Here is a 60,497-nt window from a genome sequence, read left to right on the forward strand (position 1 = left end):
AACGCCATAATGGATGCCATTCTAGACGTTTAACGCCAGGATGACACAAGAGGGAAGATTTTGTTTTTAATTCAAATTTTTTTCAAATCTTCATATTTTTTTTCAAAATCAAATCTTTTTCAAATCATATCTTTTCAATCATATCTCTTCAAAATCAATTTATTTCCATTTTTTATTTTATTATTATTTTCGAAAATCCTTGATATAATTAAAGATTTACTTCAAAATTTTCAAGTTGTTACTTGCCTATTAAGAAAGGATCAAACTTTAAATTTTAGAATCATATCTTTTAATTTCTTGTTAGTCAAGTAATCAACTTTAATTTAAAAAAAAAACTTTCTTTTTCTAAATTGATTTTCAGTCATATCTTTTCAATCATATCTTTTCAATTACATCTTTTTCAAAATTAATTTTCAATCATATCTTTTTAATTTCTAATTTCAAAATCTTTTTCAAAAATCACTTTATTTCTTTTCCAATCTAAATTTTCGAAAATATCAATCAAATTTTCAAATTTCTTTTAATTATTTCAAAATCTTTTTAATTTATTTTTGAAAATTCTTCCCCTCTTCTCACATCCTTCTATTTAAAGGACTAACACTCCTCCTCAAGGTACAATTCGAACTCCCTCCTTCTTTATATGTTCGAATTTTATTCTATCTACCTCCTCCTTCTATTCTTTTCCTCTGACACCTCAAGGAATCTCTATACTGTGACATAGAGGATTCTCTACTTTCTTATTCTCTTCTCTTTCATATGAGCAGGAACAAAGATAAAGGCATACTTGTTCAAGCTGATCCTGAACCTGAAAGGACCTTGAAGAGAAAGCTAAGAGAAGCTAAAGAACAATTCTCTTTAGAGGGCCTAACAGAGCTTTTCAAGGAAGAAGAAACCATGGCAGCCGAAAACAACAATGCCAACAATGCAAGGAAGGTGCTTGGTGACTTTACTGCACCTACTCCCGACTTCTATGAGAGAAGCATCTCAATCCCTGCCATTGGAGCAAACAACTTTGAGCTTAAGCCTCAATTAGTTTCTCTAATGCAACAGAATTGCAAGTTTCATGGACTTCCATTGGAAGATCCTCATCAGTTCTTAGCTGAATTCTTGCAAATCTGTGACACTGTCAAGACCAATGGGGTTGACCCTGAAGTCTACAGACTCATGCTTTTTCCTTTTGCTGTAAGAGACAGAGCTAGGACATGGTTGGATTCACAACCTAAAGAAAGCCTGAACTCTTGGGAAAAGCTAGTTAATGACTTCTTGGCAAAGTTCTTTCCACCTCAAAAATTGAGCAAGCTTAGAGTGGAAGTCCAAACCTTCAGACAGAAGGAAGGTGAATCCCTCTATGAAACTTGGGAAAGATACAAGCAACTGATCAGAAGATACCCTTCTGACATGCTTTCAGAATGGAGCATCATAGGTATTTTCTATGATGGTCTGTCTAAACTATCCAAGATGTCATTGGATAGCTCTGCTGGAGGATCTCTTCATCTGAAGAAGACGCCTGCAGAAGCTTAGGAACTCATTGAAATGGTTGCAAATAACCAATTCATGTACACTTCTGAAAGGAATCCTGTGAATAATGGGACAAATCAGAAGAAAGGAGTTCTTGAAATTGATACTCTGAATGCCATATTGGCTCAGAATAAAATATTGACCCAACAAGTCAATATGATTTCTCAGAGTCTGTCTGGAATGCAAGCAGCAACAGGCAGTGCTAAGGAAGCTTCCTCTGAAGAAGAAGCTTATGATCCTGAGAACCCAGGAATGGAAGAGGTGAATTATATGGGAGAACCCTATGGAAATACCTATAATCCTTCATGGAAAAATCATCTAAATATCTCATGGAAGGATCAACAGAGACCTCAACAAGGTTTCAATAACAATAATGATGGAAGAAACAGGTTTAGCAATAGCAAGCCTTTTCCATCATCTTCTCAGCAACAGACAGAGAATTCTAAGCAGAGCCACTCTGGCTTAGCAATCATTGTCTCTGATCTAATTAAAACCACTCAAAGTTTCATGACTGAAACAAGGTCCTCCATTAGAAATTTGAAGGCACAAGTGGGTCAGCTGAGTAAGAAAATTACTGAACTCCCTCCTAGTACTCTCCCAAGCAATACAGAAGAGAATCCAAAAAGAGAGTGCAAGGCCATAACCACAACCCACATGGCCGAACCTGGAGAGGAGGAAGAGGCAGTGATCTCTACTGAGGAAGACCTCAATGGACGTCCACTGACCTCCATGGAGTTCCGTAAAGAGGAACCATGGGAATCTGAGGCTCACACTGAGACCATAGAGATTCTAGTAAATTTACTTTTGCCATTAATGAGCTCTGATGAGTATTCCTCCTCTGAAGAGGATGAAGATATTACTGAAGAGCAAGTTGCTAAGTACCTTGGAGCAATCATGAAGCTAAATGCCAAGTTGTTTGGTAATGAGACTTGGGAGGATGAACCTCCATTGCTCATCAAAGAACTGGATGACTTGACTAGGCAGAGATTACCTCTGAAGAGACAAGATCCTGGAAAGTTCTCAATCCCTTGTACCATAGGCACCATGACCTTTGAGAAGGCTCTGTGTGACCTGGGGTCAAGTATAAACCTTATGCCTCTCTCTGTAATGAAGAAGCTAAGGATCATTGAGGTACAAGCTGCAAGAATCTCACTGGAGATGGCAGACAATTCAAAGAAATAGGCTTATGGACTTGTAGAGGATGTCTTGGTAAAGGTTGAAGGCCACTACATCCCTGCTGACTTCATAATCCTAGAGACTGGGAAGTGTATGGAGTAATCTATCATCCTTGGCAGACCCTTCCTAGCCACAGCAAAAGCTGTGATTGATGTTGACAGAGGAGAATTGATCATTCAAGTGAATGGAGACTCCCTTGTGTTTAAAGCTCAAGGATATCCCTCTGTCACCATGGAGAGGAAGCATGAAGAGCTTCTCTCAATACAGAGTCAAACAGAGCCCCCACAGTCAAACTCTAAGTTTGGTGTTGTGAGGCCACAACCAAAATTTAAGTTTGGTGTTGAACCCCCACATTCAAACTCTAAGTTTGGTGTTGGGAGGTTCCAACATTGCTCTGAATATCTGTAAAGCTCCATGAGAGCCACTGTCAAGCTATTGACATTAAAGAAACGCTTGTTGGGAGGCAACCCAATTTTTACTTATCTATATTTTCTTTTGTTATTTTATGTTTTTTATAGGTTGATGATCATGTGAAGTCACAAAAATAATTGAAAAAGCAAAAACAGAAGAAAAAACAGAATGAAAAATAGAACACCCTGGAGGAGAAACTTACTGGTGTTTAAACGCCAGTAAGGGTAGCAGAATGGGCGTTAAACGCCCAGTCTGGCACCATTCTGGGCGTTTAACGCCAGAAATGGGCACCAGACTAGCGTTTAACGCCAAGAATGGGCAAGAAGCTGGCGTTAAACGCCAGAAATGGGCAGCAGCCTGGCGTTTAACGCCAGGATTGGCAGCAAGGGGCGTTTTGCACGCCACATGGTGCAAGGATGAGAAATCCTTGACACCTCAGGATATGTGGACCCCACAGGATCCCCACCTACCCCACCTCTCTCTCTTCTTCACCCATTCACCAATCACCTCAATACCTCTTCCCCAAAAACCCCTCACCTATCAAACCCCACCATTCTCTTCACTACTCACATCCATCCTTCATAAAACCCCACCTACCTCACCATTCAAATTCAAACCACTTTTCCACCCAAACTCATCCATAATGGCCGAACCATACCCCCCCTCTCCACTTCTATATAAACCCATCTTCACTCCTTCATTTTCACACAACCTAACCACTACTTCTCCCCCTTGGCCGAAACACAAAGCCCCATCCATCTCCTCTATTTCTTCTTCTACTTTCTTCTTTCTTCTTTTGCTCGAAGACAAGCAACCTTCTAAGTTTGGTATGATAAAAGCTAAAGCTTTTTTGTTTTTCCATAACCATTAATGGCACCAAAGGCTGGAGAAACCTCTAGAAAGAGGAAAGGGAAGGCAAAAGCTTCCACCTTCGAGTCATGGGAGATGGAGAGATTCCTCTCAAGGGTGCATCAAGACCACTTCTATGAAGTTGTGGCCAAGAAGAAGGTGATCCCCGAGGTCCCTTTTAAGCTCAAAAAGGGCGAATATCTAGAGATCCGACATGAGATCTGAAGAAGAGATTGGGAAGTTCTTACCAATCCCATTCAACAAGTCGGAATCTTAATGGTTCAAGAGTTTTATGCCAATGCATGGATCACCAAGAACCATGATCAAAGTGTGAACCTGGACCCCAAGAATTGGCTTACAATGGTCTGAGGGAAATACTTAGACTTTAGTCCGGAAAATGTAAGGTTGGCATTCAACTTGCCCATGATGCAAGGAGATGCAGACCCATACACTAGAAGGGTCAACTTTGATCAAAGGTTGGACCAAGTCCTCATGGACATCTGTGAAGAGGGCGCTCAATGGAAGAGAGATTCAAGAGGGAAGCCGGTTCAACTAAGAAGGCATGACCTCAAGCCCGTGGCTAGGGGATGGTTGGAGTTCATCCAACGCTCAATCATTCCTACTAGCAACCGATCTGAAGTTATATCCCAAGAACTCTACAAGGTGGCGGACAAGTCCTCCACTGTGGCAAGGTTAGCCTTCCCTCATCTTATTTGTCACCTCTGCAATTCAGCTGGAATTGACAAAGAGAAAGATATCATCATTGATGAGGACAAGCCCATCACTAAGAAAAGGATGGAGCAAACAAGAGATCCCACTCATGGACAAGAGCATGAGGAATTTCTTCATTATGAAATCCCTGAGATGCCTCAAGGGATGCATTTTCCTTCACAAAACTATTGGGAGCAAATCAACACCTCCCTAGGAGAATTAAGTTCCAATATGGGACAACTAAGGGTGGAGCACCAAGAGCATTCCATCCTCCTCCATGAAATTAGAGAAGACCAAAGAACCATGAGAGACGAGCAACAAAGGCAAGGAAGAGACATTGAGGAGCTCAAGCACTCCATAAGATCTTCAAGAGGAAGAACAAGCCGCCATCACTAAGGTGGACCCGCTCTTTAATTTTCTTGTTCTTTATTTTCCTGTTTTTCGAATTTTTATGCTTATGTTTATCTATGTTTGTGTCTTTATTACATGATCATTAGTGTCTATACCATGAAGCTATGAAAATGAATCCATCACCTTTCTTAAAAGAAAATTTTTTTAATTGAAAAAGAAAAAGAAGTGCATGAATTTCAAATTTTAAAACAGTTTAATTATTTTGATGTGGTGGCAATGCTATTGTTTTTCTGAATGAATGCGTGAACAGTGCATATTTTTGAATTTGTTGATTCATGAATGTTAAAATTGTTGGCTCTTGAAAGAATGATGAGAAAAGGAGAAATGTTATCTGATGATCTGAAAAATCATAAAAGTGATTCTTGAAGCAAGAAAAAGCAGTGAAAAGCTTCCAGAAAAAAAAGGATATATGCGAAAAAAAAAAGAAAGAGAAAAGAAAAAGAAAAGCAAGCAGAAAAAGGCAATACCCCTTTAAACCAAAAGGCAAGGGTGATAAAAAGGATCCAAGGCTTTCAGCATCAGTGGATAGGAAGGCCCACAGGAATAAAATTCTGGCCTAAGCGGCTCAACCAAGCTGTCCCTAACCATGTGCTTGTGGCGTGAAGGTGTCAAGTGAAAACTTGAGACTGAGCGGTTAAAGTCGTGGTCCAAAGCAAAAAGAAGAGTGTGCTTAAGAACCCTGGATACCTCTAATTGGGGACTCTAGCAAAGCTGAGTCACAATCTGAAAAGGTTCACCCAGTTATGTGTCTGTGGCATTTATGTATCCGGTGGTAATACTAGAAAACAAAGTGCTTAGGGCCACGGCCAAGACTCATAAAGTAGCTGTGTTCAAGAATCAACATACTTAACTAGGAGAATCAATAACACTATCTGGATTCTGAGTTCCTATAGATGCCAATCATTCTGAACTTCAAGGAATAAAGTGAGATGCCAAAACTATTCAGAAGCAAAAAGCTAAAAGCCCCGCTCATCTAATTAATACTGATTGATGTGCATAAACTTGATATGCTACGATTTAGGAAATTGCACGATCGGCAAAATTCCTTCCGGCAAGTGCACCGGTTATCGTCAAGTAAAAACTCACAATAGAGTGAGGTCGAATCCCACAAGGATTGGTTGAGTGAGCAATTCGGATTAGAAGTATGTTCTAGTTGAGCGGAATCAAGATTTAGATGAGAATTGCGGAATGTAAAATTGCATGAATTAAAGAGCGAGAAGCTAAATTGCTGAAATTAAAAGGGATGGGGGTGATTGCATGAATTTAATTGCAGAATGTAAAGAGAAAGTGGTAAATCAGAAATGGGGAGTTCATTGGGTGTTAGGAGATATTGAGATCTCCGAATCAAAACAACTTTTATCCCTTCCTCAACCAATGCATTCATTGAATTTTTCTTGGCAATCTTATATGATTGGATCCCAATCCCTTGGCTCACCAATTCTCTCTAAAAACAAACAAATTCCCAATCCCTTGGTTTAAATGTTCATAAGAAGAGATGATGCTCGATCACTGATTATACCACACAGTTTCTTGAACCACAATTTGGTAGGATTACATGTCACAATATCCATCCAAACCCCAATCCAATTCACTGTGAGAAAGCTTCTCTAGCATGAATCCTCCATTCGTTTCCCAAGGTTCCGAAGGATTCCAATTATAGGTAGTTTCTTTCCCAAGACAACTACCCAATGGAATTAGATCGAGAAGCTTTCTAACAAAATTCAAGAGAAAAGATTGAAGAAGAAGATAAAACTATTATTGATTCATTGAATTACAATAGAGCTCCCTAACCCAATGAAAGGGGTTTAGTGAGTCATAGCTCTGAATTCAATTACAAAACTAAAAGAAAATGATCCAAAGTTCTCCGTGTAAAAAAAAGTTCTAACTAACTTAAATTCTATCCTATTTATACACTTTCTAAATTGAGCTTCTGTTGTGTTTCTTGGGCTTTGAGGCCTTTCCCTGATTTCCTTTTGCTTTGGGTTTATGGTCCATAATCCTGATGAGGCTGTGATCCAATTCTGTAACATTCATTGAGCAAACTTAGTGATAAACAAGTAATGACACAAGACTCAACAAATTGAAGCTCCAGACTCATCAATCCTTCAGGCCCAATCCCATAAACATGATATTCAATTGGGTTTCATACCATAATACGTTTAAGTTAATGTTTGTGCTCAAATGCTAACTTAAACTTCAATATATTTGGCCCAGAAACCCCTTTCAAAAAGTGGCGTTTAAGTTGAAGTTTAAGTTTCAGTTTAAGGTTAAACTGAAACTTAAACGTGGAAATGGAAGAAAGCAACCCAGGAGTGTGAAATGTCGAACACGTTTAAGCTTCAGTTTAAGGTTAAACTGAAGCTTAAACGTGGAAATGAAGAAAGCAACCCTGGAGGAGCAATTGGGTCGAACACGTTTAAGCTTCAGTTTAAGGTTAAACTGAAGCTTAAACGTGGAAATGGGAAAGCAACCCTGGAGGAGAGAAATAGTCGAACACGTTTAAGCTCCAGTTTAAGGTTAAACTGGAGCTTAAACGTGGAAATGCTCCTGGTGCCTTTCTTACTTCTGGCGTTTAACCTCCAGTTTAAGGTTAAACTGGAGGTTAAACATGGAAATGCTTCCTGGTGAGAAATTGTGTCGAACACGTTTAAGCTCCAGTTTAAGGTTAAACTGGAGCTTAAACGTGGAAATGCTCCCTTGGTGAAATTCTCATTCTGGCGTTTAACTTCCAGTTTAAGGTTAAACTGGAGGTTAAACGCCAGTTCCAGCATTTCTTAGCCTTCATGATTCTGGCGTTTAAGCTCCAGTTTAGGCTTAAACTGGAACTTAAACGCCATTTCCAGCATTATATGGCTTGGTAGTTTAAGTTCCAGTTTAAGCTTAAACTGGAACTTAAACTCCACATGTGATATTCAAGCTTCCTTTATTGATTTTGTTGCTTCCTTGCCTAGCCTCTTCTTCCCTAAAATCATCCAAACAATTGCATCAAAGTCTTGCAAAATTTCATGAGAAATCTTCCATTTATAGCATTCAAGTAATATAACTAAAAACTCATGGAATTTGCATCAAAATCATACTGTTTGGATGGTTCATTGCTTTGTTATTCATTTAACCATTCTTGGTTACTTTAAGCTCAAGAAAATGCATAAAACAACTAAAACTAACAGAAAAATGCTAGTAAAACTAGCCTAAGATGCCTTGGCATCACTGATCTTAATAGATGTTTTTGGAATTCATTGTATATTCTCTTCTTTTTATCTTATTTGATTTTCAGTTGCTTGGGGACAAGCAACAATTTAAGTTTGGTGTTGTGATGAGCGAATAATTTATACGCTTTTTGGCATTGTTTTTAGTATGTTTTTAGTATATTTTAATTAGTTTTTATTATATTTTTATTAGATTTTAAATAAAAATCATATTTCTGGACTTTACTATGAGTTTGTGTGTTTTTCTGTGATTTCAGGTATTTTCTGGCTGAAATTGAGGGACCTGAGCAAAAATCTGATTCAGAGGCTGAAAAAGGATTGCAGATGCTGTTGAATTCTGACCTCCCTGCACTCAAAGTAGATTTTCTGGAGCTACAGAAGCCTAATAGGTACGCTTTCAATTGCGTTAGAAAGTAGACATCCTGGGCTTTCCAGCAATATATAATAGTTCATACTTTGCCTGATATTTGATGGCCCAAACAGGCGTTCTAAGTCAGCTCAAGAATTTTGGCGTTTAACTCCAGAACTGGCACAAAAGCTGGAGTTAAACGCCCAAACTGGCACAAAAGCTGGCGTTTAACTCCAAGAAAAGTCTCTACACATGGAAGCTTTAATGCTCAGCCCAAGCACACACCAAGTGGGCCCGGAAGAAGATTTCTGCATTAATTACTGATTTCTGTAAACCCTAGGCTACTAGTTCTCTATAAATAGGACCTTATACTATTGTATTTTCATCTTTGATAAGTCTTATGCTATCTTAGACACGTTTGGAGGCTGGCCATTCGGCCATGCCTAGACCTTATTCTTATGTATTTTCAACGGTGGAGTTTCTACACACCATAGATTAAGGTGTGGAGCTCTGCTGTTCTTCATGAATTAATACAAAGTACTATTGTTTTTCTATTCAACTCAAGTCTATTTCTTCTCCAAGATATTCATTCGTTCTTCAACTTGATGAATGTGATGATCTGTGACACTCATCATCATTCTCACCTATGAACATGTGCCTGACAACCACCTCTGTTCTACTAGCAATGGCTTGAATGCGTATCTCTTGGGTTTCTAATCTAAGATTGGAACCTTCGTGGTATAGGCTAGAATTATGGCGGCCATTCCTGAGATCCGGAACGTCTAAACCATGTCTGTGGTATTCTGAGTAGGATCTAGGAAGGGATGACTGTGACGAGCTTCAAACTCGCGATTGTGGGGTGTGTGACAGATGCAAAAGGATCAATGGATCCTATTCCGACATGATCGAGAACCGACAGATGATTAGCCGTGCGGTGACAGCGTATTTGGAACGTTTTCACTGAGAGGACGGGAAGTAGCCATTGACAACGGTGATGCCCAACATAATGCTTACCATGGAAAGGAGTATGAATGATTGGAAGAAGGCAATAGGAAAGCAGAGGTTCAGGAGGAACAAAGCATCTTCATACGCTTATCTGAAATTCCAACCAAAGAATTATATAAGTATCTCTATCTTTATTTTATGTTTTATTTATCTTTTAATTATCAATTCTCCATCACCATCTGAATTCGCCTGACTGAGATTTACAAGGTGACCATAGCTTGCTTCAAACCGACAGTCTCCGTGGGATTGACCCTTACTCACGTAAGGTATTACTTGGACGACCCAGTGCACTTGCTGGTTAGTTGTGTGGAATTGTGACAAAGTGTGATTCACGTTTAAGAGCTCCAAGTCCTTTGGCGCCATTGTTGATGATCACAATTTCTCATACCAATGTCCTTAGAGTTCATTTGTTCATCTATGTTATGTTTCATGATTCTGTGGGAATCCCCTTGTAAGTTGGGTTAGCACTTTACAGATTGTAATCAGGAAGATTATAGTGAAATTCCATCATGTTTGTGATGGAGACTGGATGTAGGCTGCACTGCACTTAGCAGCTGAACCAGGATATATCTGGGTGTAACTTTCTCTCTTCTCTTCTCCATTTTTGTTCTGACTGCACAGGAGCTAAAACCGAAAAATATCTCGTGTCAAGTGACGAGACAAAAAGAAAAGTCTCGTGGCTGGGGACGAGACAAAAGAAAAAGTCTCGTGGCTAGTCACGAGATAAAAAGACAAAAAGTTTCCAAAGTTGGTTTCAAAGGTCAGCAAGTATTATCAAGCAAAAGGGGGGCTAAGATTCAACCCCCCCTTCTCTTAGCCACTGATAACCATCAATTGGTATCAGAGCTTGGTCTCAAAGAGATCAAGCTTTGCAGCTTGGAGTAAAGATCCTCATGGCAGAAAATAGTGGCTCAAGTTTGGTGTCCTACAATCTGACCGAAGGACAATCAAGCAACAGACCCCCTCTTTTCAATGGAAAAAACTATACCTATTGGAAGGAGAGGATGAAGATATTTGTACAAGCAGTGGATTACAGACTTTGGAAGATCATCCTGGAAGGGCCTCAATATCCAACTGTTACAAGTGCCGAAGGAGTTGTTTCTCTTAAACCAGAAGCAAGTTGGACGGATGAAGATAGAAAAAAGGTGGAGCTTAACGCCAAAGCTATCAATCTGCTCAACTGTGCTATCAGCTTTGAGGAGTACCGATGGGTATCACGTTGCACAACAGCAAAGGAAATCTGGGATAAACTCCTAGTTACTCATGAAGGAACAACCATTGTGAAAAAGACCAGGATTGATATGTTAAACAGAGAGTATGAAATGTTTGCAATGAAGGAAGGAGAATCCATTGATGAGATGTTTGAACGCTTCAACACCATTATTGTTGGCTTGGATGCTATGGGAATCAAGTATCCTGAATCTGTGCTAGTGAGAAGAGTGTTGAGATGTCTCACAAAAGAGTGGGAAACAAAAGCTTTAATTATCTCTGAGAGTAGTGGTCTTGATTCTATGACTTATGATGATTTGAGAGGAAATTTACTTGCTTTTGAAAACACCTACTTAAAAAAAGATTCAAAAAAGAAAGGAATAGCTTGTTCTTCTGTCACTAACCCTCTGGATGATGAATCCAGTGATAACTCATCTGAAAATGAATTTGTGTTGTTTGCAAAAAATTCAGGAAAATGATGAAGCTCAAAGGCAAAGGCAGCAGCTCAAGGAAAATGAAGAAAGACCTTAGCAAAGTAACTTGTTACAATTGCAAGGAAATGGGGCATTTCAAATCTGATTATCCCAAGTTAAAGAAGGAAGATAAGCCAAAAAGAGGAAAGAAGAAGGGACTGATGGCTTCATGGGAAGATTTGGAAAATGACTCGGATGATGATGATGAAGAATCTGAGACCAAGTCACAACCTTGTCTCATGGCAGATCACATAGATCAGGTAGTCTTTCATAACCCTAACACTGAAGATCTTCATCTTATGATAGACCACCTTTCTGAAAAAATAAGATGTTTTCTGCTGGAAAATCAAGAACTTTAACAACAAATCACCATTCTTAAAGCTGAAAACAGTTTTCTTAAAGAAAAAGTGAGGGAGGCCGAAACTGCTTGTGATCTTGTTGAAGAAAATAAGCAGTTAAAAGCCCAAATTAAGAGCTGTGAAAGTGATCATTCCGTCCTTGCATATGTAGACTGTTTTAAAAGAAATGAAGAGTTGCTTAACGAAGTTAAGAGGCTTAAGGAAGACTTAGCCAAGTTCACTCAAAGTTATGAAAATCTGAATCAAATCTTGGCTAGTCAAAAACCTCTTTATGATAAGGCTGGGTTAGGGTTTTATAAATCTGCTGAAAAATCTCATTTTGAAAACTTTGCTTCATCCTCTAATGATACAAGGTTTCAAGATCCCACCTACTTTAACAAAACAGCAACTCCAAGATTTTGTAGACTATGTAATCGAAATGGACACTTTCCTATTCAATGTTTTTTTGGTGAAAGAATGATTGGTGATAAAGTTTGTAAAGTTATTTTTTTATTACAATGGCTTAGGACATAGGAGATGGTTTAACGTGAAAGGATCCAAGAAAATTTGGATACCTAAGGTCACTTGAGCTTGTTTTGTAGGTGTGCCTAGCATCTAAACGGAAAGAAAATATGTGGTATATGGATAGCGGATGCTCTAGGCACATGACCGGAAAGACAACCTTCTTCATAAAGCTTGATGAATATGATGGAGGACTTGTCACTTTCGGTGATAATGCAAAAGAAAAAATAGTGGCTGTTGGGAAAGTTGGTAAAAATTTTTCATCTTGTATAAATGATGTTCTTCTTCTACATGGTTTGAAACATAATTTACTTAGTGTTAGTCAATTATGTGATTTAGGCTTTGAGGTTATTTTTAGGAAGTTTGTTTGTTTAGTTGTTTGTGAGAAAACTGGGGATATTTTATTTGAAGCTAAAAGATGCAATAATGTGTATGGATTGACTCTTGAGGACCTAAAAGAACAAAATGTGACATGCTTTACATCTCTTGAATCTGAAAAATGGCTATGGCATAGAAAGTTGGGTCATGCAAGCATGTACCAAATTTCTAAGCTTGTTAAGAAAAATCTGGTTAGAGGAATTCCAAACATCAAATTTGATAAGGATCTTACTTGTGATGCTTGCCAATTGGGCAAACAAGTAAAATCCTCCTTTAAACCTAAAGATGGAATCTCAACCAAAAGGCCATTAGAGATGCTATATATTGATCTTTTTGGACCAACAAGAACTCAAAGTTTAGGAGGTAAACACTATGGTCTTGTAGTGGTAGATGATTACTCTAGATTTGGTTGGGTACTGTTCCTTGCTCATAAAAATGATGCTTTTCATGCCTTCTCCACTCTTTGCAAGAAAATTCAAAATGAAAAGGATTTAAAAATTGCCCATTTAAGAAGTGATCACGGAAGAGAATTTGAAAACCAAGACTTTGAAAAATTCTGTGATGACTTAGGAATTTCTCATAACTTTTCATGCCCTAGAACCCCCCAACAAAATGGGGTGGTTGAAAGAAGGAATAGGAGCCTTCAAGAGATGACTAGGGCTATGCTTTGTGGGAATGAGGTCCCTAAATTTTTATGGGCAGAAGCTGTGAATACAGCTTGTTACATTTTGAATAGGACAATTATTAGAAAAGGGTTGAAGAAAACCCCTTATGAGCTATGGAAAGGAACCCCTCCAAATCTTAAGCACTTTCATGTTTTTGGATGCAAATGCTTTGTACTTAACAATAAAGAAAACCTTGGAAAGTTTGATCCAAAATCCTATGAAGGAGTGTTTGTTGGATATTCCACCACAAGCAAGGCTTATAGAATTTATCTCAAAGAGCATAGAACCATAGAGGAATCCATACCCGTTACTTTTTGTGATTCTAACTTAATTCCCAGTGCTGTGATAGATAATGATTCAGATGGTGAAGAGGCTGGAACAAGTGAAGAAAATCCCAAATCTGCTCAAAACGAAGAATCTGCCAGTCCAGTTTTGTCTCGTCAGATTGGAGGAGATATTTCCGTTTTATCTCCTGAGCAGACACGAGAAACTGAAACAGTGAGACCACCAGAAACTCATCAAAGCTCAACACCACTTCGGAAGCTTAGAGAATGGAAGTCTATGAGGGGTTATCCTCATGACTTCATAATTGGTGATTGGTGCACGAATTGTGAATCACACTTTTCACAACTCGTACCACTGACCGGCAAGTGCACTGGGTCGTCCAAGTAATACCTCACGTGAGTAAGGGTCGAATCCCACGGAGATTGTTGGTTTGAAGCAATCTATGGTTATCTTGTAAATCTTAGTCAGGAAGTCAATTATGTTTATCAGTTGAGTTGCGAATAAACAAGAGAGCATGGATTAAAGGTTACTTGTTATGCAGTAATGGAGAATATGTTGGAGTTTTGGAGATGCTTTGTCTTCTGAATCTCTGCTTTCCTCTGTCTTCTTGTTCACGCACGCACGTCCTCCTATGGCAAGCTGTATGTAGGGGTTCACCGTCGTCAATGGCTACATCCCATCCTCTCAGTGAAGAATATGCTCACATGCTCTGTCACAGCACGGCTAATCATCTGCAGGTTCTCAGTCATACCGGAATAGGATCTGCTATCCTTTTGCGTCTGTCACTACACCCAGCACTCGTGAGTTTGAAGTTCGTCACAGCCATCCAATCCCAGAATCCTACTCGGAATACCACAGACAAGGTTTAGACTTTCTGGATTCTCATGAATGCCGCCATCAGTTCTAGCTTATACCACGAAGATTCTGATTAAGGAATCTAAGAGATATTCATTCAATCAGATATAGAACGGAGGTGGTTGTCAGGCACACGTTCATGGTTTGAGGAAGGTGATGATTGTCACGGATTATCACCTTCATCACAGTTAAGCGCGAATGAACATCTTAGATAGGAACAAGCGTGTTTGAGTGGAAAACAGAAATACTTGCATTAATTCATCGAGACACAGCAGAGCTCCTCACCCCCAACAATGGAGTTTAGAGACTCATGCCGTCAAAGAGTACAAAGTTCAGATCTAAAATGTCATGAGATGCAAAATAAGTCTCTAAAAGTTGTTTAAATACTAAACTAGTAGCCTAGGTTTACAAAAAATGAGTAAACTATGATGGATGATGCAGAGATCCACTTCTGGGGCCCACTTGGTGTGTGCTGGGGCTGAGATTTAAGCAATTCACGTGCAGAGGCCATTTGTGGAGTTGAACGCCAGTTTTTGTGCCAGTTTGGGCGTTCAACTCCAGCTTTTGATCCTTTTCTGGCGCTGGACGCTAGAATTGGGCAGAGAACTGGCGTTGAACGCCAGTTTACGTCATCTATCCTTGTGCAAAGTATGGATTATTATATATTGCTGGAAAGCCCTGGATGTCTACTTTCCAACGCAATTGAAAGCACGCCATTTCGAGTTCTGTAGCTCCAGAAAATCCACTTTGAGTGCAGGGAGGTCAGAATCCAACAGCATCAGCAGTCCTTTTTCAGCCTGAATCAGATTTTTGCTCAGCCTGAAATTACAGAAAAACACACAACTCATAGTAAAGTCCAGAAATATGAATTTTTCCTAAAAACTAATGAAAATAAACTAAAAACTAACTAAAACATACTAAAAGCTATATGAAATTAACCCCAAAAAGCGTATAAAATATCCGCTCATCACAACACCAAATTTAAACTGTTGCTTGTCCTCAAGCAACTAGACAAATAAAATAGGAGACTAATAGGTTGAGAATAAATAATATTTCAGAGTTTTTGAGTGAAGCTCAGATTCTAATTAGATGAGCGAGACTAGTAGCTTTTTGCTTCTGAACAGTTTTGGCATCTCACTTTATCCATTGAAGCTCAGAGTGATTGGCATCTATAGGAACTTAGAATTCAAATAGTGTTATTGATTCTCCTATTTCAGTGTGATGATTCTTGAACACAGCTATTTTATGATTCTTGGCCGTGGCCCTAAGCACTTTGTTTTCCAGTATTACCACCGGATACATAAATGCCACAGACACATAATTGGGTGAACCTTTTCAGATTGTGGCTCAGCTTTGCTAAAGCCCCCAATTAGAGGTGTCCAGGGTTCTTAAGCACACTCTTCTTTTTGCTTTGGACCTTGACTTTAACCGCTCAGTCTCAAGTTCTCACTTGACACCTACACGCCACAAGCACATGGTTAGGGACAGCTTGGTTTAGCCGCTTAGACCAGGATTTTATTCCTTTAGGCCCTCCTATCCACTGATGCTCAAAGCCTTGGGATCCTTTTTATTTGCCCTTACCTTTTGGTTTTAAGGGTTATTGGCTTTTTGCTCTTGCCTCTTGGTTTTAAGAGCTTTTGGCTTTTTCTGCTTGCCTTTTCTTTTTCTTTCTATTATTTTTTTTCGCCTATTTTATTATATATAAATATATTTTTTTTTTCTGCAAGCTTTGTTCTTTGCTGCTTTTTCTTGCTTCAAGAATCATTTTTATGATTTTTCAGATTATCAATAACATGTCTCATGTTCATCATTCTTTCAAGAGCCAACATATTTAACAGTCTTAAACAACAAATTCAAAAGACATATGCACTGTTCAAGCATTCATTTAGAAGACAGAAAGCATTGCCACCACATGTTACTAATTAGAATTTTTCTTATTAAAAACTCGAAATTTTATTGCCTCTTATTCAAAAGATCTACTATTTTATTCATGTTTGCTGATGATGAGAAAAATAGACTATAACTTAATTGGGGATAAAATCAAAATAGACACTAATTACGACTAATGATCATGTAATGAAGACACAAACATAGATAAGCACTTAACATAGAGAAAACGAAAAACAGAGAAAGTAAGAACAAGGAACGAGTCCACCTTAGTGATGATGGCATTTTCTTCTTGAGGAACCAATGATGTTCTTGAGCTCTTTTATGTCTCTTCCTTGCCTTTGTGGCTTGATTCCTAGTGATTTTTGGTATTTCTATCCTCAGTTGCTTCCAATAATTATGTGGAGGGAAGTGCATCCCCTGAGGTATCTCAGGGATCTCTTGATTTGCAGCCACATGTTCTACCACTGAGCTATAGATCCTTCACATATTTGTTTTACCACACCAAACTTAGAATGTTTCTCGCCCTCGAGCAAAAGAAGAAGGAATAGATAAAGAAGAAGATGTGAAAAAAAACTAGGATTATAAGGAGGGAAGGTGGGGATCCTGTGGGGTCCACAGATCTTGAAATGATCCTGTGAGGTCCACAGATCTTGAGGTGTCAAGGCATTTACATCCCTGCACCAATTTAGGCATGCAAAATGCCCTTGCACACAACTCTGGGCGTTCAGCGCCAGGTTGGTGCCCATTTTGGGCGTTCAACACCCATTTACTAGCCATTTCTGGCGTTGAACGCCAAAACCATGCTTGTTCTGGGCGTTCAGTGCCAGGATGTTGCCCATTTTGGGCATTCAGCGCCAGAACAATGCTCTGTTCTGGCGTTGAACGCCAGACAGGTGCTTCCTCCAGGGTGTGATTTTTCTTCTGCTGTTTTTGATTCCGTTTTCAATTTTTAATATTTATTTTGTGACTCCACATGATCATGAACCTAATAAAACATGAAAAACCATGAAAGTAAATAAAAGTTGGGTTGCCTCCCAACAAGCGCTTCTTTAATGTCCTTAGCTGGACCTTGCTGAGCTTTTAATCTAGCTTCAACCTTGAGCACTCTTGCTCAACATTGCCTTCAAGATAGTGCTTGATTCTCTGTCCATTAACAATGAACTTCTTGTCAGAGTCAATATCTTGAAGCTCTACATAACCATATGGTGATACGCTTGTAATCACGTATGGTCCCCTCCACCGGGATTTCAATTTTTCGGGGAATAGCCTGAGTCTAGAGTTGAACAGCAGAACCTTCTGTCCTGGTTCAAAGATTCTAGATGACAGCTTTCTGTCATGCCACTTGTTTTATTTCTCTTTATAAAGCTTGGCATTTTCGAAAGCTGTGAATCTGAACTCCTCTAGCTCATTTAGCCGGAGCAATCTTTTTTCTCCTGCTAATTTGGCATCAAAGTTTAGGAATCTGGTTGCCCAGTAGGCCTTATGTTCCAGTTCCATGGGCAGGTGACATGCCTTACCATACACAAGTTGGTATGGAGAGGTCCCTATAGGGGTCTTGAATGCTGTTCTGTAAGCCCACAGAGCATCATCCAAGCTCCGTGCTCAATCCTTTCTACGGGTATTTACTGTCCGTTCCAGGATTCTCTTTAATTCTCTGTTAGAGACTTCAGCTTGCCCATTAGTTTGTGGATGATATGGAGTAGCCACCTTGTGATGAATCCCATACCGAACCATGGCAGAGTAAAGCTGTTTATTGTAGAAGTGAGTGCCCCCATCATTGATTAGTATTCTAGGGACACCGAACCTGCTAAAGATATGTTTCTGGAGGAACTTCAGCACCGTTTTAGTATCATTGGTGGGTGTGGCAATGGCCTCAACCCATTTTGATACATAATCAACTGCCACCAGAATATAAGTGTTTGAGTATGATGGTGGGAAAGGTCCCATGAAGTCAATTCCCCATACGTCAAACAACTCAATCTCCAAGATTCCTTGTTGAGGCATGGCGTAACCATGAGGCAGATTGCCAGCTCTTTGGCAACTGTCACAGTTACGTACAAACTCTCGGGAATCTTTATAGAGTGTGGGCCAATAGAAGCCACATTGGAGGACCTTGGTGGCTGTTCGCTCACCTCCGAAATAGCCTCCGTATTGTGATCCATGGCAATGCCATAGGATCCTCTATGCTTCTTCTCTAGGCACACACCTACGGATTATTCCGTCTGCACATCTCTTAAAGAGATAGGGTTCATCCCACAAGTAGTACTTTGCATCAGTAATTAATTTCTTCTTTTGTATCCTGTTGTACTCCTTGGGTATGAACCTTGCAGCTTTATAGTTTGTAATATCGGCAAACCATGGTGTTTCCTGAATGGCAAATAAATGCTCATCCGGAAAAGTCTCAGAGATCTCAAGAGAGGGGAGGGGCGTCCCTTCTACTGGCTCTATTCGGGACAGATGATCAGCCACTTGGTTCTCTGTCCCTTTTCTGTCTCTTATTTCTATATCAAACTCTTGCAGAAGCAACACCCATCTGATGAGCCTGGGTTTTGAATCCTACTTTGTGAGTAGATATTTAAGAGCAGCATGATCAGTATACACAATCACTTTTGATCCTACTAAGTATGATCTGAACTTGTCAATGGCATAAACCACTGCAAGTAATTCCTTTTCTGTGGTTGTGTAATTTTTCTGAGCATCATTTAAAACGCGACTAGCATAATAAATGACGTGCAGAAGCTTGTCATGCCTCTGTCCCAGTACTGCACCAATGGCGTGATCACTGGCATCACACATTAGCTCAAATGGTAATGTCCAGTCTGGTGCAGAAATGACTGGTGCTGTGACCAGCTTAGCTTTCAGCATTTCAAACGCCTGCAGACACCCTGTGTCAAACACAAATGGTGTGTCAGCAGCTAGCAGATTGCTTAGAGGTTTTGCGATTTTTGAAAAATTCTTTATAAACCTCCTATAGAATCCTGCATGCCCCAGAAAGCTTATGATTGCCTTAACATTGGCAGGTGGTGGTAATTTTTCAATTACCTCTATTTTTGCTTGATCTACCTCTATTCCCTTGTTTGAGATTTTATGCCCGAGGACAATCCCCTCAGTCACCATGAAGTGACATTTTTCCCAGTTTAAAACTAGGTTGGTCTCTTGGCATCTTTTCAGAACAAGTTTTAGGTGATCAAGACAGGAGCTGAATGAGTCTCCATATACTGAGAAGTCATCCATGAAGACTTCCAGAAATTTTTCCACCATATCAGAGAAAATAGAGAGCATGCATCTCTGGAAGGTTGCAGGCGCATTACATAGCCCAAATGGCATCCTTCTATAAGCAAACACTCCAGATGGACATGTGAATGCTGTTTTCTCTTGATCCTGGGGATCTACTGTAATCTGGTTATAGCCTGAGTAGCCATTCAAAAAGCAGTAATAATCATGACTTGCTAGTCTTTCTAGCATCTGGTCTATGAATGGTAAAGGAAAATGATCATTTCTGGTGGCTGTATTGAGTCTTCTGTAGTCAATACACATGCGCCACCCTGTAACTGTTCTTGTAGGAACCAGTTCATTTTTTTCATTATGAATCACTGTCATGCCTCCCTTTTTTGGGACGACTTGGACAGGACTCACCCAGGGGCTATCAGAAATAGGATAAATAATCCCAGCCTCTAGTAATTTGGTGACCTCTTTCTGCACCACTTCTTTCATGGCTGGATTTAGCCGCCTCTGTGGTTGAACCACTGGTTTGGCATTATCCTCCAATAAGATTTTGTGCATGCATCTAGCTAGGCTTATGCCCTTAAGGTCACCTATGGACCACCCAAGAGCTGTCTTGTGTGTCCTTAGCACTTGAATAAGTGCTTCTTCTTCCTGTGATTTAAAGCAGAGCTTATGATCACTGGAAAAGTATCACCTTCTCCCAGAAATGCATATTTCAAGGATGGTGGTAATGGTTTGAGCTCGGGTTTAGGAGATTTTTCCTCTTCCAGAAGAAATTTCAGAGGCTCTTTCATGTCCTCTGAGTCCTCCAAATCAGGCTGAACATCTTTAAAGATATGTTCCAACTCTGATTCGAGACTCTCAGCCATGTTGATCTCTTCTACCAAAGAGTCAATAAGATCAACTTTCATGCAGTCTTTTGATGTGTCTGGATGCTGCATGGCTTTGACAGCGTTCAACTTGAACTCATCATCATTGACTCTCATGGTTATTTCCCCCTGTTGGACGTCAATGAGGGATCGTCCAGTTGCTAGGAAGGGTCTTCCTAGAATGAGAGTAGCACTCTTGTGCTCCTCCATTTCCAGCACAACAAAGTCAGTGGGAAAGGCGAATGGCCCAACTTTGACAATCATGTCTTCAATCACGCCTGATGGGTATTTAGTGGAACCATCAGCAAGTTGGAGACATATCCGGGTTGGTTTAACTTCTTCAGTTAAGCCAAGCTTTCTGATAGTGGATGCAGGTATTAGGTTGATGCTTGCCCCAAGATCACATAAAGCTGTCTTGGTGCAATTACCTTCTAATATGCATGGTATCAGAAAACTCCCAGGGTCTTTGAGCTTCTCAGGAAAGCTTTTCAGAATGACTGCACTGCATTCTTCAGTGAGGAGAACTCTTTCTGTTTCTCTCCAATCCTTTTTATGACTCAAGATCTCTTTCATGAACTTGGCATAAGAAGGTATTTGCTCAAGTGCTTCTGCAAATGGAATCTTTATTTCAAGAGTCCTGAGGTAATCTGCGAAGCGAGCAAATTGCTTATCTTGTTCCTCTTTCCGGAGTTTTTGAGGATAAGGTATCTTGGCTTTATATTCCTCAACCGTAGTTGCTGCAGGTTTATTGCCTACAGAAGTGGTTGAAGAAGCCTTTTTAGAGGGGTTGTTATCAGCATTTGTGTGTGTCTGATCCCTCACTGGCAATTGAGTGCCAGAGTTAGAAACTGGAGTGACGTTAGACGCCAACTCCTTGTCTGTTCCTGGCGTCTGAACGCCAGAATTGTGCCCATTTTGGGCGTTCAGCGCCAGATCTTGCCTAGTTTGGGCGTTCAACGCCAGATCCTTGCCCATTTCTGGCGTTGAACGCCAGTTTTGCCTTGTTTCTGGCGTTGAACGCCAGTTTTGGGCATGGTCTGGGCGTTCAGCGCCAGCCTTCCACCAATTTTTTGGCGTTTTAGTGCCAGAATTATTTTTCCCTGGGCTCTTACTGTCCTCAGGTGAATTTTGGGTGGTTTGCTCATTCCTTAGCTTTTTGCTGCCTTGAGGTGGGGTATTTAATGTTTTCCCACTTCTTAATTGAACTGCTTGGCATTTTTCTGTTATTTGTCTTGACAGCTGCTGCTTTGTTTGCTTAAACTGTTCTTCCATATGTATATTAGCCATCCTTGTCTCTTGTAGTCTATCTTTGAATTTGGCTAATTGCTTTGTTAGGAAGTCCAATTGCTGATTGAATTCAGCAGCTTATTTCACAGGACTGAGTTCAGCAGTTGCTGTTTTAACCTCTTCTTTCATGGAAGGGTTACTGCTTAGGTACAGATGCTGATTCCTGGCAACTGTATCAATGAGCTCTTGAGCCTCTTCAATTGTCTTTCTTATGTGGATAGATCCACCAGCTGAGTAATCTAGAGACATCTGAGCTCCTTCTGCAAGCCCATAGTAGAAGATGTCTAACTGAACCCACTCTGAAAACATTTCAGAGGGGCATTTTCTTAGCATCTCTCTGTATCTCTCCCAGGCATCATAAAGAGATTCATTATCTCCTTGTTTAAAGCCTTGGATGTTCAGCCTTAGCTGTGTCATCCGTTTTGGGGGAAAGTATTGATTCAGGAATTTTTTCTGTTAGCTGCTTCCATGTCCTTATGCTGGCCTTAGGTTGGTTATTCAACCACCTCTTAGCTTGATCTTTTACAGAAAATAGAAACAGTAACAGTCTGTAGACATCCTGATCTATTTTTTTATCATGTACTGTGTCAGCAATCTGTAGAAACTGTGCCAGAAACTCTGTAGGTTCTTCCTGTGGAAGACCGGAATACTGGCAACTTTGCTGCACCATGATAATGAGCTGAGGATTCAACTTAAAGCTACTGACTCCAATGGAGGGTATGCAGATGCTACTCCCAAATGAAGCAGTAGAGGGGTTAGAATATGACCCCAGAGTCCTCCTGGACTGTTCATTTCCACTTAGATCCATGATGGAGAAAGGGAGATGATGTAAAATAAAAAATTTATTTTTATTTATTTATTTATTTATTTCGAAAATAAAATAAATTAAAATAAAATAAATAAAAATGGTTAAAAATTTTCGAAAAAATGAGGAGAAAGAGAAGGTGGTTAGGAAGTTTTGAAAAGGATATGATGATTTTTGAAAAAGGTTTTAAATTTTGAAGTAAAAATCTGAATTTTAAAGGTAATTTTCGAAAATTAGATTTAAAATAGAGAGAAAATATATTTTTGAATTTAAAAGAGGAGAGAGAAAAACAATAAGATAGCACAAGATTTAAAATTTTTTAGATCTAATGCTCCTTGTTTTTGAAAATTTTAGAGGGAAAACACCAAGGAACACCAAACTTAAAAATTTTAAGATCAAGTCACAAGGAAAACTCAAGAACACTTTGAAGACTCACAAGAACACAAGAACATGAAGAAAGAACACCAAACTTAAAATTTTTAGAAAACCAAACCAAAATTTTCGAAAACCAAAGGGAAATCAACAAAAAAACACCAAACTTAAAGTTTGGCACAAAATTTAATAGAGAAATTATTATTTATGAAAAAGAAGGTTTTGGAAAGAATATAAAAGATTCTAACCCAATTACCAAGAACACAGACTAACGCTCTAGCCAAATGAGTTATGAATGGAACACTTGTTTTGAAGAAGTATTTTTTTTTGAAAACTAATGTTTTGAAACGACACAAGAAAAACAAGAAAAATCACAAAACAAGAAAAACTAAAGATCAAACAAGAAAAATTCAATAAAAATTACTTTTCGAAAAAAAAAAATTTTTTTTTAAAGAGAAAATAAGGATTCTAAAATTTTAACCAAAAACAATGATAAGAGACTCTAAACCAAGAAAAATTTTTCCTAATCTAAGCAACAAAATAAACCGTCAGTTGTCCAAACACGAACAATCCCCGGCAACGGCGCCAAAAACTTGGTGCACGAATTGTGAATCACACTTTTCACAACTTGTACCACTGACCAGCAAGTGCACTGGGTCGTCCAAGTAATACCTCACGTGAGTAAGGGTCGAATCCCACGGAGATTGTTGGTTTGAAGCAATCTATGGTTATCTTGTAAATCTTAGTCAGGAAGTCAATTATGTTTATCAGTTGAGTTGCGAATAAACAAGAGAGCATGGATTAAAGGTTACTTGTTATGCAGTAATGGAGAATATGTTGGAGTTTTGGAGATGCTTTGTCTTCTGAATCTCTGCTTTCCTCTGTCTTCTTGTTCACGCACGCACGTCCTCCTATGGCAAGCTGTATGTAGGGGTTCACCGTCGTCAATGGCTACATCCCATCCTCTCAGTGAAGAATATGCTCACATGCTCTGTCACAGCACGGCTAATCATCTGCAGGTTCTCAGTCATACCGGAATAGGATCTGCTATCCTTTTGCGTCTGTCACTACGCCCAGCACTCGTGAGTTTGAAGTTCGTCACAGCCATCCAATCCCAGAATCCTACTCGGAATACCACAGACAAGGTTTAGACTTTCCGGATTCTCATGAATGCCGCCATCAGTTCTAGCTTATACCACGAAGATTCTGATTAAGGAATCTAAGAGATATTCATTCAATCGGATATAGAACGGAGGTGGTTGTCAGGCACACGTTCATGGTTTGAGGAAGGTGATGATTGTCACGGATCATCACCTTCATCACAGTTAAGCGCAAATGAACATCTTAGATAGGAACAAGCGTGTTTGAGTGGAAAAAAGAAATACTTGCATTAATTCATCGAGACACAGCAGAGCTCCTCACCCCCAACAATGGAGTTTTCATTCCGTCAAAGAGTACAAAGTTTATATCTAAAATGTCATGAGATGCAAAATAAGTCTCTAAAAGTTGTTTAAATACTAAACTAGTAGCCTAGGTTTACAAAAAATGAGTAAACTATGATGGATGATGCAGAGATCCACTTCTGGGGCCCACTTGGTGTGTGTTGGGGCTGAGATTTAAGCAGTTTACATGCAGAGGCCATTTGTGGAGTTGAACGCCAGTTTTTGTGCCAGTTTGGGCGTTCAACTCCAGCTTTTGATCCTTTTCTGGCGCTGGACGCTAGAATTGGGCAGAAAACTGGCGTTGAACGCCAGTTTACGTCATCTATCCTTGTGCAAAGTATGGACTATTATATATTTCTGGAAAGCCCTGGATGTCTACTTTCCAACGCAATTGGAAGCACGCCATTTTGAGTTCTGTATCTCCAGAAAATCCACTTTGAGTGCAGGGAGGTCAGAATCCAACAGCATCAGCAGTCCTTTTTCAGCCTGAATCAGATTTTTGCTCAGCTCCCTCAATTTCAGCCAGAAAAATACCTGAAATTACATAAAAATACACAACTCATAGTAAAGTCCAGAAATATGAATTTTTCCTAAAAACTAATGAAAATAAACTAAAAACTAACTAAAACATACTAAAAGCTATATGAAATTAACCCCAAAAAGCGTATAAAATATCCGCTCGTCAGTGATCCCTCTCAAGGAGTAACAACAAGATCCTCCACCAAAAGGCAATCCGAACCAAGCAATTTTGCCCTCTTGTGTCAAATGGAGCCCAACAATGTCAAACAAGCTCTTGAAGATCCATCTTGGGTCAAAGCAATGCAAGAAGAGCTTGCTCAATTCGACAAGAATGAGGTTTGGACACTAGTACCTCATCCGGATGGTAAGAAAGTTACGGGTACTAAGTGGGTGTTTAAAAATAAACTTGGTGAGGATGGACAAGTTGTTCATAACAAGGCTAGATTAGTGGCCCAAGGTTATGATCAAGAAGAGGATATAGATTTTGATGAGTCTTTTGCTCCGGTAGCTAGAATGGAAGCAATTAGGTTGCTTCTTGCCTATGCTGCCCATAAAGGTTTCAAAATGTTTCAAATGGATGTTAAATGTGCTTTTCTTAATGGCTTTATTGATAGAGAAGTGTATGTGGCTCAACCCCCCAGTTTTGAACATAAAGATTTTCCAAATCATGTTTTCAAACTATCTAAGGCTCTTTATGGTCTTAGACAAGCTCCAAGAGCTTGGTATGAAAGGCTTAGTGCCTTCTTGTTGGAAAATCAATTTCAAAGGGGTACTACCGACACTACTTTATTTATTAAAGCATCTAATGATGATATACTCCTTGTTCAAGTTTATGTTGATGACATTGTATTTGGATCGGCCAATGTATCTTTGTGTGAAGAGTTTGGAAAACTCATGACTAGTGAGTTTGAAATGAGTTTAATGGGAGAGCTAACTTTCTTTCTTGGCCTCCAAATCAAACAAACTCCTAGTGGTACTTTTATTCACCAAGAAAAGTATGCAAAAGAACTTATCAAAAAGTTTGGCCTAGAAAATTCCAAACCAATGGGTACACCAATGCATCCTAACACAAAACTTGAAAAGGATGATGATGGCCAAGATGTGGATGAAACAAGGTATAGAGGAATGATAGGTTCACTTATGTATCTTACCTCCTCTAGACCAGATATTGTCCAAAGTGTGGGTGTTTGCTCAAGGTTTCAATCTCACCCAAAAGAATCTCATCTTACGGCTGTTAAACGCATCATTAGATACATTAAGGGGACTTGTAATTTTGGATTATGGTATCCTAAATCTGATGATTTTTGTGCAGTAGGGTTTTGTGATGCAGATTATGCGGGAGATAGAGTGGATAGACGGAGCACATCCGGCATGTGTTGCTTCCTTGGAAGCTCACTCAACATGTGGTCAAGCAAGAAGCAAGTCATAGTGGCTTTATCCACGGCTGAAGCAGAATACATTTCCGCATCTGCTTGTTGCTCTCAATTAATTTGGTTAAGAACACAATTGGAAGATTACAAATTAAAAATCAATAGTATACCCTTATTTTGTGATAATATGAGTGCTATAAATATTTCAAAAAAAACCTATTCTGCACTCAAGAACCAAGCACATTGAGATAAAATATCATTTTATTAGAGAACATGTGCAAAAGGGTACTATTGATATTCAATTTGTAAAATCTGAAGACCAAATTACTGATATTTTTACAAAACCCCTCTGTGAAGACAGATTCTGCACCTTGAGAAAAAGTTTGGGAATGTTTGATTTAAGTTCTATTGATAACCTGTGAATATTTGACTCTGTTCAGTTTTGTCTCGTAGGTTTGGACGAGATAAAAATGAGGGCATGATGGAAGAAGCTATAATCAAGGGGGAGGGAACGCATAATTCAATTTTAATGGGCCCTACCAAATATCTTTGATCCCACCATGGCAGTTTTGTTAGTTCCTCATCTTTTTGAAAATAAAATCACAAAATCTCTTGGTTGTCTTATCAAATCTTGTTGGAAGAAGCATGTTGTCAAATCAAATCTTTCCTTCCAACTAATTCCTTGATTCAAGGAAACTCCTTTTCAATTTTTTTTTTGAAACCTCTTTGGTTAATAACCGCGCCCTTAATGGTTAATAACTCCCTCCATTATCTCTTTCCAATCAAGCATTTAATACCCCTTTAACCTCCCTCCACTCACCACACCATTTGGCCACCTCTCTCTCTCCAACTTCCATCACCATTCATCTTCCTCATTATGAAAAAGAAAACAGCACCAAGGAAGAGTGAAAGAATTCGTCTCTCTCAAAAGCTTTCCACTCCTCAAACACATACACACATACACATTCACTCCACTTCTTCATCTTCTCCTTCACCTCCTACCAAGAGAACCGAATGCATGAGGCGCAAAGTTATAGCCCAGAAATCTTCTGGAAGGAGAAAAAGTGACAAGAACAAGGAACCAAGCATGGAGGAAGAAGAAGAGGAATCTCATACATCACCTCCTCCATCACCACCGAAGAAGCCCACCCCTCACGCGTCTGGAAAAAGCTCTCAGAAAACCAAAGGTTTCGTGCTTCATGAGACCCGGGAACCCGCAAACCTTGGATCAATGGATTTCAAGAACAAATTTCATAAGCCACATTCTCATTTTGATCCTTCAATGTTTTCTACATGTGCATTCTATGAATTCCACAAAGAGGTTTTGGAAAAGCGGCATTTGTGCCCCCTCCTACTTGGTGAATCTCGAGTCTCTGGCCTCTAAAGGAATCAATCTACAACCCCTGTTTGATAGTCTCAAATGGTCACCATTGCTCCTTATTCACAAAATGGTTTACCCAGGGTTGGTGAGACAGTTTTATGCGAATCTGAGATTTATTGATGGCAGCCTTCGCTCCTACGTGAAACATGTGCATATCACTCTGAATGCTGAGACCATTGCTTCTGCCCTTGGTTACATTGATGAAGGGCTGAAGGTTTACATGAGTGATAAATGGGATTCACACGTTGGGGTTGCATACAAGCAAGTTCTTCATCAAATTTGTGAAAATCTGTCTGGACTGGACGGAACCATTCCTACTCACAAGGCTTTGGGTCCAACCAACTCCCTACTGCACCGCATCATAACTCACATTCTCACCCCATAAAGTGGCTCTCATAACAGGGTAATCGTATCTGGTTGTCTCATAATATTTTCTCTTGTTACTTCATCTTCCATTTCATTTAGTTATCTCATGATTAGACATATGTGGGAGTCTGTAAAGAGTACAAAAAGGCTAATTTACCTTATGGAATATTTCTCACATGCATCTTTGAGTACTTTAAGGTAGATTTAACAAATGAGGATGTAGAGAACAAAGTCTCTATGATCAAAGGAGGCGGGGCTGTTAAAAAGGGAAAGAAATCTATGGCTTCTGATGATGACTTTGAGAGCCGGCCAGAATCCTCAAAAGCGACCGATTCCCTAAGAGACATTCTCACAGAATTCTCAAACATATCCGATCTCATGGTTCAATTTCATAAATCTGCTCGCAAACTTGCATATGAAAATGAGACGGCCTGGAAGAAATGCCAAGAAAGGGTCGGTTTAATGCTTGAAAGCCTTGATGATGAAGTTGGTAGTGAAGTAGGGGCTGAGGGATCTGACTTTAATCTTTCTGATGATTAAACTTATGTTTACTGTTTGATATTGGCACACTTAGGCTCAATTTGGTACTTTGTTTTGGCTTGTTTCTGTTGGAATAATAACTCTGTGATACTTTGTAGACACTTTTGGGTTATATTTTGCATATTATACTTCCATGTTATATCTTCTTGCAGGTGCCCCTTTGATGACAAAAGGGGGAGAAAAGCTGAAAATTGAAATCTGAAAAACAGAGATGGAAAACAGGGGATGAAATTTTCGTTTGAAAATTCATGATCACCCTTGTTAAAAGAATGCATGTTGTTATTGCATTTGTTTCAAAGTGATTACTGCTGCTGGAAATGCATTTGGCATTTGGTTTATGATGATATTTGACAATGCATTTGTTTTGATTATATGAATGCCTGGTTGTTGATTTATCTTGATGAACATGCCTTTATTGAAATAGGAATATTCTTATTCATCTTGGTAAACATGCTGGCTTGATAATTTATTTTTGGCAGTTCCTTTAAACTGTGATATCTAACAGCTGCCATGCTTTTGATATGATCATGTATGATTCAAAAATATTTTCCTTACTTGAATAATATTGCTCTGATATCTTGACTGGGAAATATTTGAAATTTTTGAACAACATTGTTTTGTACTCAATTGATGTGTGTAATGTTTGAGCAGAAAATCAGTTTATGATATCAAATGAGTTTTGAATATCATCCAAATATGCTCATAAATCAAGCATTTAGCATCATGTAATGAATATGCTAAATAACATTGTTACTTGAAGTTTGATTAAAGTGTTACAGGTTAGTGCTTCCCTTGGTAAAAATGACATATATTAAGGGGGAGCCATGTGACAACTTGAAAGAGGGAGAAATTCAAATCTTCAAAAGGAGTACTCTTACTCTAATTCTTAAATTTCTTTCCATTTCAATTTTAATAATGTTTGTCATCAAGGGGGAGATTGATGAGTTTGGAAAACTCCAATTTAATTTTGATGATGAACAAACGTTATTGAAATATTTAATTACAAAATTATTAATTTGATTTTCATTAAACATGTGTTAATTAATAATTTTGTGATGCAGTTTTTGATTGGGCCGAAAATGAGATTCTGGTGCAAGCCCAATTCAGCCTTGGTATTAAATTATTGTGATCATAGTAGCTGAAACCATTGGGCCGAAAATAAAAAATTTTGGTGCAAGCCCAAATCAAAATTGCATTCAGCCTTGATTAATGTTTCTTTAGTTATGAGGCAGAATTGATTGTTATGTGGGCCAGAATAAGTTTCAATGCTCCAAGCCCAAAATTGTTTCTCATGCTTGATCCGAAAACAATTCATCAGGAAAGCAAATGTTATCATTTGCCATATGTCTTCTAACGGATCTCAAAGCTTGCCACATGATGGATTTCAAATTCACTCAATTATCATTAATAGCATGGGAACTATGAGAGAGATTATGAGTGACATGATTGATTTACTTTGTGCAGCACGCCACTCAAGCTAGGGAAGTAAAAGTTACTTTTTCTACCTAATGGTTTAACTTCATTTAATTACTTCTCTCTCATTTGTTTCTTCTCTCTCATTCATTCTTTCTTCTCTTTTCGGACAATACCCAACAAACCATGAAAGCAAAAATGAGCTACCGAAGTGAAGAAAGAACACTCTACAAGACCATCACAATGATGGCAAGAAAATATAACAAAATAAAAGTATGCTGTGGCTAAGATTTTCACCAAAAATGGTAAGATTTGGTGAGGTAATCTCGAGCTCTTCATACTCAAAAAGAAAGAAGAAGATTCGGCCAGCAAGGTAGAGATTCTTGGAGGCATGGCTTGTCTTTGATTCTGCTCAACCACCACAGGAAGTAGCTAAAGTGGCGAAGTGATGGAAGAGGCAGAGATTGGAGCAGAAGAAGCCATCATCATCATCATGAAGTATCAAGGGCCAGAAATCTATCTTGGAGAGCAAGCCAAGGATGGAGCACTCAGATTGATGAAGGGTGATGACCAAGGAAGGACTAGAGGTAATTGCATGTTGGGTTTTACATGGTTATCTCTTCTCTCTCTGTGTGGCCGAACCGGATCTGTTTCTTAGAGAAGAAGAAGTTGGCTTGGTTTTTTTTTTTTTTTTGGCTTCAAAAGTGGAGGCTTCCCTCTTCTATAAAAAGAGAGAACAACCATTGTTTGGAGCAAGGAGAAATTTTGAGAGTGTAAGGCACAGAATTCTCAGAGCTACCTAAGCTAACAGTTTTCTCTTCTCCTTCAATGTATTATGTTTTGTAATTTTTCTGTTTAATTTTGTCATGTCTTGAGTCTCATGGAAAAAGGCAAACAGTGAGGTTTGTATGAAAAAGCCACAGAGCGAAAAAAGGCAGAGAGTGCAAAATTAAAAGAAAAAGCCATAGATGTCCTTAGAGTTCCTTTGTTCATCTATGTTGTGTTTCATGATTCTGTGGGAATCCCCTTGTAAGTTGGGTTAGCACTTTATAGATTGTAATCAGGAAGATTATAGTGAAATTCTATCATGTTTGTGATGGAGGCTGGATGTAGGCTGCACTGCACTTAGCAGCTGAACCAGGATATATCTGGGTGTAACTTTCTCTCTTCTCTACTCCATTTCTGTTCTGACTGCACAGGAGCTAAAACCGAAAATATCTCGTGTCAAGTGACGAGACAAAAAGAAAAGTCTCGTGGCTGGGGACGAGACAAAAGAAAAAGTCTCGTGGCTAGTCACGAGATAAAAAGACAAAAAGTTTCCAAAGTTGGTTTCAAAGGTCAGCAAGTATTATCAAGCAAAAAGGGGGCTAAGATTCAACTCCCCCTTCTCTTAGCCACTGATAACCATCAATTTATGAAGAAATGACAAGTGCAAAGGAGAAAATACGAGATGCATTTCAAGGAGTTGAGACAAGGTAAAGTGTCTAATTATTTTATTTTTTAATTAATGCATAAGAGTTGTACATAATGTTGAATAATACGTGTAAAGTGTAATTGTAAAATGTAATAACGGCAGAGGTAGAAAAGTAAAAGCCAGAGAGAGTTGAAAAATTTGAATTATGAAAATATTCTTTATTTTGTAACTAATTTATTAATTTTTTTTATGTTTTAGTTATATACCTATTTGGGATATTATTGATGCAAGATGGGGCAACCAACTTCATAGGCCATTGCATGCTGCAGGCTATTATTTGAATCCTCAAATTCATTATAGCTCTAGTTTTAAAATTGCTTATGAGCTTAAGAAGCAGTTTTATGCTTGTATGGAAAGGATGACAGGAAATCCAGATTTAATCACTAAGATGGATGTTCAACTTGAAGATTTTAAGACTCGAAAAGAGTTTTTTGGTAGTAAAATAGCTCAAAATGCAATTTATACTAAAACTCCAGCTCAATGGTGGGATTCTTATGGAGATCAGCATTCAGAGCTCCAATAATTTGCAATTCGTGTCTTGAATTTGACATGTAGTTCATCTGGATGTGAACGTAATTGGAGCGCTTTTGAGATGGTTAGTAATTAAATATAAGTTGCATTTTACTTTTATAAATTTGGTTATTAATTCTTCAATTCTATCTTGTTGTTTGACTAATGTCTAATATTTTTTATCTACTTTTGAAAGGTTCACACGAAAAGGAGAAAACCGTTTGAAAGCTAAAACCATGAATGATGTTGTGTTTGTGATGACAAACTCAAGATTAGCAAAGAAAAAACAAACTAGAAGAAGTCTTGATTATGACTATAGTCTTGATGAGTTGGACTCTGATGAAGAGTGGATTGTTGCCGACGAAAATGGAGAAGAAGAAGAATTAGATGCTCTAATTTCAGATCCTAATTTAAATGATAGAGCAAGTGGTAATAGAGTTGTTGGTGCCTCTAAGGATCCTTTGGCAATTCCTTATCTTGATGATGATGAGTTTGAAGAACTTTTCCAAAGACCTCTTCCTCCTGCTCCTGATAATGATAAAGATGGTAATGCAGAAGTTTGTGAAACTCGTGAAGATTTTATGACTGATGAAGAATAGAATGATTATTAAATAACTTGTTTAGATTTTAGTTAATTAGTTGTTCATTCTAATAGTTTGGTTGGTTTATTTGCTACTTGAATTTATTTTAGTGTCGTATGAACTTGTGAGTTGTGAATTTGTGTTTTGATTTATGAATTTGTGTTGAATTGTGACTTTTAACTTGTTATGGTATATATATTAGTTATAATTCTATGGGTAATTTAGTTTATTTGAGATTTATTTTATTCTCTATAAAATTAGTTTTTGCTATTAAATTTTTTTAAATTTTTATAATTTACGAGTCATATTTACGTTCCGTTTTACGATTCAACGAATTACGATTTTGAGTTAGCACTACCTTGTACATAAATTTTTATATTTATATTTGTAATTTTTATATTTATTTTATTTATTTAAAAAAAATTCAATGATACGTGTAATATTTTTCCCATGAAAATAGTAAAGAAAATATGCTTTTATCTTGTTTTGGTTAAAATCCCGTTACCCTTCAAAATAATATAAAAATTAAAAAAAAAAAAAAAAAAGAAGTGTTTGCTTGAAACGAAATTCAGCAAGCCGGACGTTAGGGTTTGCATCAAGCTAAGAAAGATAATAAAAGAGTAAACAGCAAAGCATGATGAATATTGAGCACTTGGCTTGAAAATTATAAAATAGTAGATTGTAGATTGCCTAATATAAATATTTTCCCCCTTTATTTTGTTGATGCAATTACTAGTAAAAAGCCAAAAGCATAGTTGCTTTTCTCAGGAAAAAAAAGAAAGAAGAAAAGCCCAAATTAGCGGTGACGAACATGATATTCTTTCCCATTCCCAAAACCAAAATCCATATAAATAATATTGAGTCGCATTAATAAGATAGATCACCTATCCATGTTGCAGCATGCATGTTTTTCTATGTGCGCCATATTAATACATATTTGGTTGTTTTGCAACTATACCACTCATATTTTTTAATTACGAAACAAATCATAAGGCCGTGAAATAGAAATATAATCTCAGGTTACGTATTCCCTTTGAAAGAAAATTGAATGACACTGGACCATAATATTTTAGGTATTGCGTTGCATGAGATAGTTTGGCTTGTGGCGATTTTCGTGTTTAGATTTGGTTTTTCTTCCTTCATAAAAAAAAGATGGTTTTCTTCTATTTCTATATACGGATTTATCTGCGTATGCAATATGCATCTACTGTTTGGCAACTACATGCAATATTACGTATGATCAGTGGCATAAAGAAAAAAAAAAAAAAGGTTGTATGATCATCAATTAATTAAGTATTAGTTTGGATTAACTTTTTTTTAAGTGATTTTTTTTAAAAGTAAAATATTTTTATTTATTTTAAAATTTATTTAAATATGTCTTTTAAAAAAATATTTTTATTAAAAAATAAATTATTTACTTTTTTTAAAGCTAACAATACATTATTTTTTAAAAAAATAAAAATAAAAGACATTTTTAATAATTATTTTTTTTAAAAAGTCTTTTTAAATGTAATATAACTTTTGTCTATTAAAAAATAAAAAGTAAATATTTTTTTAAAAGTCAATTCAATCTGGCCCTAAATATTTATATATACTCTACTATATTATTGAAGAATTTTAATTATATTATTGGAGTTAATATTCAATTTAGTTTTTAAAATTAAACTTAAATCAACCTTTAAAATTTTAATCGATTAAAATTGAATTCTAAATTTACAATCTCCAAACACATTTTTGTTAATGATGTGCTGATGATTTGATATATTAGTTTGTCACGCTGATTAAAATAAATGATGTAATTTTATATTGATATCCAATTTTTAACAAAATAATATCATTTCACACACTACTCTCTTTTTCACCAGTGATAGTTGTAAAAGGAGACGTGATTTACCCCCTTCTGGGAAGCAAGGCACATGATCCATTTGCATTAAGGGAGCTCCAGCATCTTCCATTTATAGTATTTAAATATCATCTCGTAATTATTATTATACTAGTATATTATAAAACACATTGATTATGTCACCTTTCTTCAAATGGCATTCAAAGAAATATTCAGTATGCGCGGTTGGAGGAAATTAAAACCATTTTCCAATCTTCTTTCCTACTCCTACACGGATAATGGGTTATATCTCACCCTCAAATTAAAACCACGTGACTGACATATATAACATAACTACTAAAATACAAATCCATATGAACGGTGGATATGCTCTTATGGATGAAGATAATTCTTTTTCCCTGTGCACACAGATCCCACCCTGACATTAAATTAAACTAAATTTATACCAGCCACCTTCAATTTATTTTTGTATTTTGCAACCCCTTGTTTTGTTTTGCAGTTTTGCAGTTTTGCAGTTTTGCTTCCTTCCACTTGATCACATTAGATGTATTGAATCCAATTGCCAACCCTTCATCCAATGGCATAGCCCCCTTAACTGAAAGCCGCAATTTAGTACAGCCCCACTTGCCCATTAATTTCTCCCACTTCCATATATATATATATATATACACAGAATATATTATTATCCCAAACAACAAATTGTTAAACTAGAGGCAGAGGGTTGCATATTCTGCTTGGCAAAAATGTCAGAGCTTCCATGTCCAAGCTATGACATGTACCATTCACAACCCTCTGAATATGGCACCTCAGAGAGTGGAAGTGGAACTGACAGCTTTCACAAGTTCTTTGAGGGATGGGTGGTTGAGCAAAACCAACACCTGAAGGAGCTGGTGGCATCTGCAACAACAGAGCTCACAGATGAGAAGCTTCAGGCTCTGATTGATGGAGTTGTCAAGCATTATGAGTACTATTACGAGGCCAAGTCAAAGTGGGCAAAGCATGATGTTCTGGCCATGCTGTCTCCAACATGGAGAAGCTCCTTGGAAGATGCTTTTCTTTGGATTGGTGGTTGGAGACCAAGCATGGCTTTTCACCTTCTATATTCCAAGGCTGGGTTGCAATTTGAGGCCAAGTTGGATGAACTCCTTCAGGGTCTAAGAACATCTGATTTGGGTGATCTATCAGCAACTCAACTAGCTCAAATTGATGAGATTCAGAAGAGGACAATCGCAGAGGAGAGGGAAATCACAGATATGATGGCAACACATCAAGAAACAGTGGCAGATGCATCAATGGTGGAACTTTCTCATGCTGTTTCTGAGATGTTAAGGGCCAATGAAACTGACAAGGGTGGAAAGAAAGAGGTAGAGGAGAGGGTTGATTCAGCTCTGATGCCAAAGGAGGAAGGATTGGAGGAGATTTTGCAAAGAGCTGATGGTTTAAGGCTTAGAACACTTCAAGGTATTGTCAATATTCTGAGGCCAAAACAGTGCATTCACTTCTTGATTGCAGCTGCAGAACTACACCTCAGGCTGCATGAGTGGGGCAAGAAGAGGGATACAAGCAGAAGGCTCAATGAAGGCACTTCTAGTGATGAGGGTACAACCCATGATTTGTCAACTTCAAGATAACATTAACAATTGCAACTTTGGAACCATTCAGAATCAAGAATTCGACCTTGGATTTTTATCTTATTTTATTTAAGAGACATTTAATTAGGATAGCATGAAAGCAAACTAATTTTTTTTCTATTGTTGTTGTCTGCAATAAACCCAGCAAAGGGGTCTTATTGATTTATGCATCAATTTGAGTTAGACTTCTGCTTAAATATCATGTGATCAATTGCAATATTTCACATTGGCAAAATGTTAAATGAATTCAGGTTTCTGAAACAGACCAAGGCATACTTATGATTGTATTTGCAGACTAATATCTTCTTGTCTTGCAAGAATGCAAAATGAACTGTTACATTGATCTGTATTCGGTAAAAATCAAGACAAATGACATGCTGAAATTCTTGAAATGAAAATGTTTAAACAAATGATATTCAAATATAAAAACCTGATGACTCCTTTCTACATATGGATGCAGCAACATCAGCCTAGACCTGCAATCCTTGATTTTGAAGTATCTTTAATGCCAAATCGCCAACTACTACAAATTATAATAAAATTAGAACTTCGTGAATTTTGGGGGTTTTTTTGGGGTTGTGGGTTAATTAATTAATTAATGGATTTGGTCATTAGTAGTAAAATGACATTGTTTTTTTTTATCGGATGTCCCCGAAGGGACGTAAAATGACATTGTTTGTGTTTTACAAAATCCGATTTTTGGTTTTTGGTTGAAGGAAGATATGATAAAGAGAGGAAAACGGGAGAATTGGGCCCAACATGGAAGGCACAACGATCCAAATAGTTTGACATTTGTTAACAATTTTATTTGTTTATAGTTCTATGTTGAAATTTCAGTCCAAAACAAAAATCTATATAGATATCCTCCAAAAATATTTTCTTTTAGAAATAAAGGTTTTGATTGATAAAAAAAAGATAAACTACACAAAATGCACTCGAATTTTATTATCGACAAAAATATTTTTAAATAATTTAAAAATGTGAAAAAAATTCAAAAAGAATATTATTTTTTTGTAAGTGGCAAATAACTTTTGTATTTAACAAATCGCTTATGCATTTGTTCCAAAATTTTATAGAAATGTTTAGATACATATTTAAAAAAACACATACACAAAATAGGATACAAGTTTGATCTCTATATTTTTAGTTTATTCTTTAAAAATATTATTGGTTATTGACAAAGAAATCACAAAAAATATATCCTTAGCGAAAAATCATTAAATTTTAAGGATAAAAATATCTCATTTTTTAATTATGCTTATAAAAAATCGTATCAAAATTTAATTTTTAAAATATTTTTTGAGAACATATATTTAATATTAGGCATTTTGATCACGTTTTTAAATTATTTGAGAGTGTAAGAATCAGAATTTTTCACGTAACCGTTTTAATAAAATAATAACTTAATTGCCCGAAATAGGTTTGAGAATATAGAAATGATATTTTGAAAATAAAAAGGTGAAATTTGATTTTAATAAATTTTTTTGAGTTGGAAAATGTATCTTTTGCGAAAGATTTTTGTAAAAATGCGTACCGTTCTTAAGCCGGCAGTACCGGCTCTAGTCTGTTCGGTACTGCGTATTTTTGGAAAATAAGATTTTGAAAATTTGATTTATTGTTTTAAAAAGACAAAAATAATTTAGAATTTAAAACCAAGCACTAATCTTAAAGGTTTTTGTCCAAAGTGGACCAAACGAATCTAAAATGCTAACGGATTTGACTGGGTCCAAACCGAGCCTAAGGTCCAGCATATAAATACATATTTAATGAGCTTTTAGCTCATTTAAGCACACCCAAAGAGTGAGAGGCGCTATTTTGAGAGAAGGAAGAAGAGAGGAGAAGTTACTATTCATCTCCTCCTTCTTTTAGCCATATCTTGAGCTATAGAGCTCCATGACGAGCCGTTTGCGACCACGCGTCACTCTCGCCGAGTCCGTATTTCTAACTAAGTTTTGTAGGTAAGAACTCTAAACTCACACTCCAATTTTCTGACCTAGCATTTTCATATTTTTTTGTTATGATTTTTTAGTAGATTTTGTGATTTTGTTTGTTTAGAGGTGATCTAGTATTGAATATTGTTGGGTTTTTTCCCTGACCTCGTTGGGTAAGGTAAGGTCTCACTAAACCCTTGTGTTTAGTTATTTTTGTGAACCCTAGGTTTGATGCTGGTATGTTATATGATGTTTATTGAGGTTTGATGTTTGTTGGAGTGAGCTTGATGGTTTTGGAGATTTGAGCTTGAGTTTGGTGTTTTGAGTTGCGTGGAAATCAGCCAATGTATAGTTTTGGTTTTCTTTATGTAATATGTAATGTTTCGTGACACTTAGGCTAGTGGACCTTAGGATAGGATTGAATGGATGATGATTGATGATGATTATTGATGTTGATTGTTGGTATTTAATGACTATGGAGGTGGATGATGAATGTTGTGATTGATTGTTGTTAATGAGGAGTGTTGATATTGTTGATAAATTATGTGGATTATGAATTTTGATGATGATAAATTGATGCCTGGATTGATAAGTGTTGAAGGAGTTGATAATTTGGGATATTAATATTTGGATGTTGTATAGTTGAATAATGATGGAATTTAGGAGTTTGATGTGATTTAGGTTGAATTTAGATGTTGATGAATAATGATTTTGATGGTGTGGAATAGTGTAATTGGAAAGGTTATTGATGGTTGAGTTTGAGGATTGAATGGTATAGACTTTTGTGTTGTTTTGGCATTGTTTGGGTTGTGAGTAGTTTGGTTTTGAATTGAGAGTTTTGGTAAAGTTAAGTTTTTAGTATTTTTGGTAAAAATGGGTTTTAGGCCACCTTTGGCGGATTATATCTTGAGTTACAGTTTTTGAAATTGATTGAATTTTATATCAAATCATAGATAATTCAAAGAGCTTTAAAACGGTATAAATTTTGTAGAAATCTAAAATTTGTAGAGACAGATATGATCGTTGGAAGTTGGTGTCAAAAATCTGATTTCTATGATATTGTAGAAATTTTAAGTTCTGGTTTGTGTGCGCACGCACACTGTTGTGCGTGTGTTCTAAACAGGGGCCACATTCTTACTTGTGCGTACGCACACAGTTGTGCGCACGCACACCCTGTGATTTTCAGAAAACGTGCGTATGCAGACACTGGTATGCTCGCACACTCTGGTGTGCACACCCACCCTACGAAATTTGCAAGTTGTGTGTACGCACAACATCGTGCGCACGCACACGCTGGAAAATACCTTCTCTTGAGGGCGTTCGCATGTATCTATGCGTGCACTCAAAACGAAAACTTTTACCTTCTGTGTCTACGCACAATTTGTGAAAACTCTCCTGGGAGTGCGTATGCACACTGTCCTATTTTTGAATGAAAACCTTGTTTTTAACCGTTTTATCTTCCCGGCGAACTTGCAAACTTCTGTAACACTTGTTTAAAACCATTTTGCCAGTTTTAGGGTCTTGAATCAAGGGAGAAAATAATAAATGAATAAAAGGGATATTATTTTAGTTATGAGTTTAGAAGATGGTAATTTAGGTTTGGAAAGTTCTGTGGATGGAATAGCTGGAGTATTTGGGCAGAGTGTTAAGGTGATCATGACTTGAGGAACATGAATGATTATGGTTAATGGAAAGAGTATGAATAGAAGTGTGCTATGAGCAGTGGCCTCTGAGATGGGTTATGTAATTGTGATATGCTTTGTTCTCCGTCGTAGGGGCTGTGGCAATCTCCCGCCTACGTTCGGATGTGAGGGTTGAAGCTAGACTTCCCACTCACATTTCTCGCTCATGGAGAAGGTGGTAGGGCACTCATCCCTCGGAATTATTCCTCCTGAGTATGCGTTTTCTCTCTGGTTGCAAGGTGGTAGGGCACTAACCAACGGAATCATGCAGCATCCAGAGGAAGGTGGTAGGGCACTCTCCCTCGAAACGTTTCCCTTTGAAAGGAGAAGGTGGTAGGGCACTCATTCCTCGGAATTATTTCTCCTGAGTATGCGCAACCGAGAGACTAATCCAGGAGTTGCCGACCGGATTTGGTGTCGGGTTTGGCACTATAACCGACATGTGATATCACAGCCAATAGAATAGGCATTCATCATATGCATCTCTTATGGGCTTGTTTGCTTTGATTACTTGCAGTTTTCCTAAATGTATAATATACCTACTTGCTTCTTGAATTACTTACTATATATGAATATTACCTGTGTATTACTTGCTTGTATTATCTGTGATTGTCTGGTACTGAGGAGATCAGGTAGGCGGTGGCGATGAGATCATACGAAGGTTAGGTTGGCGAAGGCTATGGGATACAGCGGTGTGACTAGTTTTAGTTAGAAATCCCCTAAGTTTAGATAACCCTGTTTATGGTTTATCGTTTAATTTATTTATTTTGTTAAGCTTAAACAAGTGTATTGATGTGAAGTTCTAGTATTGCCTTTGGCATCCCGTTACCTTACATCTTATATACTGGGTACTGTTACCATACTAAGAACCTCTGGTTCTCATACCATATGTTGTTGTTTTTATTTTTTTAAATGCAGGTCGTAACCCACCTCCGTAAGTTGCGAGATGGTGACAAAGCAGAGTATGGTTTCATCTTTGTTTTATTATGCTTCATTTTGATATAGTCACTCTCTCATCTTTTGTATTTATATGACCTTGTTGCCTTAGAGGCTTTATTTCTAAAAACTTTGAGAGATAGGTTGTTGCTGTTTTAAACTTCAAAACTCTGTTGTATCCAGTTTGACTAGCCGGTCTAAACTTTGCAGGCTGTGACTAGTCCTCTTTTTATATATCATACTTATATATATGTCTTGTTTAATTTAAGTACTACCTTGTGTATCCCGGAGCTATCTACAAGGTTATATATATATATATATATATATATCAAGGTTGCGAGAACTGGACCGGTCAAAGAACCGGTGAGGTCACTGGTTCACTGGTTCGACCGAGGTTCAACCGGTTTAATTAATATTAAATAAAATTATTAAAAAATCTAAAAATAATTTTAAATAATAAATTATTATAAATATATAAATTTAATAATTTTTAACTTAATAAAATTTAAAATTTCACATAATAAAGAGCAAAACTTCAAGAAAAAAGCTATGTAGAGTCAGCACCTAAGCATAAATATGCAGCATATACATATAGTATTCTTCCATATATTTTTTGAAACAGAGGAAATTTCATTCAGGATAAAAGAAAGACATCTAACATAGCCAAGTTCTGAACATGACTTGGGGCATCTTCCATCCACATGCAATTTGGAGTGGTAAGAGCTAAGGTTGCTAATTCATGAGCTACTCTATTCCCTTTCCTCTTAACATGACTAAATTCCACAAATCTAAAATTTCTAATAAGTGAAATGGCATCAGTAATAAAAGTTCCAAAACAAGAATTAAAACACCTTCTCTGTTTGAGGGCACCCATTACTTCTATATTGTCACTTTCAAGAATCACCTTTGAAAAACAACAATCTTTTGCAAAATTCAACCCCCAAAATGCTGCATATGCTTCTGCTTCATGTGCTTCAAGGGGATAAGGTATTGCCTGGGTTGCTGATGCCTCCATTATGATTCTCATCTCATTCCTAATTACAACACCAACTCCTCCATCAATATCGTGTGACTCATTATGTATTCTTCCATACACTAGTCTTTGAAACAAGACTAAAAATGCACAAGCACAAGCATAAAAATCAAAACCATGTAAATAACATGACACTTATGTCTAAATTGTTAATAACCACAACACCAGCAGCAGTTTAAATACAACACCAAGAACAACACAACAAGATTATTAACAACAAAATACAGATTATTGTGTAATATAAATTATTAACAATTAATCAATAACACAGCAAAAAGAACAATTATTAACACCATAACAAGAACACAATAACAGTCAAAAACACAGCAAAGAGGATTGCAACAGCACACCATTCCATACCATAACAAAGCAAGAACGACTTTCCAATACACAACACAGCAAGAACACGGCAAAGAGGAGAGGACTCACCTACTAGAATCTTCAGCGAGCACGAAAGAGCAGAGGGAGGCGACCACGGCAGAGCAGAGGGGGCTGGAGAAATTGCGACGAGAAAGGTAGAGCAGAGGGAGGGGACCACGGCAGAGCAGAGGGGGCTGGAGAAATTGCGGCGAGCACAGCAGAGAAGAGGGATACCTGCGACGAAGGAGAAGGAGGAGTGACCGACCACTAATGGACGACGCACACGAACGGCAGCTGCGGGACACGGTGGAGGCTGCGGTGGTCAAACCCGTCGCTGCTGTGGCTGTGGAACGCAGAGGCTGCTGGACGCGGAGGCTGTTGGACGTTGTGGCTGCTGGACGTGGAGGCTGCTGGACGCGGTGGCTGCGGGACGCGGTGGCGGTGGGCTGCTCGACTGGTGGTGGTGGGCTGCTCGACTGGTGGTGGTGGGCTGGTGGCTGCAATGGTTCTCAGCTTCTCACTTCTCAGAGAAGAGAGGAGAGATGAGTGGCTGTGGCTTCAATTGACAATTGGGATTTAGGGTTTTCACTTCAGCACTTGCCCTTTTTTTTTAATTTTTATACAAAATAGCGACATTTAGAGGATGCATTTCCAAATCGGAAACCCTTTAAAAAACCGGCCAGTTTGACTGATTTTTTACCAATTTTTTGCCAGGCGATTTTTAGGCTTACCCGGACCGACTAGCTGACCGGTTCTCGGTTATTCCGATTGAACCGGCCGATCCAGTTCGATTTTTAGAACCATGATATATATATATATAATGTCTTGTTCTATCCGTACCTATGCGTTTAGTTATCGTGTGTGAACGCTTCGCGTTTCGTAATTTCGCTTTGCGGAAATTTGAGTGTTATTCCTTCATCGGACTTCTAGTTATGCAAATTCTTGGACAAATATTATATATTATAAGCTATAGAACTGTTGTGGCACTTTGTTATCCTTTATTTTACGGCTAGAGATAAAGTTTAGGGTAACGGGGTGTTACAGAGAGCATTTTTGTTGATAACAAAATTCGAGTATATTTTTATTAGTGACAAAATTATTCGAATACATTTTTAGTAATTTACCCAATAAAAAAAGAATTAGTTTATTAAAACTTTTTTTAGAAAAATGTTTATAATTTTCAAGAATTACAACACCTGGCTTTATCTATGGTAAATTAAAAGGATTATACACTTGTTATGTTAGTTTTGCAAAATTTAAGAATTTTTAAAAAGTATTTAAAAATTTTATTAATATGATTTTATATATTAATAAATATCTATTTTTATTTTTGTATTTTATATATATATATATATATATATATATATATATATATATATATATATATATATATTATAGTCATTTATTCTAAAACTTAAAAAATTTTTTAGTACATTAAAATTTACCTTTTTTAATAATGAATTTAATTTTAAAATACCGACCTATATCATTTAATTATATATGATTTTTTAGATAATTATTTATGAATTAATATAAAAATAATTATTTTAGCTAAAGTAAATTATATAATTAGAATTTAATTTTGATGGATTATAAGTGTAAAATAATTTTATATTAATTACATCAATAATTATTTAAAAAAATAAAAAAATTATATATTTTTAAAACATATGTTAAGATTATAAAATAAAAAATTTTTTATAAAAAATTTAAATTTTTAATATATTTATTAAATAAAAATATTTAAATTTTTTTTATTAGTGATAAGTTTAAGGGCACATGTTAACTAAACTAAGAAGAAAAAAAAAAAATTATCCTATAGATGAACCCTGTGTCTCTGTTATAGTGTTACTTATCTCTTAGTTCTTACACTTAAAATTGAATTCTGTGCCTTTACCTTATTAGTGCGTATGTGGGGTGCACACCTAAGCGTCGGCATCATTTCCGGAAACTATCTTCATTGTGGGAATCAAATCTTTGTCTCCGTTTATTCCTCAATAATGAATGTTGCAAGTTGCAACACCTCTGTTTTTATTTTTTACAAAAGGGGAAAATAAATTTCCCAAAGCAAGGCTTGACTGTTCGTGAAAATAGTAATTAATATAAAATCTGTATATTATCATTCAATTTGATTATAGGTAGAGTCAAATTCTTTATCTACAAATGGTTAAAAATTAAAAGCTTATTGAAACTTATAAATTGAATTGAATTGATTGCCAGTGCGAGTGCAAATAAATCAGGAGTAATTGGAATAGTGAAACGTATGATTTGAAGGGTATGGGTTTTTAATAGGGTGTTTATTATTCTGATTTTAGAAGATGGAAGGAGTAAGTAAAAGGTGAAATGTAATAAAAAGGAGGAAAGAGAGTGGATCGGATGCGACTGTGAAAGTGAGAAGACAATAGAAGAGTGGAGTAAAGTGTGGGAGAGTTTGGTGGGTAATAATAATTAACCTTCCACACAGGGTCCTCTGGGTCTGAGCGAGAGTGAGTATGAATATGAAGCCAAAGAAAACGTGTTAAGCACAAAAAGCCAATTCCTACAAACAAATTCCAAATCTCAATTCTCCTCTGCTCAACAGTCGCGGTAGCACCAAGTAAAGTAATCACCTCATTCCCTTTTTCTTTCCAATTCGTTGCCTGATTTTCATCCTGATCAAATTTTGGGGATTTAATTTACTTTTTATCTTCTGAGATGATAAAGAAAAAAGAAGCTGTTTTTGATTTGCTCATATTCCATTGGCGTGCAATTATACTATTGTGCTTCAGGTTATTCACATAGATATAGATAATATTTTATACGTTGCAGCTTCCACTTGCTCCTTTGCATCTGTTCGAATGGTGGTGTTGGGTTTCTTCTTGAGGTAATTCTTAGTGCAGGAGATAGTGTTTTGAGGTAAATTAAGTGAATTTTGTTCAACTAGAATGGGGAAATAAGCTGATAGCTCAAATTCTGTGCTTGAATCTGAATACACCGCCGACAATTCATCAATGGGCAAAGAAAATGGGTCAGCAACGCCAAAGGAAGAAGGCAGTGATGACGGTTACTCAAGTCTTGAGACTGTTGAATTAGAATCTCAGTCACGACCTAGCCTAGAGAAGGACACAGGTTTGCCAAGTTGTCGCGTGTGCCAATGTGCCGAATCTGATAAAAGGGGAGATGCTGCCCTAGAATTTTTGGGCATCACTCCGGTGATCAAAGCTTGTAAATGGAATGGGGAAGATGGGGAGGTAAGGTCAGAAGGCCAGGGAATTCAGAAAAATATGTCTTTTAACAAAAATGTTGGAAGCAAATCTGGGATGGTGGAATTTGTAGGCCCTAATGGGGAGGTTTTCATGTGTAGAAGTGATGTGGAGATTGGTTTGTCTCACCAAGATGCATTGATTGAACTTGGTTGCTGTTGTAAGAATGACCTTGCTTTAGTACACTATGCTTGTGCACTCAAGTGGTTTATTAATCATGGATCAACAATTTGTGAAATATGTGGACACATAGCCAATAATATCAGAATCTCTGACTTTAACAAGGTTGTTGGTTCTCTGAAGGAATATGAAGCCTTGAGGGAGAGAACTGTCAGTGGGGATCCTGGTCCTCATGTCCATGCGAATAATAATACTGGCGTTGATCCTGACGCTGTGGCTGCTATCCGGAGGCAACGGCTAAGTGAGATTGCATTATGGTTTTGTCCTCATAATACCAGTAGTATAAACAACAATAGCAATGCCGACACAGTTTCACAGGTTGCTTCTGAGCAGCCTTCAAATTTTGTTACTGAAGATGCTGGCCCTGCACAGAGTCCTGCAACCAAGTGGGCCGTGGAAGGCACAGGGATCCTGCTTGCTACTGGCCTGCTTACAATCACCCTTGCGTGGCTGATAGCTCCTCGAGTTGGAAAGGTACGTAAGATTTAAAGCCAGTCACAATAAGTGGTGAAACATACCAAATTCTTTATATGGTAATTTCTTGCCTAGATGTCTTTTTCCTGAATGTGCCTGCATATTTTGGAACTGCCCTAAATATGGGGCCTCAAAACCTATGCATTTACATTGATTATTATAGGGTTGAACTTCAGAATGTCATGATAATAATGCATGCATTGGGGTCATGCAAGCATGGTATTTCACTAAAACATGGAGCAAAGACACTAGTCTGTCATTGCTTCCATATAATTTGTAGAGCTTGCCTTTATTTCTCATGTCTCTCTATCTGAGATTAATACGAAATTGGAAACTTTAGCTAGCAATTTTATTCAAGGAATTTGTTATCATTCTTATAAAGGACATGAGATTAATAATGGACTCACGTTGATGTTATGGACTGGTATTCTCATACTGATCACTTATAAGGTCTTCTTCCCTTTGGCCATATGCATATTTAGGGCTTGTTTGGGTATGCTTCTAACTAGAAAGCCTCACAGAATTAAACTAACAAACAATTAACAATCAAATGGATCTAACTACTCATAGTGTAATAAATCATCGTTCGTTTATAGATCAAAGCCTAGCCTAGAGTTTAGATAACTTACTCAGTTCCAATGTTTAGAGCCACATCAATTGATCAATCAATATGAATTATGTGGACTCTGGCTTATATTCATCTGTAGGCTTCATTTTTTGTTGTCTTTCTTTTGATATGTTTGCTCTGTGAACATCTATCTTAAGAAGAATAATGTCACTAGCGTTTGTGTTGTAAGGTGGTCACTTTTCTCGGTAAAGTCATTTTTTAACTCTCTGGAGCACTGGCTGCACCACTTTACCCTAGAACAATTTTTGCTGGCTAACTATGAAATGGCTCTAACGAAAAAATTGAGGCTTAAATCCTATAGCAGGTTGTATTTTATGCTATCATTCTGTGCTTCTGGCCCCAAACCTGACTAATTGCTCCATTCATGGCAACTTCGAGAGTTACTGATTTGGATGGGCAAAGGAAGGGACTGGACAGCCTTAATCACATCATAGCTTTTTTAGTCTTAGTTGAATATAGTTTTTTCCATGTTCGGGTTCATTCCAAAATACAGTGGTGTTGGTTGTGTTTGGAAGTTGATTATACAACTTGTTTGCTTCTTCCATGTTGATTTTGGTTAGAAGCCTGCATAATTCAACCTAACCTATAGTTGATCGTATTGTTGTACAGAAAACAGCCAAAAGTGGTCTTCACATCCTACTTGGAGGTGTTTGTGCTTTAACAGTGGTTGTTTTTTTCCGCTTTGTAAGTACTTCACGCACCTTTCTATTGTATTTTGTTTGAGAAATTTGATCGAGTTTTGATTCTTGGATCCTGATAGTTTTGTATACTTGAGTTATTGCAGTTTGTGCTTACCAGAATCAAGTACGGACCTGCACGTTATTGGGCAATCTTATTCGTTTTCTGGTTTCTTGTGTTTGCCATATGGGCTTCACGGACACATGGTGCCCATACAACGTGATTCCTTAGTAGTTAGTAGTTAGTACAGCGCTATAGAGTCTTGTTTTGTTTTTCATTTCTCTTGAGCCTTTCAATTGAAATTCATTTATGACCGGGTCTATTTCATAGTAGATTATTATCATTATCATTATTACTATTAAATGTAAAATAGCTATAACGTTGTTTGTAAAGCTATTTCTTTCTATGAGATCGTGTTTAGTTACTTTGAAGAACTAATACAAATAAATTTGAAGAAAAATAAATTTTCGTTGTCTTGTAATTAACTTATAGCTTTACTTTCTTTGATTGATTGAAATTACAAGCCATGGAAATTTAATGGAATCAGTTGAGAGAGCATAAACGGGAGGATTCGAAATCCAAATCAAAGGGTGGCCTGCCGTACCTATATTTGGCGCATAGCATTGGGCCGGATACTCTGTTTTCGGCTGTAATTGTAATACATCATCATTAGTCATTATGATGATGGATTATAGAGAATTAAATATCTCCCCAACCGAAACACTCCTAGCATTTATGGTAATGGAGCGAATAATCATATCGGACAAAGTTTGACATAGACATATAGTGGAGTTATCAATTATCATAGTTAACGAATGAGCATTGTTGGTTTCCACAATAGATCCTTTGAATCTTGTTTGGTAGTGTGATTCATTACTTAATTGTGATGTGTGAAGTGAAGGTGAACCAAACCAAAATGAAATATCACTTTCCATTTCGTCTTATTTTGATTGATTGGGTTGTCGTGGTTTGTGAGTGTATGAGGGGTCCCTCTTCATCTTCCTCATAACCACATAATCAAGAGTGAACCAAACAGTAACGAGGTAAATTACACGTGCGTGATCCACATAAAAACAATTTTCATATTTGAACTGTTCGGAGATACCTCACATAAGAGTTTCCATTCATTTTGGCTCTGTGCTTCTGTTGTTGTTCTACACTGCCGTTGCCTTGTCATCACGATTTCTCTAACGTTATCTTTCTGTTTTTAATGGCTCAGAACTCACTCCACTTGTACATTTTTATGTAGCTCTTTCTCCTTCTCCCTCTCCTACCATGAAAAGCCTCTTCCTTGTATCGTTCCTTGCACCAAGGTACACCCTTTTCTTTCTTTCTTTCTTTATTTATGACCTTATTTACTTAGCAAGTTCAAACCTGTTCTTGTAACCAAGATATGTTGCTGAAAGTTCCTCGTGTTGGGTTAGCAGTGCCCCAGTTGGAAGCAGACCCTTCTCTCAACATTTAACCACCAAGTGCTTTGGCAAGCAACTTCACTTCCACTCTCGATGTGTTCTTTTCTCTTCATACACGTAAACACCTCTGTCTCTCTCTCTCTAGTCATATTCTCATGCTGCTTTGGTTTGTATTGCTCAACTCTGACGTGTCTTTCTTGCATGGATTATGTGGTTTGTGTTGTGAAGATGTTCTGCAACGCTATCTGTTGTGCCGGACCTACAAGAAAAGGAAACATTTGATGGAGAGAAGGCTTCTTTGCTTCTCAAAGATCTCAGAAAGACCTTTAATTCGGGGAAGACAAAGAGCTATGAGTGGCGAATTTCACAGTTGGAAGGCATAGCCAAGATGCTAGAAGAGAAGGAGAAGGAAATTCTTGATGCTCTTAATAAAGACCTTTCTAAACCAGGATTGGAAGGATATATATCTGAGGTCTACAATTCCTACTTTCATTTTCTGCTTCATGATTTTCTCTTTTTAACCAGTGCTTTAAAGAAAAATATCTCCATACAACTGTATTGTTTTTCCCCTGCTTCCTTTTGTCATGATGGCATTGAGTTTTTCCATTTGTCTGAAGATTCACCTCAGGCTCAGACTTACATTCATCGCGGCCACTTCGAATTATATCGTGGTGCTTATTAATGCAGGTTTCCCAGGCAAAATCATCATGTAGTGAAGCACTTCAAGAACTGAAACACTGGATGAAGCCGGAAAAGGTAATAATTACTTACTTAACAGAAGAGGATTGTGCCACATTATATACATTGACACTAATAGCACAATCTTTTTTCCCATTCAGGTCAAAACTTCATTCACCACATTACCATCATCAGCAGAGATTGTGTCAGAACCATTGGGAGCTGTGTTGGTCATCTCCACATGGAACTTCCCTTTCTGTATGTAAAGTTGTCTTCCTTTTCAGATATTTGCCATATCTAAACAGCATTTGTTTCTATCAGATACAACTTTTCCGTACTTGTGTTGTTATCAATGTTGTTGAAGGTTTGCACATATAGAGAAGTCTATCATACATTTGCATATTTATAATGCTTAAAGTTTTATTATCCAATGAGTTCTCAATTTTCTCATAAATTTGTTGGAATCCTTACACTATCTAGTGCAGTGACTTTGCAACTTCTACTTACCGTTCCCTTCACAATGATGAGTTCTTAATTACCTCCTGTGTTCAGTGTTATCAATGGATCCTGTCATTGGAGCCATATCAGCGGGTAACGCAGTGGTCTTGAAACCATCAGAAATTGCTCCGGCAACTTCATCACTACTTGCAAATTTGATTGAAGGTTATCTAGATAACTCTGCAATAAGAGTAGTTGAAGGGGCTATTCCTGAAACAACTGCACTCTTGGAACAGAAGTGGGATAAGATACTTTACACAGGTAGTGCTAGGGTCGGTCGCATTGTCATGGCTGCTGCTGCAAAGCACCTTACACCTGTGATTCTGGAACTCGGCGGAAAGTGTCCAGCTGTTGTTGATTCAGATGTCAATCTACAAGTTAAGGACATCACCATCCTAAGCTCATTATTTACACATCCAAGTAACTTGTTTTTTTTTTTTTTTTTTTTTTTTTTTTTTTTTTTTGATGTAATAATCATTGAATTAAAATCTCAGGTTACTGCTAGGAGGATAATAGGTGGAAAGTGGGCATGCAATAGTGGACAAGCATGCATTTCTGTTGATTATATCATCACAAGAAAAGAATTTGCTCCAAAACTGGTTAGATTTTAAGAACTTTTGTGAGCAGTTAAATCATATATATTTACATTATTCTTGATAAGTTTGTGCACACAACAGATAAATGCTTTGAAAGAAGAGTTGAAGCAATTCTTTGGCGAAGATCTGATGGAATCAAAAGACATGTCTCGTATTGTGTCCCCGACCCAGTTTTCGCGGCTGGTGAAGCTCTTGGATGAAGATAAAGTATCTGACAAAATTGTTTTTGGAGGTCAGAGGGATGAGATGAAACTGTGAGTGGCATTCTCATATTCTTTATTATTAAGATTCACATATATAGTATGATATTGTATCTTATTATTAATTCTCCTTCTTTGACTCTTGGATACAGAAAGATTGCACCAACTATCATATTGGATGTTCCAGATGATGCAATGGTGATGCAAGAAGAGATATTTGGGCCAATAATGCCAATCATCACTGTGAGTACTTGTTGGCAAGGATAGTATACAAGGCCATATTACCATATTATATATATTCCTTGACAATTGCTTCAACTTTAGGCCATATTCCATTTGTGCAGGTAGAAAACATAGAAGATAGCTTTGGCATAATCAAATCTAAGCCAAAACCTCTTGCTGCTTATCTCTTTACAAACAATGAGCAGTTAAAGAAGGCATATGTGGAAAATATATCTTCTGGAGGGATGCTCATCAATGACACTGTCATACATGTAGTGATTCTCTTATATCCCTTAATTATTTTACACATGAAAACTATAATCATATCACAACTACTTGACGTTTATGTGTGCATCGCCGATGCAGGTTGCGACTCGTGGTTTGCCTTTTGGAGGAGTTGAAGAAAGTGGAATGGGATGTTACCACGGGAAGTTCTCTTTTGATAGTTTCAGCCATAAGAAGTCTGTCCTCTATAGAAGTTTTGATGCAGATTCATCCTTAAGGTTCCCTCCATATACACCCGAGAAGGAAAAATTGTTGAAGGCCATTTTCAGTGGCAACATTATTCGCATAATTCTTACTTTGCTTGGATGGTCTTAGATTAGAATAAACGCATATACAAGGAACATCCAAAGAATCTGTTTTTAATGACGCTAATTTTGAAGATGTCGAGAGAAGAATTGGATAAATGGTAAATTCGAAAATAATGGTCTAGGCTAGTGATTACCACGGCTTCCACTATTGTCAAGATGAAAATGACATAAAATGATGCTAAATCATGCAAGTGTGGTAACTCTATTTTAGCATGTTTAAATATGTTTGACTATTAAGATTCTAGAGGGAGAAGTTGGGGCTTTAGAGCCTCTACAATGGTGAGTTCCTCTTTCACTTTTTTCTGACACACAGAACTCTAACCATTGGAGGAGAGAATGAATGAGTTCTCGCACGGGTCTCAAGGTGAGGGAGTCCCTCTAAACAGGGACTCAAGTTAACCAATAATAACTTGCTATTTGGCAAATTATTTTAAAAAAATAATAATATAAAATCTGAAATAATTAAATAATTATATTAAATAATAAAATAATAATTAAATTAGTAATAATTATAATAAAAATTATATTAAATAATTATATTTTTATTTAATTAATAATTTATATTAATTATTTAACAAATAATTAATATTGAATATTATTTATATTATTATATTAAATTATAATTAATTAAATTTACTTACATTAAAAAATAAATTTAATTTCTACACCTTACAAAATAATTCTTAGTTGAGTTAGTTATTTTTATTTTTAAAATTTAAAATGCTAACGACATTATTAAAATTAGCAATTGTAAACACAAAACTATAAATTAGTGTAATCCCGAATTATATACTGTGTATTATTATTATATATGAATTTATTTAATATTAATATCTTTTAATAGTGAATTATTTTTAAATTTATAAATTTAAATAATATTATTGAAAAAATCAATTACATTAATTTTAAGTATTTTAATTAATTAATTAAGTGGGACCACAACAGGGACTAAAGTTAGTTCCTCCTAATGGAGAAGAGAGAGATGCTTTGAGTTCTTATTTACCGTTTATGACGCAAAAGCTGATGTGGAGTTACTTTTTATGACATGTGGGCCATAAATAGGGATTGAGATGAGTTCTCTATTGGAGATGGTCTTAGAAATTAGAATCAAATACAAATATTAACAAAAATGAGAGAGAAAATAATAAAAAGCCAATGGCAAATAATAATGCCACATGTCACTCTTTGTGTTGTTCTTGCTATAAGTATTTGAACCATTCACCATTTTTTGGGAGACAAATTGAAATAAACACATACACCCTTATTAACCAATGAAAAATAAGGGATGCAAAATAAATCATATATAAAGGGAAACAAGTGATGCTGTGTAATTGTGTATGATAGTATCTGTCTTTTTAATTTACTGGTCAAATTCTTTCAATCCTTTGCCTTTTAATTTTGAAGTTTGAAAGAAAGAAGACAAATAAAATAAGATTGGTAGGAGCATGGCAGAAGTTTCGACGAAGCTGGGGAACAAGAAGAGTTAAGACAAATTAGTTATTTGATTTGATTGTAGCAAGAAAAGAAAAGAATAAGAACCATCTCATTCCCTCCTTAAACCCAAAACCCATCCAAAAGGGAACTGAACTCTATTCTATTCCTTTCAACTAACTCCAAGTAAAGAACCAATTCATTCATGCACGTATCAGAGTCCTTCAAGAATCAAGTCAAGTCAACCCCCCACCACTCTTGTGAATTCTCTCGTCATAGCTTTCTCCACAGAACATTGAAAGAAAGAAGGATATGAAGATGAGATGGGACGGTTGGTTGTGTTGGTTGTGACAGTTATGGTTTTGAACCTGTCAAGTCCTTGCTCAGCATGGTTTGGTTTTGGCAACAAACAAAAGACTTCAAAGAACTCTATCCTGCCAGCTCAGCCCTCCATCATCAACCGTGCTGCCCATGGTTCCTCCATTATCATCCCACTTTACGGCAATGTTTATCCTGTTGGGTACGTACCTACATAGAATCTTCTTTCTTGAACACACAAAAAGGCAATACCTTTTATGAATCTTGAAAGTGTGCAATTTTGTATGGAAATGTATATGTAAAAAGAAAAAAAAAAGATTTGCATATCAAGATTCGCAATAGGAATATTTCATTTATTTAGTGATTGGGCCCTCTCTCTCTGCCTTTTGAAATTTATTTATTTGATTACCATTTGAAGAACAAAAAGAAAGGTGCACCGACACTAACACGATTGGTTGCTGTTTATCCTTTAAAAGATGAAATTATTGTGTCTCATCCTTCCTTGAAACAATTATTGCAGGTTCTATAATGTTACTCTCAGCATTGGGCAGCCACCAAGGTCCTATTTTCTGGATGTTGACACCGGTAGTGACCTCACATGGCTTCAATGTGATGCCCCTTGTTCCCATTGCTCTGAGGTATTACATGGAAACTGATTTCTTCTACACAAAGAATGTGAACAAATGCTAACAAAATCTTATCCTTGAATACTTGTTTTGTTTGTCAGACTCCCCATCCACTGTACAAGCCCAGCAATGATTTTGTGCCGTGTCAAGATCCCCTATGCGCGTCGTTGCAGCCGAGTGATGACTACGAATGTGAAAGCCCTGATCAGTGTGACTATCAGATTGATTATGCGGATCAGTACTCAACACTTGGTGCACTTGTCAATGATGTCTATCTTCTCAACTTCACCAATGATGTCCAACTTAAAGTTCGGATGGCACTTGGGTTAGTCTTACTCACTCTTTGATTTGTTACCACCCCCTCCATGCATGTTCATGCTCTGATTCCTTTGTGCAGATGTGGATATGATCAGACTTTTTCGCCTTCTTACCACCCGTTAGACGGAATACTTGGGATTGGCAGGGGAAAAACCAGCTTGGTGTCACAGCTGAATGGTCAGGGCTTGGTGCAAAATGTTGTTGGACACTGCTTAAGTTCCCAAGGAGGAGGATATGTTTTCTTCGGAAATGTCTATGGTTCTTTTCGAGTGAGCTGGACTCCAATGTCATCCACAGATTCGTAAGCAGACCATTATCAGAACTCAGATGATTCATATAATTGATTGTATCATGTTCTGATTTGAATCCTGTGTCTCAGAAAACATTACTCAGCAGGGCCAGCTGAACTTGCTTTTGGAGGAAAGAAGAGTCGTTCTGGAAGCCTAACTGTGCTTTTCGACACTGGCAGTTCTTACACTTACTTCAACTCCAAGGCTTACAAAGCTCTCATTTCTTGGGTAATTTCTAAAGCATTCATCACTAGTATCATACCAATTTGGAAATGTTAGTTAAGAAGGGTCATTTTGTTCAACTTGGAAATGCAGTTGAAGAAGGAATTGCACAAAGTACCCATAAGTGTAGCAGCTGATGATCAAACCTTACCAATATGCTGGCGTGGTAAAAAACCTTTCCAGAGCATACGTGAAGTGAAGAGATACTTTAAGCCGCTGGCGCTTACTTTTAGCAATGCTGGAAAAGTTAAAACTCTGTTTGAGATCCCTCTTGAAGGTTATCTGATACTATCAGTGAGTTCTAACCTGTAACCTTAAGCAACCTAGATGAATATATCATAGTAAAGGCAATGGACTAACGAATTGTTATGGTGGCAGAGCATGGGAAATGTTTGCCTGGGAATTCTGAATGGCTCTGAAGTAGGGTTGGGAGATCTCAACATAATTGGAGGTAGGAAATAATTAATTTCGTGTTAACGTTTTTGGGATTTGATGTTATATCATTAATTATAAAGATGTTGTTTGTTTATATATGCAGACATATCCATGCAAGACAAAGTGATGGTATTCGACAATGAGAAGCACTTAATTGGTTGGGCACCTGCAGATTGTACTCGTCTTCCAAGATCAAGAGCTTTCGGTATTTCATCATACTGAAAAAAGAAAAGAAAAATTCCTAGGGGGAGGTTGTTGTGCCATATATAGAGCAGGTTAATTCATGCTATTTTCATAATGTGTAGTGTTTGTGAATATAGTCATTGATCATCATCATGTATTAGTATATTACATTCTGATCGAGTAATGAATGTAATCGATGGAAATATGTGAATATTTCGCATCGCGTTTATTTTTAGAACTATGCTACACATACAAGTTTTTTTGGCTTATAAGTCTTATAAGTTGGGTCAAGTCTAACAAAAATAGAAAAACTACATTCACTCACTGGAGTGTGATAACACGCGTGTCACTCAACCGTTTCCAAAACACGCTCTCATTCACCATTATGGAAGACGCTTCTTCTTCACGTTCCTCTTTCTCCTCCTCCTCTTCCTTCTTCTTCTCCTTCTTCTTTACGTTTCTCCTTCTTTTTCTTCGCCTGTTTCATCTTCATCGTTGTTTTTTTATTACTGTTGTTGTTGCATTTTTTTCCTCCTCCTCCTCTTTTTTCTTCTTTGTTTGATTTTTTCTCCCAAGAAGAATTATAAGAAAACGAAATAAGAAGATGAGGAAGAAGAAGCAGTAGAAGATGAGGAGGAGGAAGAGGAAGAGTTTTTAATTATGCAGAACTTATCAGAATAAAAATACACCAAAAAATTCTTAAAATACACCCAAATATCTTTGTGTTACACCCAAATTTGCTACAAATACAGAAAAATATTTTCTCTATTGCTGCATTTTTTTTCTTATTTCTTTCTTTCTTTTAGTTAAATGAATGTAAGTTCATGCTCTTCCAAGTAATTTTGCAGCATTATATGTGTTTTTTTCTTCTTTGTTTGATTTTTTTATTTTTATTCTTATTAAGAGATTAAAACAAGAAGAAACTTAAGAAGGTAAAACAAAAAGGAAAAGATGAATAAGAAAAAAAGAAGAAGAAGATGGTGATGATGATGAAAAAAAAAGAAGCAGTAGAAGATGAGGAGGAGGAAGCAGAAAAGTTTTGAATTATGCAGAATTTATCAGGATAAAATTACACCCAAAAATTCTTAAAATATACCCAAATATTTTCGTGTTACACCGAAATATCTTTGTATTACACTCAAATTTACTGCAAATACAGAAAAATATTTCTTCTAATGCTATATTTTTTCTTCTGAATTGATCCACACCTCAACCACTTGATTGGATTCAAAACAATAATCAATTTCGTTCTGGTTCAATTGACAATTTGAACCTAAATTATTTATTATCTTCAACAACGAGATAACTGATGATAGAGGAAAAAGAGAAAAAGAAAAGAGGAGAAGAAATTCCAATGAAAAAAGAAGGAGGAAGAGGAGGAGGAGGAGGAAGAGGTAGTGTTGATGACGACAATAACGAGAGAGAAAAATTACGAAGAAGAAGAAGAGACATGGAGAAAAACGTGAAAGCGCGTGAATATAAATGACTTGTATGAGAAAACGCTTGTGTGGAGAATAATTCTTATTTTTATTTAATATATAGATATCTTATCTACTATTATCAGTACAACAACTTTGTCTAGATTTGACAAAGGGTGGTTTGATAAATTTGTGTGCATGAAAAATATCGAGACTTAACATTATTAGAGACTTAACATTATTATTAGGGATTAAAGGAAAAGCTATCAAAATAGCCAAATAGGTATCGGTGGAGAGTCAGGAGAGATTTTTTTCTAGTTAAACACCAAAGTAGTCCCTAAGATTCACAAAATGCACCGATTTGGTCCCTGACTTTCCAATTGCACTATTTAGGTCCTCGACTTTGGAAAAAATGCACCTAGTTAGTCCCCTCCCCCTTTTCCGTCGAAACTCCTCTCCAGCGGCAGTGATGTGGCAATTTTTTTGCCATGCTGGAGTATGAAAAACGGCGTCGTGTTAGGATTTGGTGCTAAAAAAATGAAAACGACGCCGCTTGAAGAAGGAAGGAGTTACGAAAAGACAAAACCCCCATATTCAAAGAGTTTACCTCGCCACTTCATCTTCTTCATCCCGTTCAAACTGAAAACTCCATACCCTGGGGTTCGCTTGTCCTGCTGAGATTTTTTGTGGTAACGCAAATTGGAGAGGGTCAAAAGCTGCTCATCGGTCATTCAAAATCGGAGAAGGAAAGAGCAAAGCTTCCTCGTGGAGCCACACAGAGGTAGGCATACAGTGAATAAAATATTTTATATATTTTTTTTATAGTGTTAAGGTATCTATTGTTGTGAGTTTGAGTTGAAAATTTTGTGTTGGTTGATCAAAAATCATTGAATGCTATATGACGATTGGATTTTTGACGGTTTAGAATTTCACAAATGAATTCTCGTTGCAAGTATAGTTTCTAAACCAAGCAATAATCCTTTCATACAAAAATTTGTTTGTCACAAGTACAAACCCCTAAAATCTATAAACCGAAGTATTTAAACCTCGGGTCGTCTCTCAAAGGACTTGCAGGGTAGTGTTCTTGTTATTGGTTATGGAGTATGTTTGGGGTTTTGAGATTTTAGACAAGAAATATAAATGGCAAAGAAAATAAACTAACAACTAACAAAGCTCTCGGCTAGATATGAGAACTAGAAGTCCCATCCTAGTTATCTTCCTCAATTGTGATCTCAAATTATTCATTGCTACCACTATAGTGGAGGAAAGTCAAGTGGATGAATCAATTTGATTTCTCAAGTCCTAATCAACTCCTAAAGGAATGACTAGCTTTAGAGGCATTCAAATCAATTAGCAACTTCTAATTATCAATCAACAAAGGAATTAGATAACTCAAGAGTCACTAATTACTCTACCTAGGCCAAGAGGAACAAAACCTACTCTAAAATCCAAACAAGCATTTTATCAAACACTTGGTAAGCATAAAAGAAGAACATAGTAAATCAACAACAAGAATGAAATCTAACAACAATTATTGAAAGAAATTAACAACAACAATCAAGGAAATCACAATTATCATGAATTACCTCAAATTGCATTATTGAAAGAAAGTAGAGAGAACAAAAGTATCTCAATTACAAAACCTAGAAACAAAATAAGAGAAATTACAACAAGAGAATAGGGATAGAGAGAAGAACTAAAGTGTAGCAATCATCAATTGAAGGTAGAAGTAGAAGGAGACTTGAATTAAACCTAGAACTATGAGATCCTAATCTAACCCTAATTCCTAATCCTAATTCTAGAGAGAAGGGAGAGCTTCTCTCTCTAAAAACCTAAACTAAAGTGATTAGTTAGTTGGAAGTTATGTTATAGTAATGAATGATGTCTTCCCCTTAATCCTTCATCCTTTTATCCCTTTCCCTTAGCAATTTGGCGCCAAAAATGGGTTCAGAAACCCTCTCAAATCGCCAGGCATGTGCTGCATTAATGAGGTCATGTGTTATCATCGGCGCGTGCGCGCATGGTACGCGTGCACGTCCCTGGTCGATTCTGCAATGTTCGCGCGAGCGCCTTGTGCGCGTGCGCGTGCATGGCTGACTTTGCTTCTTTGACTTTTTATGCTTCTCTCCACTTGTATGCTTCCTTCCTTGCTTCCTTTGATCCATGCTTAGCCTATTTCAACCTGAGGTTACTAGCAAACACATCAAGGCATCTTATGGAATCAAACAGAAACTAGAATTCATCAAAATAAGGTTTAAAAAGCATGTTTTTACACTTAAGCACAATTATGGAAGAGATAACAAAACCATGCTAATTCTTAGGCTAAATGTGACAAAAGGTTATCAAAATGTTCTAAATTCAATGCAAAACAAACCGTCAAATTGGGGTTTGTCAACCTCCCCACACTTAAGCCTTAGCATGTCCTCATGCTAAAATAAGAAGGAACTAAGGGGCATGACATTTATTGAATGCAACTAAACTATATGAGTCCTATCTAAATGCAACTATCTAAAGCGATTGGAAATGCTTAGTTCAAACAAATCAATTCCCAAGAGAGCATGTGTAAGTACAAGAGCTAAGTAATAAGGACCAAGTCCAAACCACAATTGTATTGAATTGTTAAAAAGAGTTCAAACTTGCAAGAATATAGATAATGTGGGTGAACACATGTGATTGAACTTTTGAACCCTCACCGGATGTGTATCCGCTCTATTCACTCAAGTGTTTAAGGGTTAATTCACTCAATTCTCTTCTAGTCATGTTTTCCAAAATTTGATTTTCTTCTAACAATCAACATTTATTCAATGCATGCATACATTCATCATGAGGTCTTTCATTTAGGTTGTAATGGGGTTAGGGTCAAGGTAGGATCATTTATGGTCAAGTGGGCTAGGATTTGAATCTTTGATTAGCATAGACTTTCCCACCCAACCTATCTAATGACCTATACAAATGCGAGCTATTCTAACTACCCATTCTTCACTTTTTCTTACACACTCATGCATTTTCTTTTCATTTCTCAATACTTATGCATTGATTCTTAGTGAGCTTCACTTTGGGGCATTTTGTCCCCTTTATTGCTTTTCTCTTTTTTTTTTCTATACACATTTTTTTTTCTTTTCTTTTCATCATCATTTTTTTTTCTTTATATATATGATTTTTTTTTCTTTTTCTTCTTTCAAACTAAATACGAGAACATCAATGCATAAGGTCTCTACATTTAATCAATACATGAACATGTGCCCAATTCCTAAACATAAAAGCGTATTGCCCCTTTTTATCCCATCCAATGTTCCCAAGCCTCACCAACTTGAATAATACACACTCTCACTAGCCTAGGCTAATCAAAGATCCAAACAAGGACTTTTCATTGGTTTTCCGCCTTGGGCTTGTAATGAGCTAAAATAAGAATGAGTTGGTTAAGCATATGCTCAAAATTGGCTAACAATGGAGAGTAAAAGGTTGGCTATTTGGGTAAGTGGCAAATGAAATAATGGCCTCAATCATATAAATGCACAAACACAAGAAATAAACGGATATATAGAATCAAGCAAATTAAGGATCACAATCATGGAAAGAGAACAATTTCACACAAGAATGGAAAATAAGTGGTTATAAAATGTAACCACATCAATAGGCTCAAGTCTCACAAGCTTGTGTTCTCAATTCAATACATGCTTCACAAGGTATGACATTCAAGCAAGTTTCAAAAATTTTCTTCCAATCAATTGGGTTAATGCCCTATATTTAAACTTCTTGAAAAACCTCAATGTTTGACTAAGCATTGTTGTGATTGAAAAATTCAAAAATTTTCCTTAGTTTACCCTTTTCTTTTTCACTCAAAACCAATTTCTTATGCAAAAAGGGTGACTAAGTTTCACTTAAAACATGATTTCTAATCACAACCACAAACTAAAAGGAGAATATTCAAAAGGAGATATGCAAAAATGTATAAAGAAAAATCAAACTAAAATATGGAATCTATCATCCAAAATATCTAAAAATATCCAAAAGCATCAAAATATCTAAAATCC

General features: G+C 37.0%; 4 protein-coding genes across 9 annotated transcripts; all 4 read left to right on the forward strand.

Annotated features, from left to right (window-relative positions):
* The first annotated feature begins 34,606 nt into the window (after positions 1–34,606).
* On the forward strand, positions 34,607–36,142 carry LOC112733034 (protein DOG1-like 4). The gene has a single exon (XM_025781886.3). The coding sequence runs from the start codon at positions 34,992–34,994 to the stop codon at positions 35,877–35,879; it is 888 nt and encodes a 295-aa protein (XP_025637671.1). The 5' UTR covers positions 34,607–34,991; the 3' UTR covers positions 35,880–36,142.
* Positions 36,143–44,811: 8,669 nt separating this feature from the next.
* On the forward strand, positions 44,812–47,487 carry LOC112733038 (uncharacterized). The gene is made up of 3 exons (XM_025781890.3): positions 44,812–45,717; positions 46,955–47,029; positions 47,130–47,487. Exons 1-3 carry the CDS (start codon positions 44,812–44,814, stop codon positions 47,244–47,246), a joined length of 1,098 nt encoding a protein of 365 aa, XP_025637675.1. The 3' UTR covers positions 47,247–47,487.
* On the forward strand, positions 45,656–51,336 carry LOC112733037 (aldehyde dehydrogenase family 3 member H1). 6 transcript variants are annotated; one of them, XM_029291690.2, is made up of 13 exons: positions 45,656–45,717; positions 46,955–47,029; positions 48,273–48,336; positions 48,415–48,552; positions 48,664–48,907; positions 49,123–49,191; positions 49,275–49,371; positions 49,666–49,988; positions 50,106–50,210; positions 50,289–50,461; positions 50,560–50,650; positions 50,752–50,901; positions 50,996–51,336. In XM_029291690.2, the coding sequence occupies exons 3-13, from the start codon at positions 48,299–48,301 to the stop codon at positions 51,227–51,229; spliced, it is 1,662 nt and encodes a 553-aa protein (XP_029147523.1). In that variant the 5' UTR covers positions 45,656–45,717; positions 46,955–47,029; positions 48,273–48,298; the 3' UTR covers positions 51,230–51,336. The 6 variants fall into 6 exon arrangements, with proteins under 6 accessions (XP_029147523.1, XP_072068517.1, XP_029147524.1 ...); XM_072212416.1 differs by having other exon boundaries at positions 48,448–48,552; XM_029291691.2 differs by having other exon boundaries at positions 48,451–48,552.
* A 528-nt stretch (positions 51,337–51,864) lies between these two features.
* LOC112733039 (aspartic proteinase Asp1) lies at positions 51,865–55,283 on the forward strand. Its single transcript, XM_025781893.3, has 8 exons — positions 51,865–53,173; positions 53,492–53,609; positions 53,699–53,922; positions 53,995–54,216; positions 54,295–54,433; positions 54,521–54,721; positions 54,806–54,878; positions 54,966–55,283. The coding sequence occupies exons 1-8, from the start codon at positions 52,977–52,979 to the stop codon at positions 55,082–55,084; spliced, it is 1,293 nt and encodes a 430-aa protein (XP_025637678.1). The 5' UTR covers positions 51,865–52,976; the 3' UTR covers positions 55,085–55,283.
* The last annotated feature ends 5,214 nt before the right edge of the window (positions 55,284–60,497 follow it).

Source organism: Arachis hypogaea, chromosome 13 (assembly GCF_003086295.3).
Source record: "Arachis hypogaea cultivar Tifrunner chromosome 13, arahy.Tifrunner.gnm2.J5K5, whole genome shotgun sequence".
Classification (NCBI taxonomy): Eukaryota; Viridiplantae; Streptophyta; class Magnoliopsida; order Fabales; family Fabaceae; genus Arachis; species Arachis hypogaea.

Bases quoted from the DNA above. Each gene is read 5' to 3' on its own strand.
- LOC112733034 (XM_025781886.3), top strand. From the start codon at position 34,992: ATGTCAGAGCTTCCATGTCCAAGCTATGACATGTACCATTCACAACCC.
- LOC112733038 (XM_025781890.3), top strand. From the start codon at position 44,812: ATGGGCAAAGAAAATGGGTCAGCAACGCCAAAGGAAGAAGGCAGTGAT. The intron at 45,718-46,954 runs GTACGTAAGATT...ATTGTTGTACAG, and splicing joins TAGCTCCTCGAGTTGGAAAG to AAAACAGCCAAAAGTGGTCT. The intron at 47,030-47,129 runs GTAAGTACTTCA...GAGTTATTGCAG, and splicing joins TGGTTGTTTTTTTCCGCTTT to TTTGTGCTTACCAGAATCAA.
- LOC112733037 (XM_029291690.2), top strand. From the start codon at position 48,299: ATGAAAAGCCTCTTCCTTGTATCGTTCCTTGCACCAAG. The intron at 48,908-49,122 runs GTCTACAATTCC...TTATTAATGCAG, and splicing joins TGGAAGGATATATATCTGAG to GTTTCCCAGGCAAAATCATC. The intron at 49,989-50,105 runs GTTAAGGACATC...TTAAAATCTCAG, and splicing joins ATTCAGATGTCAATCTACAA to GTTACTGCTAGGAGGATAAT.
- LOC112733039 (XM_025781893.3), top strand. From the start codon at position 52,977: ATGGGACGGTTGGTTGTGTTGGTTGTGACAGTTATGGTTTTGAACCTG. The intron at 54,434-54,520 runs GTAATTTCTAAA...TTGGAAATGCAG, and splicing joins ACAAAGCTCTCATTTCTTGG to TTGAAGAAGGAATTGCACAA. The intron at 54,722-54,805 runs GTGAGTTCTAAC...TTATGGTGGCAG, and splicing joins AAGGTTATCTGATACTATCA to AGCATGGGAAATGTTTGCCT.